General features: G+C 46.2%; 2 protein-coding genes across 5 annotated transcripts; both read right to left on the bottom strand.

Annotated features, from left to right (window-relative positions):
* Nucleotides 1-1,470: 1,470 nt before the first annotated feature.
* LOC120982480 (thioredoxin interacting protein) lies at nucleotides 1,471-6,132 on the bottom strand. Its single transcript, XM_040412652.1, has 8 exons — nucleotides 5,730-6,132; nucleotides 4,933-5,005; nucleotides 4,687-4,834; nucleotides 4,041-4,143; nucleotides 3,685-3,941; nucleotides 3,412-3,571; nucleotides 3,147-3,298; nucleotides 1,471-3,046 (listed from the first exon to the last, which is right to left on the bottom strand). The coding sequence occupies exons 1-8, from the start codon at nucleotides 5,977-5,979 to the stop codon at nucleotides 3,014-3,016; spliced, it is 1,176 nt and encodes a 391-aa protein (XP_040268586.1). The 5' UTR covers nucleotides 5,980-6,132; the 3' UTR covers nucleotides 1,471-3,013.
* Nucleotides 6,133-33,875: 27,743 nt separating this feature from the next.
* On the bottom strand, nucleotides 33,876-65,790 carry HJV (hemojuvelin BMP co-receptor). 4 transcript variants are annotated; one of them, XM_040411246.1, is made up of 4 exons: nucleotides 65,466-65,790; nucleotides 38,270-38,414; nucleotides 37,238-37,737; nucleotides 33,876-36,352 (listed from the first exon to the last, which is right to left on the bottom strand). In XM_040411246.1, exons 2-4 carry the CDS (start codon nucleotides 38,358-38,360, stop codon nucleotides 35,732-35,734), a joined length of 1,212 nt encoding a protein of 403 aa, XP_040267180.1. In that variant the 5' UTR covers nucleotides 38,361-38,414; nucleotides 65,466-65,790; the 3' UTR covers nucleotides 33,876-35,731. The 4 variants fall into 4 exon arrangements, with proteins under 4 accessions (XP_040267180.1, XP_040267178.1, XP_040267177.1 ...); XM_040411244.1 differs by lacking the exon at nucleotides 65,466-65,790 and adding an exon at nucleotides 47,379-48,041; XM_040411243.1 differs by lacking the exon at nucleotides 65,466-65,790 and adding an exon at nucleotides 47,373-48,040.
* Between the last annotated feature and the right edge of the window lie 6,299 nt (nucleotides 65,791-72,089).

The raw sequence follows: 72,089 nt of genomic DNA, 5'->3' as shown, positions 1-72,089 counted from the left end.
CAAGAATGAATTACTTGATTGAATAAAACCTAAGATAGTTGGAGCCCTACAAATTGACCATTGAACCATCCCAAAAACCTGCTAGCTTTGCTGACCATCCATTTTATTACACTCCATGATTCCAGCCTACAAAACTACAAAACCTGAAAGGAACTTCCTATGCACCTTTTTGAGACAAAGTCAGTGGTTCCTATCAGTTCCAGGTTTCTTAGCCCCAATTGTAGAATATTACTACCTGGTTCTTCTAAATGCATTGTTCTCCTGTGGCAAGGGAAACAGTAGGCATAACTGGGTGCCTTAAACTGAAAAATCTACATGAGCAATTAGAACCCTTAAAACATATATACTTTGAGATCCTTCTAAAAAAAATGACCCCGATTGGTCTCCCCTAATTCAAATGAATATAGATCTTTGCATCAACCAGCCCTATCCTCTGGCGTTCTGTTTCCTGTCCGCCACAGGTTTGGAGAAGTCTTTATTAGCCCTTCATTTACCTTGTATGTACCCCCCGATGAACCCAAAACCTGGGGGAAATGCATCAGGGTAACTAGGTCCTTATTGTGTGTCAGGGCATATTAGGGTTTTTCCAGGGCAGGTACGGGGACGAAGGATTACCACCATCAGGATATGCCTCCGGGCTGATGACCGACTTAGGATCATTGTAGGGCAAGAATTTTGTCTCCCTTGGTCATTTCCTCATTCTTACCCGCTCCTGGACCCAATGATCATTTGAATTAGGGGAGACCAATCGGAGTCATTTTTTTTTTTTTTAGAAGGATATCAAATAAAGTATATATGTTTTAAGGGTTCTAATTGCTCATGTAGATTTTTCGTTACAATAATACAACAGCATGCATCCGGCATGAACGGATCCTGGTTGTGTTAGGTCTTCTATAGCCATGACTGATCTGTCTTGAACACCATTGAAAGTCAATGGGGACAGATCAGTTTTCTATTGTGTCTTGCTTCACACCACATCTCGGACAGAAAAACAAAGCAGGCAGCAATTTGGTGTCCGCCTCCAGAGCGGAATGGTGACTAAACGGAGGCAAAGTGATGCATTCTGAGCGGATCATTTTCCATTCACAATGCATTAGGGCAAAACTGATCCATGACGGATCTCAGAAACGGAAAGCCAAACGCTAGTGTGAAAGTAGTCTTAGTTTTTTGTGCTGATCTCCATCTAGGTGTTGTGAAACTGCCATCCCTGCATGCCCAAACAGAGTTTTGTAGTTTCACAATAGCTGAAGACCACTGCTCTATTCTATGTAAACTTCCTCAAAGCTATATGTTCTCCCCTCGGCAGAGTCCCATGTCCACAATCGCATCAAAGCCCTCAGATGACTCTTGTTTTCTGTTGAACCTGTCATTTTAATACCTGGATTATTTCACCCAGCCTTTAAGAGTCAAACATTAATTCACAAGAAACATACGCTTTATTATCATATTGTAACTTTTATTTAAAATTTAAAAAAAGGACAAATGCCCGAAACAGGGCCAAATATCACAGTACAAAATAGAATAAAACTCTATTACAGATATACAAAAAAAAAAAAAACTCCACTATCTCCTCATTGCAAGAATACATTCAAGAAATAGTGTACAAGAAGTCTTGTAGATTTGCAGTGCCATGGTACAGTACAAATACTAGTTAAGTGCATCCTCTTACGGATATGTAACAATACTTGAAAGCAGGCAGACGTCTGAACAAAAAAAAAATATATAAATAAAAAAATATAGGTCAAGAAAATGTTTACCAAGGAAACAAAGCAAGCATATGTGACAGGTCCCACAATCTTTTACTCAAGCTGCTTACTATGAATCTCTGTATAACCAATCCAAGACCAAAGTGCACTGAAGAAAATAAAGTATGGCTTCTATTAAACTGCAGCATTATTTGTAAAGCCCTTTGAAGTCATAAAAAAAAAAATGAAGAATATACCCCACCCCCTTAATGCAGCTGGGGGGGGGGGGGGGGTTTACAGATTCCCTTTATTGCTGATATGTTTTAACGATACCACAAAAAAGGTTTCGGGAGTGTCAGTTTGCGATTACAAAATAAAAGGAAGGCCTAGTAGAAAAATAAGCAGTCCATTTTTGCTACCGCAAGACAACGGTTGCATCGTTGACACCTGGAAGACCTTCAGGCTAAAGCAAAAGAATATGCCATAGCTATAGTGGTTGAGTCAATTATCAGCCCTAAATAAAAGTATTAGCTTACACGATTCAATACCAAGTGCTTAAACAAAGTGTAACACTGCTTCAACTAAAATACAAAAACACTACGCCATCTTGAAGACATTCAACAAAATGCTTGTTACATAGTCATGCGGCACATGTTCCGCTCAGAGCAGTATATAAGTTGTGCTCAGGAGTGGGCGCCATGATGCACCAAGATCAGGAGCAAAAATATACATAACAAAAAGTTATATTTTCAAAAGGCAAAAAAACTCAGTTTGAATAAACTCTTCATAATGAAAGCGCGTTGACAGAGCATGGCAGATGGGTGCCCAATTGCCCTTGGCTGGAATGATGCAGTTAAATGTGTGCATATATACATACAAAAGGCACCAGAAGATGGTAGATTTTTTTTTGCTCCTACTTAAATTGAAATACTTTGACTTTTTTAAAAATAAAAAAGTTGAGTTTGACTTTGAAACCAGCCATCGTGAATAACTGGTATTAAATCAGAATCCAAGCCCTGTTTTCAGTGAACTAACAGTGCTTTGGAGTGTCCTCTCCATCTGCTATACACCCACGTGACCCCAGGTGGTGGGCAAAGCAGGCCAGCCCTATCGCTAAGACTTTGCATTGGTATGGCACACCTGAAGAAAATGGACAGTCTATGGGTGGCAGGTTAGTCAGCCATATGACTTTGCATTGTTTTCAGCTTCTTGAAACGAACCTCAGAAGGATAAGGCCATACAAGGTCGATAGAGAAACTGCTTGTAACAGTGCTTTATAACAAAGTTCAGAATGACGGGCGAGTAACCAGTCAAGTGCCTCGTTCGGTTTAATTGCTGCAGGTGTTCTTATTGGCATCAACCTGGAGGGTAAAGAAAAAATAAACGTTTTAGATCTACTTTTATTCCCACGTTTGGCCAAAACAAGCCTGACAAAAGTGCTCTTAAGGCCTAGATTCTTACCTCTGTGTAGGTTGGTGGTGGCATGAACTTGAACTCCGGTGCATACATGAAGATGGGACTGTCACAGATACCGTCAAACTCATCGATCAGAGGAGCCGTTGGGCTCTCTATCCTGTGGTCTTCAGGCACAATGTCCAAATAACATGGTGGTGCTATATAGAAAGAGATAATGCTTAGATCATTGGTTCCTTCACAAGGTCAAATACATTACAAAAATAACCAAAATGAAAAAAGAAATAAATGGTTAAGAATAAAATATATGTACCTTCTGGAGTTCCAGGGATGTTTAGTTCGACCCAGCTCATTTCAGAGCTTGCCTGACTGGCCATGCTAGAGCTGCGGCTGCTAAAACCAGATGAACTGCTGCCAATAACGAGCGGCAAGTCAAGAATGACCTTCTTTGCTCCAGGAACACTGACGTAGACCTGTAATAAAATCAAAGCCAGTACATTAATGTGTGAAGTTTAGTCCGCATGATGTTTAAGCTATAAGGTAGAAAACATTCTTATTTTTTTAAAATTAGTTAAAAACTACATACCATCAAAGAGTACTCCACTCGCAGGATGTTACAACCAAGGATGGATGGCTTGATCTTTGGGACACGGATGCTCTTTCCTCTCCAAGAGTCTGTCATTCCAGAAATTATGTGATTTCCTCTCACGCTACAGAGTTTCTGAGTGAAGACTTTGGTCAGACCATTGGCCAAATAGGTGTGCTTGGCGACAATGGCAGCTTTAGGGACCACAATACGAGAGCAGGTGTTCTCAAAGTTAGCCGAGATGCAGATTTCCTCACCTAGAACCGAAAAGCCAAAATGTTAGACCATCATCCACTGAATAGAGTCTTGAAATTCAGTAGAAGGAATTAGTTTGAAAACTGCAATAGGTGACTTACCTTGACAGAAACCTTTGCGGTTAATACTGGCACTCATGGAGATGTGTCCATCGGGAATGAATAAGCAGGTCATCTTCTTGTGCTTCTTGCCAGAAATGGGAGACTGTAAAAAGAGGAAGTCAGGTTAGTCTTTGTTCAATGGTCGGGAAAACTAGCAGAACAGATGATTATCTAATTAGGTTGACCTCCTGACTTGTGCTGTTAATTTTCAACCCAAATTACAAAATGATACACAAGTTTAACAGAGACGTTGGCGTTATCCAGGTCAATTAGATACCATTGACTAGAAGAAGAAGCGGCTACCAATACTCTACACTTTTGGATTGCAATATGGAGACCCCTATTAAAAAAGATGCCATAAATAGCAGGGAAGGATGACCATCTAATGAGTATGGTGGTGTTCAGACTTTCAGTGGGGGAAAAAAGAAGTCTAGGGCTAATGGATTTCAACATTCACATCCTTCTGGTCTCAAGTAGATAAGCCAAAGCCAGAAGTGTGTGCAGCAACTTATTCTCCAATCTCTATTGAGAACACATTGACCAAGTCAAATCTGCTTGTGTGGGTGGATTGGGAGGTGGTTGGCCAAGACCGCTATCTAAAGCATATGGCCAGCCTAATCTATACAACATAACACACGATACTTACCAATAGATCTGGAGTGTTAACATCCACAAAGTCAACCACTTCGAATTTCTTCTGCGCTTCTTGAGCTGGGTGTGAAGGACGTTCAAGGAATGCTTTCACCCAATATTTTACAGATCCATACTTCCCCTTGAAAGTGGTACCCAAAGGCCTGGAAAAATATGGGAGAAACTAGGTTAGTCCACCTGCATCATCTTCAACCTATGACCTACACATCATATCATAGGGCTGGTGTACATGATAACTCACCCTTGAGGAAGCTCAAATCCAAATTTGTATTCGTAACGGTTTCCGGGTCTCAGGATTACAGAGCCGTCAGAATCTGCGGGGGGAATGCAAAAAGTGTTAAAATCCTGATAAAAATGTATTACCATTGACTTTATAATAGTATGTAACATCTAGAGTGCAATATACTCTCTTGGATCTGGGTCAACAGCTGGATCTGAATAGTGAAAACTATGCCACCGAGCATGTTCTGATAATGTCCTCTAGGGGAATCCTAACTCTCACTGCATCAGGTTTCATATACAGTACATGATACAGTACTGACCTAATGCGGCGAGCACGGCCAAGGAATCCGAAGCCAAGATACTGCTCATGAAGAGCATGCTGCCACCAATGATTTATATGAGCGGCTGCACGGTCATTAATAGACAGAACCATCCCTCAGGTTAAGGCAGGACGTTGATTTTGCTGATTTTGCTAATTTTGTGCCCCCCCCCCATACTCCTCTCCAATCTTTAGTATTATGAATGATAGATGGACATATCCAATCCGACCTACAGATTACGCATTCAACTGTATAATCATCCCATCTAGACAAGGTAGTGCATACTGGCACTTGTAGTCCCCCCCCATACAACAACCCATGTATCCCATATCAGATTCCGTAATGATCTTACACGCCTCGATAAATAGTCAAGAATGAAGATCATTTCCCGTCGCTGAAGATAAATGCCCAATAAATGTATAGAAGCAGGAACGCATATGTATTTAGCATGCAATATCCCATTGGAACCCCCCAAAAAAAACTATAATGCTCTCACCAGTAGGCTGCTCTTCCATGTGCAGGGTTTCCTCGTATCTCAGGTACTCCATCTCCTGCTTGCAGTGTTGGGATGCAGAGGACCAGAGGACCTTGGCCACTCCGCAGGCCAGCAACTTGACAGCTGTCACCCTGGTGACCTCGCACACTTCCACCAGCACCTTGCCAGTCACCTTATCTCCTCCGCAGTAGACTTTCTCGGGGTCGGTGAAGACCACTTCGAAGCACTTAATTTTCTTGAAGACCACCATAGTGACTAATATTCTGCTGTGTCCCTTTGATATACTACTCAAAAGATCACTAATAAAGTTGTTTGTATTAGTTGCTGTGGGTATGTCTCCTATTGTCTATTGGTAGCTAAGGCACCAGCGCTTACAAGCTCCTCCTCGGCATCAGTCAAAGCGCTTTGTAAACACCATCCGGAAGTTCCCGGCTTATATATCCGCCCCTCTCCAAGTTCCGCCCCCTGCTTCCACGTGCAGGCAGAGCTGCGAGTCGTGCTCTCCTCGTGTACAGCGCCCGCATTGGTCCGCTCACTGTTGTTCCCAGATCGTCGGGCCAATGGGAAGCGGCGGAGCGGCGCGTGGACAGAGCATGGAGGCAGCGGGAAGTCTGCGGTGGGCGCGGCCTCCTGCGTGTTCATTCCTTGAGGTGTTTGTCACAGAGAGGAGGCGGGAGAGACGGGCTAGTGTAGTGTGTGGGAAAGACAGGGAGGTGAAGGGAGGAGCGCGGTGCTGTCAGCCTGACCGCTTTATGACAGGAATTCTTCAGGTAGACCCTTACTAGGAGCTGCTGTGGGAAGCTGACAGGGGATTTTCAGTCATGGGCGCCTTTAGAATGAGAAAATGAAGTAAAACATCTTGTACTTACATGTTTTCATTGACCATATGTGTGGAAAAATAGCTACGACCTAAGTCTATGAGGTACAAATGATTTCTACCTTCAAAATTTGAAGAAAATTCAGGGAAGCAGCCGCGATTTACCGCTTCCCGGCTTCGCTTTCTGCCTGACTTTTCACGGTAATGTTATGGCGACGGACCCATGGCGCCCCCGGTATCGGTACGTCAGGAACACGTCTGGTGCCAAATGAAGAAAAACGGCACTTCTGGGGGTCACACCAATGTTAGGCTGGCGTCACACACAGGGTTTTATGGCATCTGGAAGTTTTTTTGCATCATTTTTTTAGACAACAAACAGTTCCACTCAAGATGTTGCAGATTAAGATGGCCGCCAGTCTCGCGCATGTGCCTTTACTGTGAGTAGCGGTGAATGCACGATTTTGCCTCAAAACGAATACACTAATCCCCGGTTCATATTCGTAATTAAGTATAAGCAAGATTAAGATGGTCCCGCAATACCGGCGGCCATCTAAGTCTGCCCTCATCGTAATGAATACATTCAAAAGGGCCACAATAATGATAATCTGAACAAATCTGGTTCCTCTGTAGCGGGACGATCTGATTCGGATTCACTAGCGCGACTCTACCATAGCGCTGTTCCGGTGCACGGACTGCCAGATAATGCGCTAGATTTATTAAGAGACCCATGCATCTCATCTTAAAGGGGTATTCCCATCACAGACAATTGCTAGGATACGCCCACATTGTCCACCTCGGGGACCCGCACTTACACCAAAAACAGAGCGCGGAAGGCGGTGGAGGATGCACTGCGCATGCGCAGCCGTCCTACATGTCATGCCAAGGGCTGGCTCGGCTATTTCCGTCGCCCCCACAGAAGTTAATAGGCTTGTGGCCGCTCAAGTGCAGTGCATTCCCATTCACTTGTATTGGGAGAGCGCTTGGCGGTGGCCGGACCCCAGGCACCACTCTCAAACAGCAGGTGGTGCTATACGGAAAGATTTTATTCAATAACTCAATTGCATGCAATTACATAGGTATTCAGATCTAGGTGCTGCGTTGGAATTTTTATATTGTTTTCAGTGGGACCACCCACCTTTTAAATATCGACTTAATATTAAGGTATCCTTAGGATGGGTTATTAATATCAGATTGGTGAAAAGAGCCTCGATCGCTGGGGGTGGTGGATGTTGGACCGCCGCTAAGGATAGGTCATCCATCTTTAAAGGGCTCTTCTCATTTGGGGCTACTGAGAGCGCTGCACTTGCACAGTGACCTGACTAGGAGCCGCTCCGAGAGACACGACCGCTACATATTGGACCTTTATGGCGTCCCCTGCGGATATATTTATAGTTTTTTCATGTATGGTTTTGTTTGTTGGTTAGGCTTGTGCTACGCGCTCACGATGTGCCTGTTGTTTCTTGGAACACGTTAGTGGTGAAGGGGGAGGCCCCCTTAAGTTATGTGCTATATGTACACCACTACACGTATCCATACCAAGTGTGAGGCGATGACAGGACTGATCTGTACGAGGCCTGGCCACAAATAGCCTGTAAATAAACTGTCCGCACGGAAAATACTGCACTGTTTAATGAGGAACCGGTCACCTCCATAATACAGTGTAACAAAAGCGTATTATGGCGGCTATCAAGTCATAAAGCACCCATTTCCGTAGTTATTTTATGGTCACAATAAGCCGCCATACAGTGCCTGTGGAAGGTGACCATGAAAGGCACTGTGTTGTAGCCAGAGAGTGTGATACTTCACGCTAAACACTATAATATCAGGAAGGATTTTAATTGTTTATGTGCCGTTCCAGGAATAGACTGAAAGCATGATATAACCAGCCATGTGACGGTAGAAACCCGCACCCAACCAGTGCAATGTATGCTGCAATACAGTCATTTTAACCTATTTATGCTATAACCATGGGTTGGCCGACAGGTTTCTACAGGCAGCACTTATATGAAGAGCTTCGCTGTTTTTGATGCCGAGTTTCAGGGAACTAAGATATGAAGAGCTGTTTGCAAGGACCTTACACTATAGAGCGGTTGTATTTGTAATATGGTGATCACCTTACACTGGTTTATTCAGTGGCATCTTCCCGTGGTTGACAATAATGTAATTTTGAGTTGAGAATGGTGGACCGCCGGTGGTGCCCGGCTGTTGTCTTCAAGACCACCTTTGGAGTTTCCTCCCAAGGGAAATCTAAGACTAACACTCTTTTTTGGGGGATTTATTTCCCCTCCTCCTTCTTTATTGTTTATATTAACCATCCCGACAACTAAAGTGACCAACCAGGGAGTCAGAAAGTAGCCGCACGGTCCCTCACATGAGCCTCTCTCCATCTACAAGGGAATGAAGCCAAGCCAACCCTGAAAGCGCAGCCTGCAGGAGTTTGGCTACTGCCGCGACCTGTAGCTACGCTTTGTATACGAAGGACTTCTCAAGAAAGTAAGCCGCCCTAGTGAGGATGGGCACGGTGGAACATGATGATTGATTGCGCTAGTTTTCCAAACGTCGATCGGCCAAAAAAAGCCATTCTGGCCAACTTTTATCTCGTGTTTGGCCACTTTTAGAAAGTCAACAAGAATTCTGCTCACTGACAGCAAGTAAGCATATTGAAAAGACTGAACTCAGCGGAGCTAGATTTGCTGATACTGGCTAAAAGTAGGACAGTGTATATTTAGACAGTCTTAAACTGCGCCAGATTTATCACAAGTTGGTTTAGTTTCACCCAAAAAATGTGCTAACATTTTGGAGCTTTTTTTTTTGCTCACGGGGACACATTAAAGCCACGCTACTTTCCTGTGAAGCCACTCCCCTTTCTGCTAAGCCACGTCCCTATCAGACAAGGTATAAATCAGTAAAAGCAATACTTAGGTACGTACTGCAGGTACGTCAGTTTTTTTGGCTAAAGCTTGTCATTTTACAAAAACTGTTAAAGGCCTTTTACAACGAACAGTCATCAGCCTACGGGGATGTTCACATGATGGATTTCAAAAACACACAGATTTTCTGTGAGTTTTTGATGTGTTTTGTTTTCAGTTGTCTATTTTTTCAGCTTCCCATTCATTTCAAGGGGAGAATCAGCGTGGATTCAGCTCCAAGATACGTGGAAAAAAAAGCAAGTTCTGCCTCCCATTAAAATGATCGGGAGGATTTTTAGAGGCATTTTGGCGCCAACGTGTGAAAAACCACCAAAAAACACGTGAATGGGCCCTAACAAGCACCCTGATCATTTCCCTGTGTATCATTGATTGGTATTCATTACGGAGTCACATCAAGCCGTCCGTCTATAAGGACTTTTACGCTACTTAAGGAATTATCATATAGGAGGTCGCTGGGAATATGTAGTATAACTCCCTATTATAAAGGTGGTGTGGATTCCCCATCCTAACCAACCAAACTTATCAGTGTGTGCCAAAGAAGGTCTGATGATGGCCATAGGCATCTAGACTGGTACCTGATGGCCATACCATCCAAAGGTATGCATCATGGGAACTTGCAAAATGCAAAAACACTATGCAAAAATATACATGAAGAATATAAAAAATAATAATACTGAACAATATAAATTTTCCCAGCCTTCCCGCCAACTGATCGCTCCCTCTTCCTAGTATTGAATTCACTGATGACTTGTGAATTCCGGCCTGCAGGATGGGTTTACAGACGCACAATCCTTTCCCTTACAAAGCAGATCTAATCTGACCACCCGAGTATTTATAACTTTTATATAATGGCACGCCTTCTAACAACTCATTACGAGAGGTAACGTGTAGAAGACACGTGTAGGAGATGCTGGATTGCCATCTGGAAAACTCTCAGATTTTTATATGGATACCTAGATTTGGAGAATACTATTTCTCCTTATGGAGAACACCTAGTAGATGCGTGGACTTTTAACGATCAGGCAATGCTCCTCTGGGAAAAGGGGATGCAAATGAACTGTCTTTAAAAAGGAAACAAGCCCAAGCCTCTAATGTCACCAGATGTAGGTGGCCATCCTATAAGTCAGTGCTTGACCTTTTAAGCAGGTCTTCAGGCAAAACTTGGATTATAGCCGAGAGAGTTGACGTTATTACTAGTTATTTCCATTGTTCTGCTCCACCAGAGAGGCAGAACATATAAGAGAGCTGAACAGCATCCAGCGGTATTTGTCCGGACGATTCTTGGCATATTTGCCGGTTTGCAGCTGGATCTCCACCGGTCCCCATTATAGTGAATGGGGCCGGACGGCTATGCGGCTAAATCTAACAAGCGAGTAGGGCTGGTTCTACCTTTGTTAGAAAGAGACTGTCATGTACTATAAGATGTCTTATTTATTTATTTTTTTAAATCATGGGATAACCCCTTTGAGGCCTTTTTCACATGGACGTCACGTGTGAGGGCCGGACAAGATGCGGGTGCGTTGCGGGAAAATGCGTGATTTTTCCACACGAGTGCAAAGCGTTTAAATGCGTTTTGCACGCGCGTGAGAAAAAACGGCATGTTTGGTACCCAGACCCGAACCCAGACTTCTTCACAGAAGTTCGGGTTTGGGTTAGGTGTTCTGTAGATTTTATTATTTTCCCTTATAACATGGTTATAAGGGAAAATAATAAAATCTACAGAACACCTAACCCAAACCCGAACTTCTGGTTATAAGGGAAAATAATACCATTCTTAATACAGAATGCTAAGTAAATTAGGGATGGAGGGGTTAAAAAAATAATAATTAAACTCCACTCATCCACTAGTTCGCGCAGCCCGGCTTGTCTTCTTTCTTCTTCTTTGAGGACCTGGGAGGAAAAGGACCTTTTGGTGACGCTCATCACATGGTCCATCACCATGGTGATGGACCATGTGATCCTCACAGCAACGTCACCAAAGGTCCTTTTCCTCCCAGGTCCTCAAAGAAGAAGAAAGAAGACGGGCCGGGCTGCGCGAACAAGAGGATGAGGTGAGTTTATTTATTTTTATTTTTTAACCCCTCCATCCCTAATTTACTTAGCATTCTGTATTAAGAATGCTATTATTTTCCCTTATAACCATGTTATAAGGGAAAATAATAAAGATCAGGTCCCCATCCCGATCGTCACCTAGCAACCATGCGTGAAGCTGCTGCCCCTGATTTAGAAGGAGGAGTAGCTCATGTTGACCCTGCTATGCTCTTCCGATCTAATCTGCATCATATAAACTATCACCAGAATTTACATTACAATAATAATTTGTGGCATCCCCGTGGAGTATAACTAGTTGTAGCGCATGTAAGTACATCAGGCATTGATTGCTGTTTGCTATTTATAGGGTTCATCTGTTCTACGAGTTACCACAAGGTTCTATTTAGGACGGTTATGTAATGAGAAGCCTCCAAACATCTCCCTCTTTACTTGCAGCAAACATGAAAGGTGATCTCCAGCCTTCAGTCTCATTTATTTCATAGACTATCAGCTGTACCATTGTGTGTCACCAGACCGAGTCTTCTAAGGGTACCCCCAATGCTGCTGGCCTTCTAGTCTCGCCAGGAGTTGGGAGTCCTTGGGGTTGGACCAAGGTTGGACAAATCTTCCTTGAGTCCACCAGAGGCAATTATTTCCGGGGCCCAAACCCCATATCATCAATACAGTTTAACAGATTTTTATTGAAAAAAATAGACCCTAGTCAAGTTATAGGCTACAAAGGCAGCTCCAAATGTTTTTTTCCTCTAGGACCTTTGGAGGCACATTGGAGGATCCTCTGGTGGTCCAGTCAGTCACTGTGTTGGACCCTTCCAATACTCAAGCGTTGATGACCTGACTGAAGGAATTGTGCCAAGTTTTAAACGTATTTACTATCCACAAGATAGGCGATGGGTGGTGGCCTGACCACTGTAGCCACCACTGATCATGAGAACGAGGGTCCTGTGTGTCTCTATATGAATGGAGCAACAGTTGAGCATGTGCGCTGAGCCTCCATTAGAGTAGCGCACAAGCTCATACGCTGCTCTATTCAGCGGCAGTGTGCATGCATGACCTGCTTTTTATTTTGGAGGGCCACAGGCCCAGAGGTAGGACCCTCACCGATCTAATAGTTATCCTCTGTCCTGTGGATAGATGATAACTTGAAACTACCAGAATAACCCTTTAAGGCTAGGTCTACACGACAACATTTTGTCGCATCAATGTCGCACGACAATTTTTATAATGGTAGTCTATGGTGTTGCAGTGCGACATGTTGCGACTGCGACGCAACAGTCGCAAAAAATCCATTTGAGATGGATATTTCTGCGACTGTCGCGTCACAGTCGCAGCATGTCGCAGTGCGACACCATAGACTACCATTATAAAAATTGTCGCGCGACATTGGTGCAACAAAATGTTGCGCGAAAAATGTTGCAGTGTAGTTGTGCCCTATCTGTCACGGGACAAATGTCGTCGTATAGACCTAGCCTAAGGCCACTGAGCAAAGCGGCGTGGGGACTAAATAGGTGTGAGACAAACCTTTCGCCCACTTGCAGTGGAATGGTTTGGCCAAGCATGCAAGTGTCCAGGCAGGAAGAGAGGTGAAAGCTGCTGCTAACACCAGCTTATATCTCAGAACAAAAGGATCAGGTATGTTGACATCCAACCACTCGATGCTCATCTCCTCCGACTTCTGCCGTAAGGAGGCCCCATAAACTTTAGATGGTTGGCTAATCCTGGTGGCATCTGTCTAATGTGACATCTGAACGGAGATTGTATGTTCTTCCTAGGCATGGGTTTCCACCCGCACTCCAAAAAACATACTGATGGGGTCATTGACTTACTAGGACATTGACCTTGGTGAATTAGGGAGATTAGATTGTGAGCCCTTAGGCACAGGGACCACGAGTGACATCTGTCTGTGACAGACAAAAGTTGATCTCATGTCCTCAGATAGCGGAGGAGAAGACGCTTTGTAACTCTGAGCTGCTGTGGGTAAACATCCTACACAATGTCTCAGAGCTGCACTTTAGCTTCTTGTGGTTTGGGCAAAGAACAGAAAGCTCTTGCTACATCCGATCACAAGCTCCTGAGTCTACCAGCGAAGCGAAGGCTGAACAAACACCCAGAACACACAGGACAACAAACAGTAAAGAAGCAGTGTTCCTCACAACTTTCTGGGCAGTCATAGAGGGACTGTGAAAGACCCCTCTGTCCTGCAAATCTGTACCCTGAATAGCTTCTACATTTTGGCCCAAAATTAATCTCAACATGGACACCTACCTGTAAGACTGAAATAGTATACAAGTTCCAATAGACACCTAAGAACCAGTCAGTTTCCGGAGCAATACAGTCAGGTCCATAAATATTGGGACATCGACACAATTCTAACATTTTTGGCTCTATACACCACCACAATGGAGTTGAAATGAAACAATCAAGATGTGCTTTACCTGCAGACTGTCAGCTTTAATTTGAGGGCATTTACATCCAAATCAGGTGAACGGTGCAGGAATTACAGCAGTTTGCAGATGTGCCTCCCACTTGTTATGGAACCAAAAGTAATGGGACAGAATAATAATCATAAATCAAACTTTCACTTTTTAATACTTGGTTGCAAATCCTTTGAAGTCAATTACAGCCTGAAGTCTGGAACGCATAGACCTCACCAGACGCTGGGTTTCATCCCTGGTGATGCTCTGCCAGGCCTCTACTGCAACTGTCTTCAGTTCCTGCTTGTTCTTGGGGCATTTTCCCTTCAGTTTTGTCTTTAGCAAGTGAAATGCAGCTCAATCAGATTCAGGTCAGGAGATTGACTTGGCCATTGCATAACATTCCACTTCTTTCTCTTAAAAAACTCTTTGGTTGCTTTTGCAGTATGCTTTGGGTCATTGTCCATCTGCACTGTGAAGTGCCGTCCAATGAGTTCTGAAGCATTTGGCTGAATATGAGCAGATAATATTGCCCGAAACACTTCAGAATTCATCCTGCTGCTTTTGTCAGCAGTCACATCATCAATAAATACAAGAGAACCAGTTCCATTGGCAGCCATACATGCCCTCGCCATGACACTACCACCACCATGCTTCACTGATGAGGTGGTATGCTTAGGATCATGAGCAATTCCTTTCCTTCTCCATACTCTTCTCTTCCCATCACTCTGGTACAAGTTGATCTTGGTCTCATCTGTCCATAGGATGATGTTCCAGAACTGTGAAGGCTTTTTTAGATGTCGTTTGGCAAACTCTAATCTGGCCTTCCTGTTTTTGAGGCTCACCAATGGTTTACATCTTGGGGTGAACCCTCTGTATTCAGTCTGGAGAAGCCTTCTCCTGATTGTTGACTTTGACACACATACACCTACCTCCTGGAGAGTGTTCTTGATCTGGCCAACTGTTGTGAAGGGTGTTTTCTTCACTAGGGAAAGAATTCTTCGGTCATCCACCCTAGTTGTTTTCCGTGGCCTTCCGGGTCTTTTGGTGTTGCTCAGCTTACCGGTGCGTTCCTTCTTTTTAAGAATGTTCCAAACAGTTGTTTTGGCCGCGCCTAATGTTTTTTCTATCTCTCTGATGGGTTTGTTTTTTCAGCCTAATGATGGCTTCACTGATAGTGACAGCTCTTTGGCTCTCATCTTAAGAGTTGACAGCAACAGATTACAAATGCAAATATCACACTTGAAATGAACTCTGGACCTTTTATCTGCTCATTGTAATTGGGATAATGAGGGAATAACACACATCTGGCCATGGAACAGCTGAGAAGCCAATTGTCCCATTACTTTTGGTTCCTTAACAAGTGGGAGGCACATATGCAAACTGTTGTAATTCCTGCACCGTTCACCTGATTTGGATGTAAATACCCTCAAATTAAAGCTGACGGTCTGCAGGTAAAGCACATCTTGTTTGTTTCATTTCAAATGCATTGTGGTGGTGTATAGAGCCAAAAATGCTAGAATTGTGTTGATGTCCCAATATTTATGGACCTGACTGTATATAGGTTTATTGCACATCTAAGTAAAAAAAAAATAAGGAACATTTTGGAGGAAAAGGGACTGAGGTACTTGGGTCAAAAGAGGGACACTTGAGAGATGAGGGCTTGTCAAGTATAGAACGCCCCATTAGAATCACCCCCTAAGAGGGGGCATCTGTCTAACATCAAGATCAATATACACTATCTGTAAATGGATTCATTTTATTAATCTTTTTTTTTTTTTGTCAGTGTCAGAAAGGCTTAAAGAGCATCTGTCGGGAGGATCAACCCTAAGCATGCTGCCTGGTAGGGTTGCTACTGCTGATTTAAAGGGAACCTGTCATCAACTTTGTGCTGTCCATACTAACGGCAGCATAAAGTAAAGACAGGTGAGTTGATTTCAGGGGTCTGTCATTTAAAGGTTAAAAGTAAGTGGTTGCCGAGAACCAACATCACAATCATGGCAGACTGGGCCTGGAAAAGAGTCACGGCCACCTGAGAAGAGTCCTGGTTATTCATGAATTCCTTCTCTCCTGCCGACCTGCTGATGACTGACAGTCTTCTACCTAGTTTTCTCCCTTCCTCTCTAGGAGAGAACTGCCAATCATCAGCAGATGGGTGAGAGTACAGGAGATTATGGATAACCAGGACTCTTCTCAGGTAGATTTGACCCTTTTCTAGGCCTGGGCTGCAATGATTATGATGCTGGTTCTCAGCAACCACTTAATTTTAGCTCATGAGTGACACACCGCAGAGATCAGCATTTCTGTCACTAATTTATGCTGCCCTCAGTGAGGTCAACATCAAGTTGATGACAGGTTCCCTTTAAATGATATGCTTCTTGTGAAAAAAGATTTGTATTCCTTATGCAATGAGGGTTTCGGTGCATCTGTGCACTAAAGCCCTCATTAGCGTAAAGAATAAAAATGTTATTTTTTCTTTCTGGGGAATGCCGCTAACAATTTTCACAAGACAGGTTTCAAATCAGCAGGAGCAACCCTAGTATGGTAATTTTTTTTAAATAGGGCTGATCTTGCTGACATGTGCTCTTTAAAAAAAAAAAAAAAAAAAAAAAATGATTCCCTGCTGATCCTTTTCCGACCCTTCCTGTATCACTTGCTGGTCTCTACCGACACAGTAAGGCTACATGGACACGACCGTATATATTTAGCGGACCCGCAAAAAAACTAAACTAAACGGATGACGTCCGTATGGTATCCATTGTAACAATACCTATCCTTGTCTTCAAAACGGACAAGAATAGGACATGTTCTATTTTTTTGCGGGGCTAGGGAACAGACATACGGACGGTGTGCTGTCCGCATTTTTTGCAGACCCATTGAAATGAATGGTTCCTCAGCCTATCCGCAAAAAAAAATTTTTTAATGGACACGGAAAAAAAATACATTTGTGTACATGAGGCCAAAATGTGACCACTCAGTCGCTGGTCGCAGCGGTGACTCTCTTCAGTGTGTGAATGGTCACATTTTCTAGTGGAGTAGGACCAAGAACTAGAGTCAGTGGGGGAACACTGGGCAATGAGGCACAGGACAGTTTAAAACTTATTTTCCCGTCCTGGCATCCTGCAGCTAGTGTGACCAGCAACATAGGGGTCTAAACCACCTATACACTCCCTTTAAGAGTGTATCCTTGTATTTTATCTGTGTGGATGCAATGATCTTCTTGACAGAGGAGGATGATCATGATGACAATGACGGCCAAGATTATGGGAACTTGAGGGAGGGTCTTTGGAGAGATGGGTAATGAAACAACTGTGGACACTGTAGTCACAGCCGCTTTCTGTTTTCTACATAGGGTACCGAGACAAAGGCCGAGTAAAATACAAGTCCACACGACACGAAGAGCAACTCGTTTCTGTTCCCAGGTAACTTATTTTTTAGGGAATGTCCACACAGGACATAATTTACATCAGAAATATCTGCAAAGTGGATGAGATTTCAGCATAAATTCACCTGCGGTGCAGTCTACGTGAATTTACTTTGCAGAATTTCTGCTGCTGAATTCACACTTTGCAATGCACAGGTCTGATTACCACTGCAGCTCATTGTGTATAAGCCAGTGATTGTATATGAGATGTTACTGCTGCAGCCAGATCTGGAAGCTTCAGAGCTGAACTCTCCCCCAGCATCACCTATCTGTTCCTAGTTTACACGACTTAGCCCTGACCTAAACCACTACACCTTATATTAATGTAGAGAAAACTCTCACACTGCATTACAACAGCTTTTAGTGTTGACTATAACAGAATTGTGAATGCAGCTCTGGAGTATAATACAGGCTGTAAGCCAGTGCAGAGCAATTACTCGTCTTTTAACACAGCTCGTACTGTATATGTAAACCGTAATATGGTGTTGAAAAGTGAATATAAGTAGACTATGTTTCATTAGAAGCATATATAGACTTCGGAATCCACCATCCAGCAAAGGGTTATGGTATAAAGTGATGGCACGTTGCGGTACTTTATAACTGCTGGGACCCCTACACCCCCTTCATTATCAGGATCGGTGGGAGTACCCCTTTAAAGGGAACCTGTACTGTGCTGCTCAATGAGGGTAGCATAGTAGAGGTGACAGGTTTCCTTTAAGTGTTGAACTGACTCTCCTTTCCGATTGTGTGTACACAGTAGACTGGAAAAATCTTTTCCTCCAGCGAAGAACTGTTCTCGGCTCCTCCGGGAAACATTCCGTACATTATTCTATCTGGTAAACAGGATACAGACCGCGCTCGGCTTGTGTCAAAGACCCCATGGGAGAGGCATTATAACTAGTAGAGTTTAGAAGGAGACGGAGTATTTATAAAAAATTAATTGCAAATGAGACAGTGTCACCGTAATTTATATAGGAGCCAGTAATATATATTCTGCTGACTTTACGTGCAGCAGACTGGCATTAACAGGGAAGCTGGTTCAATTGGCTATGTTTACCAGCTCCCTAGACTTCTCACCTGATACACTCCATAAAGTGTAAGCTTTGTGACCCCCCTCTAAGGCATTTTTATTTATATCCTCCTACTATACATACAGTATATACCAAAGGGAATTATTATGGTGGGCGGATTTATTGTCCTTAAGATTTATGGCTCTTTCACACGAGCCGATGCCGTGCGGGTAATCTGCTGCGTGAAAGAGAACCAAGTCCCGTTCCAGACAGCAGAGACACGGAGCATTAACATGATTGATAACGCTCTTTGCCTCTCTGTGATCTTTTTACTACAAAATCACAGCGAGGTAAAGTTGTCACCGTGATTTTGTAGTAAAAAGATCACAGAGAGGCTCGGAGCATTATCAGTGGATTATCCGCTCGAGCCCTTAGGGTGCTGACACATGTTCAGGCTCTTTGATGCAGTTTTTGAAGCCAAAATCAGGTGTGGAGGAGAGAAAGTAATAAGGACAGATAAAACTTTCGCCACTTTTTTCAATCCACTGTTGGTTTTGGCTTCAAAAACTGCATAAAAAAACCTGAGCGTGTCTCACGATCCTTAGAGGATTTTGATATTATGAGGTCCTGTTCATTATTAATCGTGTCTACAATTATTGCAGGGTGTCCTGTTGACAAATATATCGATAGAGTGATGATCCGTGGACACGTGGGCTTCTGCAGCCATTCACTGCCCCTTTGGTGAGGTTTTCCAGAAAGCCTTGTGACCGCTGAGCTTTGGTCCTCATTACCTTTTCTGGGAAGGAGGGAGCGGACAACCCCTTTAAGATTATCTGGCTGAGAAACCAATTTCAAATACCCGTTTTTGGGAAAACTGAGATTATATCAGGGAAAAAAACCTCATTCAGATCTGAAAATGGCTACAAAGAATTTCTCTTTGGAGGACCTGACACTTGTGCATTACACACGCAGCCTATTGATTTCAGTGCATACCGTGTAATACTTCTTTTCTCCTGTGGAGGCACTGCTGTGGAAATAAACACTTATTCCTAGGTCTCTCCTCCCGCCAACCAGATAAAAACTGATTGTTGGAGCTCTCCGCATCGAGACATTTTATGATCAGGTTACTTTTAGGGAACCCCGCTAACAAAGCAGACAACCCCTTTTAGAATCTGCTTGGCTATGATCTAATTATATGTTGTCTTCTTAACCGGCCACGTCATGTCATTGTTCTGTCATGTTTTGTGGCTGCATGAGTTGAAATGTTTGAGATATCCACCAGTTGTAAATATGTAAAAGCACAAAGGTGGAGTTTTCCCTCAAATTCAGAAATTTTTTAAATTCTGTGAAAATATAAACATTTCTAACGACATCGCCCCATCTCCCCCTCTCAATCTAACTTCACCGTTCCTGGTAAACATGATACAGACAGAATCAAGGAAAGGAAGTGAATGCCAGTACAGACAGCAAGGCCGCCACCTTCTGGTAAATTTTGTTATTGCACTTACAGATGAGAACAAAACAGAGGGTGACCTCTACAGGCAGTTGAGAGAAATACACCAAACATCACTGATAATAAATATCGGAGATGAGGCTAATCTACAGAGCTCACAGTCGTTTTAATAGAGGCGCTAAGGCCCCACCAGTCAGCTTTCTGGCCGAGGGGCCGGGACATCCATCTGCTTACAGAACAGGCTGTCATTATTGTAGTCATTTAAAACCCCTTTAATTCATTTTTGCACCTTGGCGTACATGTATGTCATAGGTGTGCGAGAGGTATATGGAGTGGATGCAGGAACTGATACCCCACATATGCAGGATGGGTTTCTGCAGTCGTTTAACCCCTCAGATGCCACTGTCAATAATGACTGCAGAATTTGAGCAGTTAGACAGAGGGAAGAGGCTCTTTCTAAACCTCGAGGCTCCTTCCACTCTGAATCGTAATTCACTTGAATGGGAGCAGCCCTACAGTAATCTGATTGGCAGGGGTGATGGGAGTCAGGCCCCCGCCAGTCAGATAATGATAGGCAGAATGGGAACACCGGTAAACACAGTGGGCTATTAAGGGTTAAACTGTCTCAGACGGGGCACTTCAGGCAAAAGCACAAAGGAGGAAACCTGTGGCAAAGGCTGTATAGTGGGCATCAGAGCCAGCATCACTATAGTGGCACCTGGGGCAGAGGCACTACAGGGGAGCATCCTACAGAGGGACTGTAGGGAGGACCTGGGGCAGAGACACTACAGGGGAGCATCTTACAGAGGGACTGTAGGGAGGACCTGGGGCAGAGACACTACAGGGGAGCATCTTACAGAGGGACTGTAGGGAAAGCCTAGGACAGAGACACTACAGGGGAGCATCTTACAGAGGGACTGTAGGGAGGACCTGGGGCAGAGACACTACAGGGGAGCATCTTACAGAGGGACTGTAGGGAGGACCTGGGGCAGAGACACTACAGGGGAGCATCTTACAGAGGGACTGTAGGGAAAACCTAAGACAGAGACACTACAGGGGAGCATCTTACAGGGGGACTGTAGGGAGGACCAGGGACGCAGGCACTACAGGGAAGGATCTTACAGAGGGACTGTAGGAAAGACCAGGGGCAGAGGCACTACAGAGCAGCATCTTACAGAGGAACTGAAGGTAGGACCAGGGGCAGGGACACTACAGAGCAGCATCTTACAGAGGAACTGAAGGTAGGACCAGGGGCAGAGGCACTACAGGGGAGCATCTTACAGAGGGACTGTAGGGAGGACCAGGGGCAGAGACACTACAGGGGAGCATCTTACAGAGGAACTGAAGGTAGGACCAGGGGCAGAGACACTACAGAGCAGCATCTTACAGAGGGACTGAAGGGAGGACCAGGGACGGAGGCACTACAGGGGAGCATCTTACAGAGAAACTGTAGGGAAAACCTAAGACAGAGACACTACAGGGGAGCATCTTACAGGGGGACTGTAGGTAGGACCAGGGGCAGGGACACTACAGGGGAGCATCTTGCAGAGGGACTGTAGGGCGGACTAGGGACGGAAGCACTACAGGGGAGCATCTTACAGAGGGACTGTAGGGAAGACCAGGGGCAGAGGCACTACAGAGCAGCATCTTACAGAGGGACTGTAGGGAAAACCTAGGACAAAGACACTACAGGGGAGCATCTTACAGAGGGACTGTAGGGAGGACCTGGGGCAGAGACACTACAGGGGAGCATTTTACAGAGGGACTGTAGGGAAAACCTAGGACAGAGACACTACAGGGGAGCATCTTGCAGAGGGACTGTAGGGAAAACCTAGGACAGAGACACTACAGGGGAGCATCTTACAGAGGGACTGTAGGGAAGACCAGGGGCAGAGGCACTACAGGGGAGCATCTTACAGAGGGACTGTAGGGAAAACCTAGGACAAAGACACTACAGGGGAGCATCTTACAGAGGGACTGTAGGGAGGACCTGGGGCAGAGACACTACAGGGGAGCATTTTACAGAGGGACTGTAGGGAAAACCTAGGACACAGATACTACAGGGGAGCATCTTACAGAGGGACTGTAGGGAGGACCTGGGGCAAAGACACTACAGGGGAGCATCTTACAGAGGGACTGTAGGGAGGACCTGGGGCAAAGACACTACAGGGGAGCATCTTACAGAGGTACTATAAGGAGGACCTGGGGCAGAGACACTACAGGGGAGCATCTTACAGAGGGACTGTAGGGAGGACCAGGGACGCAGGCACTACAGGGAAGCATCTTACAGAGGGACTGTAGGGAGGACCTGGGGCAAAGACACTACAGGGGAGCATCTTACAGAGGGACTGTAGGGAGGACCTTGGACGGAGACACTACAGGAAAGCATTTTACAGAGGGACTGTAGGGAGGACCTGGGGCAGAGATACTACAGGGGAGCATCTTACAGAGGTACTATAAGGAGGACCTGGGGCAGAGACACTACAGGGGAGCATCTTACAGAGGGACTGTAGGGAAAACCTAGGACAGAGACACTACAGGGGAGCATCTTACAGAGGGACTGTAGGGAAAACCTAGGACAGAGACACTACAGGGGAGCATCTTACAGAGGGACTGTAGGGAAAACCTAGGACAGAGACTCTACAGGGGAGCATCTTACAGAGGGACTGTAGGGAGGACCTGGGGCAGAGGCACTACAGGGGAGCATCTTACAGAGGGACTGTAGGGAGGACCTGGGGCAGAGACACTACAGGGGAGCATCTTACAGAGGGACTGTAGGGAGGACCTGGGGCAGAGACACTACAGGGGAGCATCTTACAGAGGGACTGTAGGGAGGACCTGGGGCAGAGACACTACAGGGGAGCATCTTACAGAGGGCCTGTAAGGAGGACCTGGGGCAGAGACACTACAGGGGAGCATCTTACAGAGGTACTATAGGGAGGACCTGGGGCAGAGGCACTACAGGGGAGCATCTTACAGAGGGACTGTAGGGAGGACCTGGGGCAGAGACACTACAGGGGAGCATCTTACAGAGGGACTGTAGGGAGGACCTGGGGCAGAGACACTACAGGGGAGCATCTTACAGAGGGACTGTAGGGAGGACCTGGGGCAGAGACACTACAGGGGAGCATCTTACAGAGGGCCTGTAAGGAGGACCTGGGGCAGAGACACTACAGGGGAGCATCTTACAGAGGTACTATAGGGAGGACCTGGGGCAGAGGCACTACAGGGGAGCATCTTACAGAGGGACTGTAGGGAGGACCTGGGGCAGAGACACTACAGGGGAGCATCTTACAGAGGGACTGTAGGGAGGACCTGGGGCAGAGACACTACAGGGGAGCATCTTACAGAGGGCCTGTAAGGAGGACCAGGGACAGAGGCACTACAGGGGAGCATCTTACAGAGGGACTGTAGGGAGGACCTGGGGCAGAGGCACTACAGGGGAGCATCTTACAGAGGGACTGTAGGGAGGACCTTGGACGGAGACACTACAGGGGAGCATCTTACAGAGGGACTGTAGGGAGGACCTGGGGCAGAGACACTACAGGGAAGCATCTTACAGAGGGACTGTAGGAAAGACCAGGGGCAGAGGCACTACAGAGCAGCTTCTTACAGAGGAACTGAAGGTAGGACCAGGGGCAGAGACACTACAGGGGAGCATCTTACAGAGGGACTGTAGGGAGGACCTGGGGCAGAGACACTACAGGGGAGCATCTTACAGAGGGACTGTAGGGAGGACCTGGGGCAGAGACACTACAGGGGAGCATCTTACAGAGGGACTGTAGCGAAAACCTAAGACAGAGACACTACAGGGGAGCATCTTACAGGGGGACTGTAGGGAGGACCAGGAACAGAGACACTACAGGGAAGGATCTTACAGAGGGACTGTAGGAAAGACCAGGGGCAGAGGCACTACAGGGGAGCATCTTACAGAGGAACTGAAGGTAGGACCAGGGGCAGAGGCACTACAGGGGAGCATCTTACAGAGGAACTGAAGGTAGGACCAGGGGCAGAGACACTACAGGGGAGCATCTTACAGAGGGACTGAAGGGAGGACCAGGGGCAGAGACACTACGGAGCAGCATCTTACAGAGGGACTGAAGGGAGGACCAGGGACGGAGGCACTACAGGGGAGCATCTTACAGAGAAACTGTAGGGAAAACCTAAGACAGAGACACTACAGGGGAGCATCTTACAGGGGGACTGTAGGTAGGACCAGGGGCAGGGACACTACAGGGGAGCATCTTGCAGAGGGACTGTAGGGCGGACTAGGGACGGAAGCACTACAGGGGAGCATCTTACAGAGGGACTGTAGGGAAGACCAGGGGCAGAGGCACTACAGAGCAGCATCTTACAGAGGGACTGTAGGGAAAACCTAGGACAGAGACACTACAGGGGAGCATCTTGCAGAGGGACTGTAGGGAAAACCTAGGACAGAGACACTACAGGGGAGCATCTTACAGAGGGACTGTAGGGAGGACCTGGGGAAGCTACACTACAGGGGAGCATCTTACAGAGGGACTGTAGGGAGGACCTGGGGAAGCTACACTACAGGGGAGCATCTTACAGAGGGACTGTAGGGAGGACCTGGGGCAGAGACACTACAGGGGAGCATCTTACAGAGGGACTGTAGGGAGGACCTGGGGCAGAGATACTACAGGGGAGCATCTTACAGAGGGGCTGTAGGGAGGACCTGGGGCAGAGACACTACAGGGGAGCATTTTACAGAGGGACTGTAGGGAAAACCTAGGACACAGATACTACAGGGGAGCATCTTACAGAGGGACTGTAGGGAGGACCTGGGGCAAAGACACTACAGGGGAGCATCTTACAGAGGGACTGTAGGGAGGACCTTGGACGGAGACACTACAGGAAAGCATTTTACAGAGGGACTGTAGGGAGGACCTGGGGCAGAGATACTACAGGGGAGCATCTTACAGAGGTACTATAGGGAGGACCTGGGGCAGAGACACTACAGGGGAGCATCTTACAGAGGGACTGTAGGGAAAACCTAGGACAGAGACACTACAGGGGAGCATCTTACAGAGGGACTGTAGGGAAAACCTAGGACAGAGACTCTACAGGGGAGCATCTTACAGAGGGACTGTAGGGAGGACCAGGAACAGAGACACTACAGGGAAGGATCTTACAGAGGGGCTGTAGGGAAAACCTGGGGCAGAGGCACTACAGGGGAGCATCTTACAGAGGGACTGTAGGGAGGACCTGGGGCAGAGACACTACAGGGGAGCATCTTACAGAGGGACTGTAGGGAGGACCTGGGGCAGAGACACTACAGGGAAGCATCTTACAGAGGGACTGTAGGGAGGACCTGGGGCAGAGACACTACAGGGGAGCATCTTACAGAGGGACTGTAAGGAGGACCTGGGGCAGAGACACTACAGGGGAGCATCTTACAGAGGGACTGTAGGGAGGACCTGGGGCAGAGACACTACAGGGGAGCATCTTACAGGGGGACTGTAGGGAGGACCTGGGGCAGAGACACTACAGGGGAGCATCTTACAGAGGGACTGTAAGGAGGACCTGGGGCAGAGACACTACAGGGGAGCATCTTACAGAGGGCCTGTAAGGAGGACCAGGGACAGAGGCACTACAGGGAAGGATCTTACAGAGGGACTGTAGGGAGGACCTGGGGCAGAGACACTACAGAGCAGCATCTTACAGAGGGCCTGTAAGGAGGACCAGGGACAGAGGCACTACAGGGGAGCATCTTACAGAGGGACTGTAGGGAGGACCTGGGGCAGAGACACTACAGGGGAGCATCTTACAGAGGGACTGTAGGGAGGACCTGGGGCAGAGGCACAATATAAACACTTGGGATAGAGGGAAATAGGACGGCACCTGAGGCAAAGCTATTATAGTGACATATGAGACAGACACCATGGTAGGAGCACCAGAAAGGGGCATGTAGGATAGACATATTATGGAGGAAACATGGGCAGTGGAACTAGAAGGGGACATCTGGGACCTGGTCACCAGTAGGAGTAAGCTTATTCCTCAGTGTAGTGCTAGGAGAGACAGGAGGCTGTAACTATCCTGAGCAGGAGGTGGTGTCTTGTAGAGTCTAGCGGGGGAAGAGCTTGGCCTACGCCTGTTGTGTATGGGCCATCACTGAAGAGGTATTTATGGTCATGAGTAGAGTTGAGCGGACACCTGGATGTTCGGGTTCGGCAGGTTCGGCCGAACTTGAAAAAAAAAATTCGGGTTCGTGACCCGAACTTGACCCCGAACCCCATTGAAGTCAATGGGGACCCGAACTTTTGAGCACAAAAATGGCTGTAAAAATGTCATGGAAAGAGCTAGAGGGCTGCAAAAGGCAGCAAAATGTGCTTAAGAGCATGGAAAATGCTCTGCAAACAAATGTGGATAGGGAAATGATTTTAAAAAACATAAAAGACCTTAAGAAAATAAAAATTAGGAATGATGTAGGAGGAAGAGGTTGAGGAGGCGGTGAATGGGTGGATGTGGCCGTGTAGGCTCACGTGGCGATGTAGGTGGAAGCGGCGGCGAAGGAGGAATAGGTAGCCAACACAGATGTGTGTTATTTAGCATTTTTACAAGGGGGTATCCCCCAAAATATTGGGACATATAAAAAATTTAAAAAGGAATAAGTGCACTTGAGTACAAGGATGGATGGTTGAGGCTGTTAGAACTGTCTATTCTGCACAAGGTACAGACAAGTCTTGTGGGATCCAGGCCTGGTTCATTTTAATGAACGTGAGCTTGTCCACGTTGGCTGTGGACAGGCAGCTGCGTCTGTCTGTAATGACGCCTCCTGCCGTGCTAAATACACGTTCAGAGAGTACACTGGCTGCAGGGCAGGCCAGCACCTCCAAGGCATACAGGGCAAGCTCTGGCCATGTAGACATTTTGGAGACCCAGAAGTTGAATGGGGCAGAACCATCAGTCAGTACGTGTAGGCGTGTGCACAGGTACTGTTCCACCATGTTGTTCAAATGCTGCCTCCTGCTAACACGCTCCATATCAGCAGTTGGGGCCGGTTGTTGCGGCGAGGTGACAAAGCTTTTCCACATGTCGGCCATGCTAACCCTGCCTTCTGAGGTGCTTTCGCCTTCTGTTTCCACTTGTCCCCCGGCGTCAGTCGGGAATGCTCTCAGAAGCGCGTCTACCAGCGTGCGCCTGTAGTCGCGCATCTTCCGATCACGCTCCAGTGAGGGAATTAAGGACTGCACATTGTCTTTGTAACGGGGATCCAGCAGGGTGGCCACCCACTAGTCAGCACACGTTAAAATGTGGGCAACTCTGCAGTTGTTGCGCAGGAACTGCAGCATGTAGTCGCTCATGTGTGCCAGGCTGCCAGAGGTAAGGACAAGCTGTCCTCTGTGGGAGGCGTATCGTCTGCATCCTCCGTATCCCCCCAGCCACGTACTAGTGATGGGCCCGAGCTGCGTTGGATGCCACCCCGCTGTGAACATGCTTCATCCCCATCCTCCTCCTCCTCGAGTAGTGGGCCCTCGCTGGCCAAATTTGTACCTGGCCTCTAGAGATGACCCCTCTTCCTTCTCCTGGGCCACATCCTCTTCCATCATCGCCCTAAGTGTTTTCTCAAGGAGACATAGAAGTGGTATTGTAACACTGATAACGGCGTCATCGCCACTGGCCATGTTGGTGGAGTACTCGAAACAGCGCAACAGGGCACACAGGTCTCGCATGGAGGCCCAGTCATTGGTGGTGAAGTGGTGCTGTTCCGCAGTGCGACTGACCCGTGCGTGCTGCAGCTGAAACTCCACTATGGCCTGCTGCTGCTCGCACAGTCTGTCCAGCATGTGCAAGGTGGAGTTCCACCTGGTGGGCACATCGCATATGAGGCGGTGAGCGGGAAGGCTGAAGTTACGCTGTAGAGCAGACAGCCGAGCGGCGGCAGGATGAGAACGCCGGAAGCACGCACAGACGGCCCGCACTTTACGCAGCAGCTCTGACATGTCGGGGTAGTTGTGAATGAATTTCTGCACCAATTTCTGCACCACCAAATTCAGCACATGCGCCAGGCAAGGGATGTGCGTCAAACCGGCTAGTCCCAGAACTGCAACGAGATTTTGCCCATTATCGCACACCACCAGGCCGGGCTTGAGGCTCACTGGCAGCAACCACTCATCGGTTTGTTGTTCTATACCCCGCCACAACTCCTGCGCGGTGTGGGGCCTGTCCCCCAAACACATCAGTTTGAGAACAGCCTGCTGACGTTTCCCCCTGGCTGTGCTGAAGTTGGTGGTGAAGGTCTGTCGCTGACCAGATGAGGAGGTGGAAGAAGAGGAGGAGGAAGCTGAGTAGGAAGAGGGGGCAACAGGAGGCAAAGAATGATGCCCTGCGATCCTTGGCGGCAGAAGGACGTGCGCCAAACAGCTCTCCGCCTGGGGCCCAGCCGCCACTACATTTACCCAGTGTGCAGTTGGGGAGATATAGCGTCCCTGGCCGTGCTTACTGGTCCACGTATCTGTGGTTAGGTGGACCTTGCCACAGATGGCGTTGCGCAGTGCACACTTGATTTTATCCGATTCTTGGTTGTGCAGGGAGGGCACGGCTCTCCTGGAGAAGTAGTGGCGGCGGGGAACGACGTACTGTGGGACAGCAAGTGATATGAGCTGTTTGAAGCTGTCCGTCTCCACCAGCCTGAATGACAGCATTTCAAAGGCCAGTAGTTTAGAAATGCTGGCATTCAGGGCCAGGGATCGAGGGTGGCTAGGTGGGAATTTACGCTTTCTCTCAAAGGTTTGTGAGGTGGAGAGCTGAACGCTTCCGTGTGACATGGTGGAGATGCTTAGTGACGCAGGTGGTGGTGTTGGTGGCACATCCTCTGTTTGCTGGGCGGCAGATGCCAACGTTCCTCCAGAGGCGGAGGAAGAGGTCGAGGTAGCAGCAGAAGATGGAGCAGGAGTGGCCTGAGCCCTTTCTTGGTTTTGAAGGTGCTAACTCCACTGCAGCCCGTGTCTCGCATGTAGATGCCTGGTCATGCAGGTTGTGCTAAGGTTCAGAACGTTAATGCCTTGCTTCAGGCTCTGATGGCACAGCGTGCAAACCACTCGGGTCTTGTCGTCAGCACATTGTGTGAAGAAGTGCCATGCCAGGGAACTCCTTGAAGCTGCCTTTGGTGTGCTCGGTCCCTGGTGACGGTGGCCAGTAGCAGGTGAACTGTTTTGGCGACGGCTGCTCTGCTTTTGCATCCTGCTCCCGCTTTTGCTACGCTGTTGGCTCGGTCTCACCACTGCCTCTTCCTCCGAACTCTGAAAGTCAGTGGCACGACCTTCATTCCATGTGGGGTCTAGGATCTCATCGTCCCCTGCATCGTCTTCCACCCTGACCTCCTTTTCAGTCTGCACACTGCAGAAAGACGCATCATCAGAGACGTGCTGAGGTGGTATTCCGATGTCCTCATCAGGAAACATAAGTGGTTGTGCGTCAGTGCATTCTATGTCTTCCACCCCTGGGGAAGGGCTAGGTGGATGCCCTTGGGAAACCCTGCCAGCAGAGTCTTCAAACAGCATAAGAGACTGCTACATGACTTGAGGCTCAGACAGGTTCCCCGATATGCACGAGAGTGATGTGACAGACTGATGGGCATGGGTTTCAGGCGCCACCTGTGCGCTTTCTGCAGAAGACTGGGTGGGAGATAATGTGAACGTGCTGGATCCACTGTCGGCCGCCCAATTGACTAGCGCCTGTACTTGCTCAGGCCTTACCATCCTTAGAACGGCATTAGGCCCGACCAAATATCGCTGTAGATTCTGGTGGCAACTGGGACCTGAGGTAGTAGGTTCAGTAGGACGTGTAGCTGTGGCAGAACGGCCACGTACTTTCCCTGCACCAGAGGCTCCACCAACACCACGACCGCGTCCCTTATTAGATGTTTGCCTTATAATTAGCGTTCACAAAGCAAAGTAAAAAGTGGTTAAGTCTGTTAAAAATAATTAACTGCCAATAAAAACCCTGATGTAGGGTATTGCACTCAATTTTTGTTTTTAAAACTCTATATGACAGCAGTATTTGTGGCCTAAATTTCACAGTAATTTAGGCACGTCTAATCCCAGATGTGCAGTATATCAGAGTGTTTTTTCACCCCAGTAAGCAAAAAGCTGTATTTCTGGCCTAAATGTGACACTCACTTATGCACGTCTAATCCTAGATGTACACTATATGAAAAAAAGGTTTTTTTTAACCCCAGTATGCCAAAGCTGTATTTCTGGACTTGCAGACATGCAGATAGCCTGTGCTGGTGCACTATCGTTGCATAAAATGGCTGCCGATTATGTATTGATATTGACTAACTGAAGTAAAAAAAAGCTCGTTTTCAGCAGTAGTTGGCTCAGGGCAGGCTTAAAAAAATTGTGCACTGCACCCACAAAACACTTTTTCTGTAGATCGCTGAGTACATAAACCAGTTCTTGATAAGATTTCTCCCTGATCTCTCCCTCACAGCAGCTGCAGCCTCTCCCTACACTAATCCGAGCAGAGTGACGGGCGGCGCTACGTGACTCCAGCTTAAATAGAGGCTGGGTCACATGCTGCAGTTGGCCAATCACAGCCATGCCAATAGTAGGCATGGCTATGATGGCCTTTTGGGGCAAGTAGTATGGCGCTTGTTGATTGGCTGCTGTTTCAAAAAGCCTTTCAAAAAGCGTCAAGAAAGCGCCGAACACCGAACCCGAACTTGTACGTAAATGTTCGGGTGCCGAAAAACCTAAAGTTTGGTACGAACCTGAACTTTACAGTTCGGGTTCGCTGAACTCTAGTCATGAGTAGTTACTTCTGGAAAGTCTGTGAGAATAGTCATCCTGTGAGGGAATCTGAGGTGGGTTAAAGGGGGTTTCCACCTAACAGAATTTATTACAGATCTACAGTATGATCGCTGGAGGTTCCCCAAAAATTACAGAGGAGAGACATCTGTTGGACAGCTGTCCTGCATATATGGTCATCCTGAAAGGGGCTTTTCAGGCTGCTGATACTGATGATCTATCCCCAGGATAGGTGGGATCTGACACCCCACACTACCGCTAATCAGCTGTTCCCTGCAGCCTATAGTGCTTTGAACAGAGCTGGAAACACAGCACCATTAAAAGAGTAGTGGCCGTGCCGGGGTACTGCAGCTCAGCTTACATCCATGTGAATACGGCACGGCCACTTCACTTGGAACAGGGCTTTGTTTTTGGCTCTGTTCAAAGTGCAAGTCCCAGGGAACAGCTGATCGTGAAGGGGGTCCCGGGTTTTAGACTCTATTGGATATTAATGACCTATCCTATTCCTGAGGATAGGTTATCGGCATCAAGAACCTGGAAAATCCTTTAAAGGCTGGCCATATACGTAAGACAACTGTCGACTCGCTGGCATTAGGTGCAAAAATAGTTGCAAGACCCTTTTTTCAACGGCGATGCAACAATATTCTGTCGCATGGGTGTTTTTGCACTGTCCTCGCCACTCGGGAGTGGCGATGGCGTGACAAGGGCATGGACTTCGGCCCCTACACATTTACTATGTTTTTCCAGTCATGGGCTGGAGTGGTTTTTACTACAGGCGCATGGACTGCCAGCAGTGAAACTAATTTATTACTAATTTTAGGTCTGATCCTCCTCATCAATTAGGTGCCTTCTCCGTCAGCACAAGGGGGGGAAACAAAGATTGGCGTTAGGGCACTTTCACACTAGCGTTTTTCTTTTCCGGCACTGAGTTCCGTCCTAGGGGCTCTATACCGGAAAAGAACTGATCAGTTTTATCCCCATGCATTCTAAATGGAGAGTAATCCGTTCAGGATGCATCAGGATGTCTTCAGTTCAGTCACTGATTGGCGTTTTGGACGGAGGAAATACCGCAAACATCCTGCAGTATTTTCTCAGTCCACAATTCAGGATCACTGCTACCTTACTTGCTTTTATATGGGCAGATCCCCTGCACCCTAGGGTCCCCCTATGGTGCCAACATTTATACTGGTGTAGTGCTGGGTTAGGGTCGTCAAACACAATTCAGTCCAAAAAAAAACGATGCTCTCCATAGATATTTATATTTCTCTGCATTAAATATATTTAACGCTGTTTACAAAGTCAGCACAAAACAATATATTTCCAAGAAAACGTCTACATTTATACAAAACTAAAGTCCTCTTTTCAACCGGTCAATATATAAAAACAGTTCAAAAATATAAGTAGTCTTTACTTCAATATATTATAACTTTATAGACGCGTTCACTTTTTACAGAGGCTCACAGGGCTGCTATGATCAGATCGCCTGAACATTGCTGCCACCTATTGGTCAAACCATGCATTACATGACAGATGACAAAAATAAAGATTTACAGGGAAACTGTACCCAGAGGTGTATTAACTATACCGCAATTTAACAATTTTAATTGCACAATGGCAATAATTGTGCACATATGTTGCCCAGGGGCCATATACAGATATTATAGGGGTCCATAGCAAAATTTAGTATAGGCCTCCGGCAAGATTTCTGACAAATTTACATATTTTTTATTCATGGAGGGATCTTTTCATAAAAAAAGCCATGCTTTTTCCTACTTTCAATGAATTGTATGTCGGAAAAAGCGGAACAGGTGCTTTACAAATATATAATTCATTCTGAAAAATCATATTTCTCAATGTATGTACCTCAGACAACAAACAAATGCAAAGCTAAACCTCATACTATTCTAAATCTGCTGCTTCCCCTCACAGCCACCACTAGGGGGAGCAGAGTGCACAGTAATTTATACAGTCACCATTGGACTCAATGGAAACTGTAAAATCTCTGTGCACTGAGCCCCGCTAGTGGTGCTTGCAGAAAAAGGTGGGTTTATGTTGGGAAGCAGAAGAAGCAGTTCACCGCAAGATCCTGCCTCACCACAGGCACCATAGCAGTGTCTACCATTGACCTCACTTTGATTCTTTTGAACCCTTACATCAAAAATTGCACTTTCTGCAAGTTTACCTTGACCTAGTGTCACAAAACCTGTAACTAAATGCTTTCTTACTTGGAATTGTGGTGCTACTGATGAACCACAGGTTGGTGCACATCAAAACATGTAGCCCAGAATCTAATTTTCTGCCGACCATCAACTCCCTCCACATCCCTCTGCTGTTAGGAGAGAGAGAGCTCCTCTTGGTCAGGTAGATCTGCCCAGCTCAGGAGACATCTTGATTGCAAAATTTTGCTTCTAGCATCAAGGCCCATATCTTCAGAAGACACCTCTTCAGTAATGCACCATCTATTATACAACTTAAAGAGGTTTTCTGACACTTTTTAACTGATGACCTATTAGTGTATGATCGGTGGGGCCCAAAACCCAGGACCCCAGCCAATCAGCTGTTTGAGATTCACCGATGCTGTAAGCACTGCAGTCTACTCACAGCTTTCCCTAGAGCAGTGATGTCACATTCATCGGTCACGTGGCCTAGGTTAATAGGACTGAGCTGTGATACCAAGCACAGCCGCTATACAATTTGTGGCTAGTGCCTTCTCAAACAGCTTAATGGCGGGGTCCCGGGTATTAGACCCCGACCGATCAGACACTGATGACCTATCAAGCGGAAAGGTCAGTTGGAAAACTCCTTTAAACATAAAGCATGATAATACAAGAATTATCTTTTGTCTTATTATAAGGGCTTGAAGGGATTTATATTTATTTTTATTTTGATAATCAAATGTAAGTTAAGCCCCGCCCCCGCGGAGCCCAAGTTAATCCCTGATTTGGTAAGAAGTTTCCTTTAACACACAGCGACTATGGAAATTTGACTTTAAGTCCTTATGTTTCAGAATATAAATGTTTTTCCAAAATGAGAACTGCACTGGGTGCATCGCTCAGATTTAGGGTTATTGGACCATTTCGGAACCTTACCTAATAACACACCTGGCCACAAGAGGCACGGTGCTGTAATCTAACGTATAGCAATACAGACTGATTTGTCTTTGTCCCTGGCAAAAAAAATAATTGTGACAACTGCTAAAGGGTAACAGTTTTGTTTTTTCTGCGCATTTTTTTTTTTTGAGGGGCCAACATGTCCAAATAAATGCAAATTACCGTAGCTATTTTTTTCTTTCAGTTACAGTGTTTACCACCCACAATAAATATTTTCATATTTTAAGAGTTTTGACATTTTTGGATGCAGAGATTCCTATTATGTTCATGTAATTTTATGTTTAAAATTGGGTAAGGGGGGGGATTTTATTTTTTAATATTTTTTGGGGTTCTTTATATTTTTTTTAAAAAAATTATTTTTCTAACTGTACTTTTTAGTCCCCTTACATACAATCGTCTAGTCGCTTATTCCATAGCCTGCAATAGAATACTACTGCAGTCTATGGGATTCTTACAAGCAGCTCACTATGATAGGCCTGGGAGCCTTCGCAAACCCCCAGGCTGCCATAGCAACCAATCAGAGCCGCGGGGTTACGATCGAAGAACAGAGGGAGCCCCCCTCCCTCTCTCTTACCCCAATAGCGTCCGCGGCATCTGAGGGGTTAAATGACTAGGATCTTGAGTTATCTCCAATTCCGGTCACTGCAAGCAGTTGTCTGCTGTATTATGTAGGCGGCACTTGCCACGTATGAAGCGAGCTCAGCTTGTGATCCTGCTCCATACAACCGCCTAAAGCATACGTCCTACAGAATTAAGGGGTTAATCATCGTGTCGTGCTGGTTAATTATTTAATGTAAGTTTATAGCGGCCAGAGCTTTATCTTACTGCTACAGAGCTCCAAATCCCTGCATGGGTTCAGAAGACTGCAATATTTTGGCTGCCTACAGAGGGAGCTAAAGAGCTTTCTGCATACTGTTTATACATAGAATGCAGTGAGCTCCCTCTAGTGGCAAGTGCAGGTAGCCAGCATTGCATCTTTTGGGCATTTGGTGATCTGTATCCGAAAAACTAAGAAAATTAAAAAAAAATCTGAAATGAAAGGAGCACTTTAAAATAAAAAAAACAGCAGCGTGCTGTCTAAGCCCGTTACCACTGTGGCCAATGACTTCTTTCAACGTGACTGCTGCCCGGAAGTGAACAGAGACTGTCAGGATCCGGAGCAGCGGCAGCACTGGACTGGGAGTGGATAGAGACTGGCAGGGACCAGAGCAGCAGTGGCGTTGGACCAGTGTCGGCTGAAATTGTTGAAATTGAGTATTTGTTATTTCATTAAGTGCTCCAGGCACTTGGACAACCCCTTTAAGCTTATTTCTGAATTCTGGTGACTTCTAGAGTGCAGTGCATTGTGGGGGCTCATGTATCAGTTACACAGTATGGTTGACATCACGTTTTTGTCATACGTTCATTAACATATACGTTTTTGTTTTTTTTACAATGGAACTCTATGGTGATGGCATCTTCTGAGGCATCTGTTATTATATACTTTTTTTGTGTACGTTAAACATATGACAAAAACGTGATGTGAACGCAGCCTTAGTTCGGAATCTGCGTCAGAAATCCCACTTGCAGATTGAAGTGCTGCAGGTCCACATGTGGTTTAGCCACATTCAATAGGACTAATCCACTTTTGGGAAACCATTGCGGTTTCTACATTAAGACGTGATGTCAGTACTTGGCGTAAATTTTAAATGATGGGCAACATCCATGTCCCATTGAAAACAGTGGGGCACAGATTTTACATGGTTTTCATCACAGGCAGAAAATGCACAAAATGAAAGTAGTGTGAACATACCCTTAAAGCTAGGCGTTAGGTCACATGTCTGACATCAGGGTGGGGCTAAACCTTTGTCTGTTTCCAAGGGCAACCAGCAAGATTTTTTAAAAAACGCTCGATAACATAACGTAGCTCAAAATCAGCAGAAGAACAATACATTTACAAAGTAACCGGTCGTTTTATGTAGAAAGGGCTAGAAATGCAGAGACGCTCCTGATGGGCTGATAAGCAACACCCTCCACTTTGGAAAGTTCAAGCAAAGGGATTTATATTCCCGATGAGAGTAAGCACAAGTAACAGGCCGAGCGATAACACTGCTCTACTCTCCGCTTTGCTGAATATATGTAGTGTTCCCGGTTCAGGGTGAAAATCTCTGGCATCTTCCAAGGCGTGAAAAGCTGCGTCCGTCAAATTGACATTCCCTGACGCCATCAAGTCAAAGACACACGATTCAAAATACATGTCTTCTACGGCCAGCCGCTCCCTGCACAGCGACCGGGCGCTCTCCATGCTCAGAAAGTGAGTCCTGCTGAGGTCTTTAGTCCTTGAGATCTGTTGACTGGATGGGCAGCCACCTACACAGAGCTGTAAGTCCTGCTCTTCGCGGAAAGCTTGAGAGATCTCCTCCGCCATACGTAAGGAGAATGACAGCTGGCTGCCCAGCTGGCGCACACGGATGGTGGTGCCTATGAAATCAGCGTGGATCTCCATGTACTTCCCAGGCTCCTTCTCATGAATGGTGAGGCTGCTGCCACCTGCTCTTCTGCCGCCATTGACAGAGCCGTCATCGAAAGCTGCTGGAAGGTTGCCCACTTCTGCCTGGTAAACTTTCTGGTCAATGCACTGCTTCATGTTCTTGAAGATGATCGTTAGCTATGAAAACAAGAACGAAACAAGGCGATAAACCACACGTTAGACATATGGTGGTCACATTTTACCACTTTATCTCATGACAGACATTATTCTTGTGGTCAATGTTGCAGGTGCCTAAAAGTTTGTGCAACGTTTCTTTCTCCAAAATACTATCAGAGAGAAAATTTCGAGTCAGGTCAAGCTACACTGTAGAAGTGTTTTCCTATGTTGTATTTGACAACCCTCTCCCCAACCCTCACAGTCCTTCAAGGGTCACTGTCATCTTCTTTGGTACTACTAAACCACCAACATGCCATAGCTGGTGTTTAGGGTACAGGTACTATACCTGCCCACGGCAACGCTATCCATCCCTGCAAAAAATTGGAAAAGAATAATGGGCTAACTGTAAGAAGAGTCCTGGACTCTTCACCAGCGTCATTAGCACTGTGCCAACATAACCAAGGACATTACACCTCATTTCACGGCACATCAGGCACATGCACAGTAAAGCAAGGCGTACCATCCTCAGCTTCATCAGCACAGTGCGCATGCGCCAGATACTGCTGGAGAAGAGTCCCGGACTCTTAGATCGATACGTTAGAGTTACATCTACATTTACTGTTCTTTGTGAGGACTGATGCGTTTGCTATGGACAGGTTTAAGACTCTAAACCCCAACTGCATAATGTAATGCTAGTGGTTTATTGGTCCCAAACCAGGAGACGTTCATGATTTTAATGTCTGATCCTTTTGTTCTCAAGGAAAATAAGTCATCGACAGTCCTCTCATATGCGCTATAAGGGTCATTAGCTATATGTGGAGTGCACATAATGCTTGAATGTTCTTTTCTTGTCTCCATGGTGCTCCAATTTCTACCCGCCCTGCACCTATTCACCACTAATTTTACCTTGCTGATGACTGTAGCATTGGAGGAAGGTTGAAGCGGTGTGCTGGTTGCCTGGACAAACAGATATTCATTGTCTAGAAGAGGCCATGACCCCTTCACCTTGCAAGTTTGAAAGTCACCACTGAAAGTGCGAACATGGGGGTCCCCAAAAACCCCGCAGTGCAGATACTTGGCATCAATCTCGTGCTTTTCTCGGTAGACCTTGTCATAATCACAGGCCTGCTTCACATGACCATCGGGAAGAGGCTGCGGCAGCTGCCTTCTGGGTGGAGCGGTGGGCCCCACCTTCGAGCAGTTGTGCTGAATCATACGATCCTCGATGATGTGAACGGCAGAGTGGTACACCAAGTCTCCGCGGCAGGTCCGGGCCGTGTTACGAGTGCACTGGGAATATGCACGTAAGGCGTTGCAGAATACAGCGTTCTTGTTGGAGATCCTTGGATTCGATATGGCGGCAACATAATCCGTGTTACATTTCACAATTTTACACTGCGCATCCACTGTACAGGGAAGAAAAGACAAAGATTTAATGATGAACCTAACAAATCTTAATTAGTGGCGTCTTCTCCTCCATATGTACCCACAATCCCGGCTATCAGTGGAGATGGGTCTGCACACCAAAGCTCATGTTCAACCTGATGGCTTAGACTGCCTGTAAGGAGTACAAGTGATGGTATATCGCTCAGACCCCCACTGATCCTGAGAATGAAGGGGGCACAACACTAAACTATCGATGTGCCCCTTCATTCCCTGGATGAGGGACGACCCTCGCTTATCATAAAATGCCACTTTAAGGCATAGTGTGTTTACAATTGTCTACTGCAGAAAGGGCAAGATTTAAAGGGACGGAAAAGGGGCATTTGTCTCCTAGCCTCCACAACCCTCCTCAGGTTGATTAGTATCATTGAAGATCAGATCCTCTGCTTGTTGGACAGGGGGCAGTTTGCATCCACGTTGCTAAAAGTCCATCAACGGGAATCATTCGCTGTACTGAGTATAGTTTCTACAAGTTAAAATTTCCATCCTTCCTACCTTGCTCCCAGAAAATTAGCAGAAGCACGGTCTTGAAGAGGACACTGTCTGGAGATCTTGAGAGATAACGTCTAGAGGTCGGCCTACCCATTCCAGTCCATTCAAATCTCCCGAGATGGTCACTCCTCACAGGTTCATTCTCCACCTGGAACGATAAACTTTATTAATTTTATGTCTTTTTTTACTGCATTCATTTTGAGGGAAAATTGGTGAAAATTAAAAAGCCTTATGGACCAAATGCTTCAATCCATATATATATATATATATATATATATATAGACCTCCTATATCAATGCCACGACCACAGTCATTACAGCTTCTCAATTTTCAGTTTCCATGCCTATTCAGCAACTTGGCAGAGTTGTGATAGATCCCTCCTCATGCCATGTATACCCGCTATCCCTTGACTGGCAAACATCCAAGGTTTCAATGGAGACTGGCTGACTGCCCAAGTGTTCTTCAAGTAGCTCTTGAACTTCAAGAAGGAAAAATAAGGATTGGCCAAGAAGGATGGATGTAAGACTGGGATTTAGTCACTGCATGCCATTGGTCTTTTTAGCCAAGTCATAACTTGAGTGTTAAATCCTTTGAATGCGTTAGAATCATTTACATGAGTAATAGGCAGACCTCAAGTTTTTAATAGTTTTTTTGTTTCTTAAATTGTATTCAGTAAAGGACAGATGACTACAGATTTTATCCTTTGGTGTTTTTTTTGCCATTTTCCATTACAATTAGCAGAAAATGTGCCATCTCCTGATCACTCAGCCAAGTCTGGGTCAAGACAGGTAGAAACATCAAAGGAAACTCAACACCTTCCATAAAAATACATGTCCCTACCTAATCATTGACTATAAGAGGTTGAAATGCGTCAGTTATGGAATTTGGTATACATCCATACGTGAGATCAGTTATCAAACCCTGGTTCCCTCTGTAGAGCTTCATAATTCCCAGACCTGGACTAGGTGGGTGCTATGTATAATGGCTGTGCATCAGCAAGGCCTTTTGGTCAGTCAAAAACTCCAGCTGGGCTTATAGGACAGCGCTTTCCCCACCTCTTAGGCCTATATTACACCAACAGATTATCTGACCTATTTCTGTCCAATCAGACCAATAGTTTGTGTGTATAACTAAAGATCTGTGTGTGTAATTGGCCATCTGACCAAAAGATTACATCTGAAGTCCTTTTGAAGTTTCTGATCAAGTAATAAGCCTTGAAGTGGGTCTCTCACCAGGAGAATTTACTGTTAAACCATTGCTCACATAATGGGTGTTAAAGGGGTTCTTCCATGATTAGTGTAAAAAACTAAAATCAGACATCATATAGTACAATCTCTTTCTAACAGAGCTAGGACCAGCCCAGAGATCTCCCCATTCATTGCTCTGCTAGATTTATATCTAGCTGGCAGCTCAAGGGGTATGTCCTTTCTTCTGCAGCTCAGGGGGCGTGTCCATTCTGCTGCAGCTCTCTCCCTATAACAGCTCAGGAGGCGCTCAGGGGGCGTGTCCATTCTGCTACAGCTCTCTCCCTATAACAGCTAAGGAGGCGTGTCCATTCTGCTGCAGCTCTCTCCCTATAACAGCTCAGGAGGCGTGTCCATTCTGCTGCAGCTCTCTCCCTATAACAGCTAAGGAGGCGTGTCCATTCTGCTGCAGCTCTCTCCCTATAACAGCTCAGGAGGCGTGTTCATTCTGCTGCAGCTCTCTCCCTATAACAGCTCAGGAGGCGTGTCCATTCTGCTGCAGCTCTCTCCCTATAACAGCTCAGTAGGCACTCAGGGGGCATGTCCATTCTTCTGCAGCTCAGGAGGCGTGTCCATTCTGCTGAAGCTCTCTCCCTATAACAGCTCAGTAGGCCCTCAGGGGGCATGTCCATTCTTCTGCAGCTCTCTTCCTATAACAGCTCAGGGGGGCGTGTCCATTCTGCTGCAGCTCTCTCCCTATAACAGCTCAGGAGGCGCTCAGGGGGGCGTGTCCATTCTGCTGCAGCTCTCTCCCTATAACAGCTCAGGGGGGCGTGTCCATTCTGCTGCAGCTCTCTCCCTATAACAGCTCAGGAGGCAGTTGAAGGATTAAACTGAGCATGTGCGGCCATCTCAGTGAGCCGGACAACGAAATAAAAAAAAATAAAAAAAACAGCAGGTGGCACTATACAGATACATTTAACTCACTGGCTATACAAAAATTTTTAATTACATAGAATTACAAAAAGTATTCAGATCCAGGTGCTGGTTTAAAAACTGTAGAATATTTTTGGTGGGACAACCCCTTTAAGATGGGCTCATATTTGTATATGGATTAAAAGTACTTTTTCTCCAGCAGTGGATCACTAAATGGAAGGTATGGTTGCATTCATCTGAGCTAGGCCTACAAGGCATTGAGTCTGGTCTAACAGTAAAGGTCCTGGTGACAGGCTCCCTTTAAGGGCCTTTCTCGTGGACCGATGAGCAGGAAGAAACATTCAGAACAATCATCAGCCCATCGTAACACCTCACCGATCGGATCTTTTATGTCAGAATAAACGTTCCCAGTTGTCCACAGCACATCTCCCCGTGCAAACCGGATGTGCTGCTGACCTAACATAAAGTATAGGGGAATGAATGATCCTAGTAAAGATTGTTCATCCCCTATACAGTTTTGATGTGGTCTATGTAGAAGCTGAAGAGTACCAATCAACTTGTTTGATCATCGCTCACTGGGCTATGTAAAAGGACACTTACCGAGAGGCAGCATCTTCCATGGACCAACTGGACAGGCTACGTTTTGGTCCCTTGAGGGGGCATTTAAAGGATACTTTTGCATGGCCTCCCCAAATGTGAATGAAAGGTCAGCTACCTCTCCAATTCCATGAAAACGCATTATTAAGAATAAACCTGGAAGTCCACCCCAAATCACTGACTGTTTTCAGGCATCTAGGGTCATTAGGATGTGCCTAATATATGACGAGGCGCATCTTCTGGCAGCACCGGGGAAATCAAGACTGGAGCAGGAACGGTTGTCAGGCGGCCATTGTCCTTTAGGCTTTAGGAATCACCGACCCTTAGGTCCGCAGTCACACATGGCCATACCATTTTTTACGTCCCTTCCAGGTTCTGGGTAAGACGTATATCTACATAGCACTTATTGCCTTGCCACATGTGGACGATTAGGGGGTCCGGCCATGCAGCATGTGTGCTTCATATGTGTCCTGCTGTAAATGGCCGATCTGGCATCTTCTACCTCCCATCTGTCCGTAGAAGACTCTCACTAGCTGGGGGTATTAACTGTGCCGTTTGGCCTGTCACGTAGAGGAATGCATTGCTAATACCGCTCAGCTGTGAGAGCCGCTGGTTGCACATGTTGTGCCCTGACGGGTGCAAAGCCTGGAGCGTGAACACAACACCGCTTATCAGGGTGATGCAGCTCCACCACTTTCCTACATCGTTGCGTCCTGCAGAGGCCTACTAGACTGCACAATGGAGGAGACCTGCATCAGGACGGGTCCAGGGGGTCAGTAAGATTCCCTAGACTAAACTACTCAGGACATGAAAGTATTTGGTGGATCGTCTCCCTGCACGGAGCCCTGTTAGCGACTTTCTTTCCACACCACTAGTACAAGTGGCAAGTGAACCCTCTCAGGGAAGTTTACAGGGTCTTATTGCCCCCAAAACTTTAGACTAAAGGGATCTATCCCCATAAACAATCACCATATTAAAAACATAGAAGCGAACATACAAAAATTAATTGAGCTCTTAATACGATATCATGGATTGGGCATTTCTGGGACTCCAAGGAAAGGTACGTCTGGGGGCCCCTGTCGCAACCGTAAGCTCCACACTGATAAGACCCTACCCATTGGCAAGCTAAGCTCAGCCCTGTCGGCTGCACAGGTGCTATGTCCACCCCTTTAATTCTTTTGTGGCCCTGTGGTCTCTGGGTCCCCAAATATTTGTGTGGTGCTAAAGTCTGCCACTAGGTGTAGCTATACGCTGTGAAAAGATAGCACCAGGGTGCTGGTTTCTGCTCCGCCACATAAGGAGGCATTATAAATGGCACAGGGTAGTCTAGTGAACGGGTGACAGATTTTGCCCTGGATCTTCAAGGTACCGTACATGTCTGCCCTATAAAGACCAAGCTCACAGGTACAAGTGCAGTAACTCCTTAGCATGCCATATAATCGGGGTGGGCTGACCAGTCAGCGTATGGACAGAAGGGGCCTGTAGTCCCTCAATGAAAGGTGTTTAATATTGATTACCTATCCTCAGGATAGATCATCAATATCTGATCAGTGGGGATATACCAAGCACAGCGCTGTACATTGTATATTGCACCTCAATTCCATTCCAGCGGCACAAAGGCCATGTGACCGATGGACGTAACGTCACAGCTCCCTCATGCATGAACCCCATAGCAATGCCTTGATGACAGCGGACGTCACAGCCCCATCATCCATGAACCCCATAGCAATGCCTTGATGACAGCGGACGTCACAGCTCCCTCATGCCTGAACCCCATAGCAATGCCTTGATGACAGCGGACGTCACAGCCCCATCATCCATGAACCCCATAGCAATGCCTTGATGACAGCGGACGTCACAGCTCCCTCATGCATGAACCCCATAGCAATGCCTTGATGACAGCGGACGTCACAGCTCCCTCATGCATGAACCCCATAGCAATGCCTTGATGACAGCGGACGTCACAGCTCCCTCATCCATGAACCCCATAGCAATGCCTTGATGACAGCGGACGTCACAGCCCCATCATCCATGAACCCCATAGCAATGCCTTGATGACAGCGGACGTCACAGCTCCCTCATGCATGAACCCCATAGCAATGCCTTGATGACAGCGGACGTCACAGCTCACTCATGCATGAACCCCATAGCAATGCCTTGATGACAGCGGACGTCACAGCTCCCTCATGCATGAACCCCATAGCAATGCCTTGATGACAGCGGACGTCACAGCTCCCTCATGCATGAACCCCATAGCAATGCCTTGATGACAGCGGACGTCACAGCTCCCTCATGCATGAACCCCATAGCAATGCCTTGATGACAGCAGACGTCACAGCTCCCTCATGCATGAACCCCATAGCAATGCCTTGATGACAGCGGACGTCACAGCTCCCTCATGCATGAACCCCATAGCAATGCCTTGATGACAGCGGACGTCACAGCTCCCTCATCCATGAACCCCATAGCAACGCCATGATGACAGCGGACGTCACAGCTCCCTCATGCCTGAACCGCATAGCAACGCCTTGATGACAGCGGACATCACAGCTCCCTCATGCATGAACTCCATAGCAACGCCTTGATGACAGCGGACGTCACAGCTCCCTCATGCATGAACCCCATAGCAACGCCTTGATGACAGCGGACGTCACAGCTCCCTCATGCATGAACCCCATAGCAATGCCATGATGACAGCGGACGTCACAGCTCCCTCATGCATGAACCCCATAGCAATGCCTTGATGACAGCGGACTTCACAGCTCCCTCATGCATGAACCCCATAGCAATGCCTTGATGACAGCGGACATCACAGCTCCCTCATGCATGAACCCCATAGCAATGCCATGATGACAGCGGACGTCACAGCTCCCTCATGCATGAACCCCATAGCAATGCCTTGATGACAGCGGACGTCACAGCTCCCTCATGCATGAACCCCATAGCAATGCCATGATGACAGCGGACGTCACAGCTCCCTCATGCATGAACCCCATAGCAATGCCTTGATGACAGCGGACGTCACAGCTCCCTCATGCATGAACCCCATAGCAATGCCTTGATGACAGCGGACGTCACAGCTCCCTCATGCCTGAACCCCATAGCAATGCCTTGATGACAGCGGACGTCACAGCTCCCTCATCCATGAACCCCATAGCAATGCCTTGATGACAGCGAACGTCACAGCTCCCTCATGCCTGAACCCCATAGCAATGCCTTGATGACAGCGGACGTCACAGCTCCCTCATCCATGAACCCCATAGCAATGCCTTGATGACATTGGACGTCACAGCTCCCTCATGCCTGAACCCCATAGCAATGCCTTGATGACAGCGGACGTCACAGCTCCCTCATCCATGAACCCCATAGCAATGCCTTGATGACAGCGGACGTCACAGCTCCCTCATGCATGAACCCCATAGCAATGCCTTGATGACATTGGACGTCACAGCTCCCTCATGCATGAACCCCATAGCAATGCCTTGATGACAGCGGACGTCACAGCTCCCTCATGCATGAACCCCATAGCAATGCCTTGATGACAGCGGACGTCACAGTTCCCTCATGCATGAACTCCATAGCAATGCCTTGATGACAGCGGACGTCACAGCTCCCTCATCCATGAACTCCATAGCAATGCCTTGATGACAGCGGACGTCACAGCTCCCTCATCCATGAACTCCATAGCAATGCCTTGATGACAGCGGACGTCACAGCTCCCTCATGCATGAACCCCATAGCAATGCCATGTGCACTTTCTGCAGATACAACCCCATTCACAAGCATGAAATGGATTTTCAGTTGCAGATATTTCTAACGAGCCTCTCTGACGGCACAGCCCTATACACTGTACATAGGCCCCAATTCCACTCGGGCTTCCTGAGGTTGGAGATGTTATTTTAGGTTAATCTCTCATTATTTTCACATTCTTTGGCACCAACCGCGTCCATCTGTCGAAGTTCCAGCTGACACAATTTTGGGGTGACATCATTACGCTCCTTTTTTGGGGAAATCAACAAATTAGAGATTCCCACACGTAACCCCTGGTGTCGGGCGAGCCTTTTAACATCAGCTTGTGTGCTGTACCATAAAATCGCATGAATGCGTTACGCTCATCTCTCCATCCTCATCTCGGCTAAGGAAATGCTGCAGATTTATGTCCAGACTCAGATGTTATAACTAGTCCCATTTAAAGAAAAAATCATGTTCTTCCATCGGAAACATCTGCGTCCCCTTCCTCCACCCCGTCCTCCATATATCTCCTTTTTTTTCCCCACCTGCACTGGGGACTCAGAAGTTAAGCTCGCTTGCCACAGACCTGTCTTGACCTTCTTCTAATATAAACCATTTGCTGCCATCATTTTCTATGCATCAAAGAACTGAGGCCGGCCGCTCTATGGGAAGAGGACGGAGATGGGAACATAACGCATTACAATCAGGGGCACCCTTTACGTCCACCTGCTGAATACCAGAGGCTCCGCAGCTGGGGAGAGGAGTTGTCTTGGCCAAACTCTTTTTCTATCAAGCAAATTGCTCTCTGAAGACTTGGGAAGTATTTCCTTCCAGATCAACATGTGGCCAGATGTCCATGGGGGGGGGGGTTGCGGGGAGACATCGCAGATGTATATTACCATGAAACACTGCGCTCTCTCATAACGAAGGCCTTGCTTACTTTAGGAGATCAAAAAGCTTACAAGACGTGAGATTATGTAATCGCCAGAAACCTTGTTTGCTCATTGAATTTGTCATTTTTCTGGACTAGATACAGGAGAAACTCAAGATCTTCCCATCTTCTCGATGCAGTGTTACCTAGCATGGGAGCAGACAGATGAAGCAGTGCCGAAATTGTCACTTTGACATTTTGGCTTTTGACCCCTGTTGCAGATTATGCCATAATCTGGGGTTGCATGTTTTTTGCATAATGATATCTCGTAAGATAATATAGTTTTATGTCGAACCAAAGCAACAAAGACATCATGACACACTTAGCTGTACTACATCTTACAGACTTATGGCCGATTAACACGTCCGCAAAACGAATTAGCAAAATTGCGGAACGGGTGAGGACCCATTCATTTTCAATGGGGCAGCTAAAGATGCGGACAGTTGCGGATGTGTGAATGGACCCTAAGGGCCTATTCACATGAACATATCCGCAAAGTACATATGCCGCCTGTGTGCATCCCGCACGTTAAAACGTGCCCTACTCTTATTACATCATTTTTGCGGAGCCACGTAACGGACGTGCAGATGCAGACAGCACACGGGGCACCGTCTGCAATTTTTGCGGACCTATTGAAATGAATGGGTCTACGCCCAGTTAACTAAAAAATGCGGATCTGAAGCAGACCCCAAATACGGTCGTGTGAATAGCCCCTAAATTAATAATCAGGTGAGCAATATTATCCGTGACCGAGAGGAACGTCCATCTTTGATTTTGCTGCGCATAGTCGGCAACAAAGCAGTTATGCCTTGGCTTGAAATCCGAAACCGTAATATAGTGTATGAAGGAAATTGATTGGTCAGCACAGCTAGAAGGAGGAACCACACGACCCAGCAGGCTCACGTGACTCCGTCCCTTCTATCAATATGGTAATCTTTTACCCCCTCATTAGAGCATCAAGGGCCACCTTGCACCCTCTAAGGCAGGTTTTACACTAGTGTTATCTTTTTTGCAGAGAACCGCCTGCTGGAGCTCTGTGAATGTTACCAAAAATGCCCGCCGGGTAGCGGCTGGATCTCTGCCGGACCCCATTATAGTCAATGGGGGCAGCTGGCATTGCAGTAACATCTGCCACTGCCGGAAGCCAGAGAGCTCCCATAACGTTTATGTCAAAGAAACCTTACTACCTCGACGAGTCAATTGAAGGGTTAATTGTTTTGCAGGAAATCTCAATGTTGTTGTAACAATGTAAACTTTGTAACAACAGGGGCCCTGGCTCACTGCCAAGATCAGAGGAAGGGGACGGCTCTGACAACAGCTCTGAGGCCCGGCCAACCTCTCGGGGTCACCAGGAGACTCCTCAGCGCAAGCAATAATAAGACATTATTACAAGCAGAAGGCAGCAGTGAGCGTTATAAGGTTTAGGCCTCCATCTTTATATCAAGAAGGAATTATACATTTTCATTGGAAAAAATAATGAGGAGTCCCCCTTTAATAAGCTTGGCTGGAGGACCAATTTAGCCAATCCAGTCACCGAAAATGGATGAAACCAAGTCCCAATGGATGAGGAATCTCCATAACTTTCAGTAACCAGGTTTACTCAACATATAGCTCAGCCATATGGTGGCCCACAGTATGTCGCCCATAGGCTCCCATGTTCAACAAATATATACCGCCCTTTAGGCAAATAAGCCAAACACACACAGCAAACACGTCATGAACATACCCTTACTTCGAACCCTTACTATGAGGCATGTTTTCTGATGTCCACGTTGTGTAGCAGCGTGTCCTCTGGCAAGTATAGAGGTTGGAAAAACACAATCTCTGTCCACCTGAAATATATTTCAAAGACAGCCGGCGTTCACCCCCCTCCACTTTTTTGTCCTGTCCTCCTCCATAAGAGTGATAATCCGGGACTTTCAGAAGCAGCTGTCCTTCTGTATCTACAAGGATTTCGAGAGCTTCGGTGGCTGTCAGTTTAAGGACTCGATCTAAAACCAAACTGTCCTTCACACACAACACGTAAGGGCATCAGCCGTCCAACCGGGGCTCGTCCTGAAATAAAAACCTCACTGGAGTCTCCTGTCCTACAGGGTCCAATCCCTAGGTCATTAGGAACCCAAGAAGAAGTCCTGTAGTGGTGAATCCTCATCTCCAAGGTTCAGTCTACAGTGTAATCCATCACGTAGAAAGACCATCACATAGCATCGTCTTCCAGTTGACCAAATTTGGGGTTTTCAAAAATTTTAAAATATTCTCCCCCCGAAATGATCCTATAAAGCTTCTCTCTTTCTCTCTCTGCAGTCATTAAGCAATAGCCATAGTTTGCTTCCACCACACACACACAAAGCTAATGATCAACAGATTCCCGGTATGGACAGCAGAAGCCTTGATCTTTGTCAGTCCTGGTCCATGCCAAATCAAAGACGAGGAAATGAGAGTAACACAGATTGGTCCTATTATTGTGTGACCTGAAGCTCCTGGGACCCAATGCAAACTCTTTATCCATAGGAAAGGTGATAAATGTCTGATCACTGGTGTCCCAGGATTAGGGCCCACACCATTACTGGAATGGTTTACTCAGTGAGGAGGAGCTTCAATGGAGCAAAGGCCAAGCATGCCCAGTGGTGATTCATTCACAGTCTATGGGACTGGCGGAAACGCCAAGTACTGATGTGAAACCAGGAGCTTGGACCTCGTCATAGTGATCAGTGTAGATCTCGACAGTCCAACCCCTCAGCAATCAGACGTTTATCACCAACAGAGGGTTAACGGTGTTGTCCCATGAAGATAGGAATTAAGAGTCCGATCGGTGGGGGTACGACTGTTGGGGCCCCTACTGATCACATGCTCCTCTTTCATAGAGCAACATATATGCATGTGTGTCCTCCGCTCCATTAAAGGTGTTTTTACAGGATTTTTATATTCGTGGCCTATGCTCGGGATAGATCTTCAATATGAGATTGTCGGGTGTCTGACTCTCAGCGTGCTGCCGGTCAGCGATTTGAGGAAGCTGCGGATCTCGCTAGAGCTCTGGTGAGCACTGCGGCCTCTTCGAAGCTTATCAAGCACAGCGCCGTACATTGTATAGTGGCTGTGTCTGGTATCGCAGCTCAGCCCCATTCATTTGAATGAGACTGAGCTGTGCCTCTTCTTACAGCAGATCGGTGGGGGTGTCGGTAGTCGGATCCCCACCAATCAGATATGACTTATCCTGAGGACAAGCTGTCAATATCAAAATCCCGGAAAACCCCTTTAAATTATATGGGACTGCCGGAGATAGCCAAGTGCAATCGCTCAGCTACCTCAGATTGCAGAGCAAATGCTCCATTTAAATGGGATCCAGTTCTCGTGACTGGGTTGGGCCCCAGTGGTCGGACCCCCACTGACCCCCTTACTAAAATGTGCCTTGAGGGGTTAAAAAAATAAATAAAATTAACTCACCTCATCCTCTTGTTCTCGCAGCCGGCATCATCTTCTTTCTTCTTCTTTCAGGACCTGCAAAAGGACCTGCGCTGACGTAATCCTTCTCTCTTCATCCAGCAGGACCTGCGCTGACGTAATCCTTCTCTCTTTATTCAGCAGGACCTGCGCTGACGTAATCCTTCTATCTTTATTCAGTAGGACCTGCGCTGACGTAATCCTATCTTCATTCAGCAGGACCTGCGCTGACGTAATCCTTCTACCTTCATTCAGCAGGACCTGCGCTGACGTAATCCTTCTATCTCCATTCAGCAGGACCTGCGCTGACGTAATCCTTCTATCTTTATTCAGCAGGACCTGCGCTGACGTAATCCTTCTATCTTTATTCAGTAGGACCTGCGCTGACGTAATCCTATCTTCATTCAGCAGGACCTGCGCTGACGTAATCCTTCTACCTTCATTCAGCAGGACCTGCGCTGACGTAATCCTTCTATCTCCATTCAGCAGGACCTGCGCTGACGTAATCCTTCTATCTTTATTCAGCAGGACCTGCGCTGATGTAATCCTTCTATCTTCATTAAGCAGGACCTGCGCTGACGTAATCCTTCTATCTTTATTCAGCAGGACCTGCGCTGACGTAATCCTTCTATCTTTATTCAGCAGGACCTGCGCTGATGTAATCCTTCTATCTTCATTAAGCAGGACCTGCGCTGACGTAATCCTTCTATCTTCATTCAGCAGGACCTGCGCTGACGTAATCCTTCTATCTTCATTCAGCAGGACCCACGCTGACGTCACCACGTGGTAAGCGCGATTACGTCATCAAAGGTCCTTTTGCAGGTCCTCAAAGAAGAAGAAAGAAGATGATGCCGGCTGCGCGAACAAGAGGATGAGGTGAGTAAATTTTTTATTTTTTTTTAACCCCTCCAGCTCTATTGTACTATGCATTCTGTATTAAGAATGCTATTATTTTCCCTTATAACCATGTTATAAGGGAAAATAATACAGTAAATGGACTTTAATGGGGTCCCGGGGTTGCTCATCCCTATCATCTCCTAGCAACCATGTGTGAAAATCGCATTGCATCCACACTTGCTTGCGGATGCTTGCGATTTTCACGCATCCCCATTAATTTTTATGGAGCCTGCGTTGCGTGAAAAACGCAGAATATAGAGCTTGCTGCGATTTTCACGCAACGCACAAGTGATGTGTGAGAATCACCGCTCATCTGAACAGCCCCATTAAAGTGAATGGGTCCGGATTCAGTGCGGGTGCAATGCGTTCACCTCACGCATTGCACCCGCGCAGAATTCTCGCCCGTCTGAAAGGGGCCTATGGGTCAGGCGATCAAACCTCCAAAATGTAAGGCATATGAGGTCCTGTGCCCTTCCTATGTGTACACTATGCTGCAGTCACATCGTCGCCCAGGCCTTGTATAAACGCACCTCTGCTAACATCACATTATTGACTGAAATAAACCATGCAGGAGCCATAGCGGTATTATGTCAGCGAATTACCCATAAGGCAGTTTACTGATTTGCTAATAAGCCCCTCGTGTGAGGCGCTGCCCTCCGGCTTACGTTTATTTTGGTAAGGCAACAAGCGTACTCTAAATTTAGATCCCGCTCCGGACAGGGCCAATTAAAACATGCACCTGGCAGGCGGTTGTAGAAATAGCTGACGTGGGGGGCAGAGACGGCCGTGCCGCCATCTCCTGCACTGGAGCCATGCAGTGTACAATATCTAGCCAGCAAACGTAAATCTTCCATCCGCTTATCCATTTATTTCTGAGTACTATCTGTATCTGGGAAAGCTGGGTGACACCCAATACGGCCACCATTACAGCTCTCTCAGGGTTTGTCACCAGGCTTTTCAAATCTTCTGAATGGCGAATGTGCCTTGGTATGCAGTGACCCATATACAGGAGATGTGCCTCTGCTTTGTGAGGTAGGGTTCTAGTAAAGCTGGGTGACAGCTAATATAGCCCTATTATAGCCCCCTCTAGGTGTGTCACCCAGCCTTCTGAAGGCAAATAGGTCTAGTTATGAGTGACACATACACAGGAGAGGTTTGTCATTTAGGATTCTGGGAAAGCTGGGTGACAGCTAATATAGCCCTATTATAGCTCCTCTAGGTGTGTCACCCAGCAGTTGCGTACATAGAGAAGTAAGGGCCCTAAAGCAAGGATCAAACCAGGCCCCCCACACAGGACAGAAGGGGTTCTGCGTAAACCCCTTTCAGTGACCCTTGGGCCATTTTTCCACTGCCTCATTTGCTAAAAGTTGTTCCTTTAAGCCTCATGCACACAGCCATTGGGCGGCCCGCAAACGGCAGGTCGGCAATCCACGGCCGCCGGCCATGTGCACCACGGATGCGAACCCATTCACTTGAATGGGTCCCCAATTCCGGAGATGAGGAGTTGCGGAACGGAATACCGGAAGCACCATGGAGTGCTTCCGTGGTCTTTCTTTCCGTTGTTCCGCACAGCAAATAAATTTGACATGTCATATTTTTTTGCGGTGCGGACAGACCACGGACCCATTCAAGTTGAATGGGTACAGCCCGCTGCACGGATGTTGCCCGATAGCCGTCGCATGGTCTGCCGCTATGGTAGTTACGCCCCTGTCTCCTAGCCTTCTGAACGGCAAATAAGTCTAGTTATGCTGTAATGCATACACAGGATATCTTTGCCGTTTAGGATTCTGGGAAAGCTGGGTGACATCTAATACTGTCACAAGTCACACTTAGCTTGTGACCCGGCTTTTCAAGTCTTCTGAATGGCAAATGTGCCTTGGAATGCAGCAATATGCAGGCAGGTTTTCCATTCAGGATTCTAGCAAAGCAGGGTGACATCTAATAGTCCCCATTATAGGTCCCTCTTTGTTTGTCACCCAGCTTTTCTAGCCTTCTGAATGGTAAATAAACCTAGTTATGCGGTAATACATACAATGGGGATGTTTGCCATTTAGGATTCTGGGAAAGCTGGGTGACAGCTAATACAGTCCCCATAAAAATACGGATGACGTTCGTGTGCATTCTGTATTTTGCGGAACAGAACAGCTGGCCTCTGATAGAACAGTCCTATCCTTGTCCGTTATGCGGACAATAATAGGACATGTTCTATCTTTGAACGGAATAACGGAAATACAGAAACGAAAGGCAAACGGAGTACCTTCCGTTTTTTTTTTTTGCGGATCCATTGAAATGAATGGTTCCGTATACGGAATGCAAAAAACGGAATGTAAACGCAAAAGAAACCAAAAAAAAAAACATTTGTGTGCAAGAGGCCTAAGGCCCCTTTCACACGGGCGAGTTTTCCGTGCGGGTGCAATGCGTGAGGCTGTGCAGATGAGCGGTGATTTTCACACATCACTTGTGTGTTGTGTGAAAATCGCAGCATGTACTATATTCCGCGTTTTTCATGCAGCCCTGGCCCCATAGAAGTGAATGGGGCTTCAGTGAAAAACGCATCGCATCCGGAAGCAAGTGCGGATGTGGTGCGATTTTCACGCATGGTTGCTAAGAGATGATGTTAGTAAATTGATTAAAGTCCATTTACTGTATTATTTTCCCTTATAACATGGTTATAAGGGAAAATAATAGCATTCTGAATACATAATGCTTACTAAAACGTGCCTTGAGGGGTTCAAAAATAAATAAATACTCACCTCATCCTCTTGTTCGCACAGCCGGCATCGTCTTCTTTCAGGACCTGCAAAAGGACCTTTGATGACGTAATCACGCTCACCACGTGATGACATCAGCACAGGTCCTGCTGAATGAAGATAGAAGATCCTTCTATCTTCATTCAGCAGGACCTGCGCTGACGTGTGAATGGACCCTAAAGGTGTATGTTTAGCATCAGGTGCATATTCTGTTTCCTCCCCGTTACCTAGAGTCTCTCGTTTCTGTAATAGTGTTTGGTTTAGTTGAGAAGACCTGTGGTCCTAGCAGGACTATCAAAGCTGAGTCCCATAGCCACACCTTCTCCGCAAACTCTGCTCAGTCATTCTAATTGAATCTGAGTATGCACATGGATCCTGAGTTACATCCTATATTATACTCCAGAGCTGCACTCACTATTCTGCTGGTGCAGTCACTGTGTACATACATTACTTATCCTGTACTGATCCTGAGTTATATCCTGTATTATACCCCAGAGCTGCACTCACTATTCTGCTGGTGCAGTCACTGTGTACATACATTACTTATCCTGTACTGATCCTGAGTTACATCCTGTATTATACTCCAGAGCTGCACTCACTATTCTGCTGGTGCAGTCACTGTGTACATACATTACTTATCCTGTACTGATCCTGAGTTATATCCTGTATTATACCCCAGAGCTGTACTCACTATTCTGCTGGTGCAGTCACTGTGTACATACATTACTTATCCTGTACTGATCCTGAGTTACATCCTGTATTATACTCCAGAGCTGCACTCACTATTCTGCTGGTGCAGTCACTGTGTACATACATTACTTATCCTGTACTGATCCTGAGTTACATCCTGTATTATACTCCAGAGCTGCACTCACTATTCTGCTGGTGGAGTCACTGTGTACATACATTACTTATCCTGTACTGATCCTGAGTTACATCCTGTATTATACTCCAGAGCTGCACTCACTATTCTGCTGGTGGAGTCACTGTGTACATACATTACTTATCCTGTACTGATCCTGAGTTACATCATGTATTATAGTCCAGAGCTGCACTTACTATTCTGCTGGTGCAGTCACTGTGTACATACATTACTTATCCTGTACTGACCCTGAGTTATATCCTGTATTATACCCCAGAGCTGCACTCACTATTCTGCTGGTGCAGTCACTGTGTACATACATTACTTATCCTGTACTGATCCTGAGTTATATCCTGTATTATACCCCAGAGCTGCACTCACTATTCTGCTGGTGCAGTCACTGTGTACATACATTACTTATCCTGTACTGATCCTGAGTTACATCCTGTATTATACTCCAGAGCTGCACTCACTATTCTGCTGGTGGAGTCACTGTGTACATACATTACTTATCCTGTACTGATCCTGAGTTACATCATGTATTATACTCCAGAGCTGCACTCACTATTCTGCTGGTGGAGTCACTGTGTACATACATTACTTATCCTGTACTGATCCTGAGTTACATCATGTATTATAGTCCAGAGCTGCACTCACTATTCTGCTGGTGCAGTCACTGTGTACATACATTACTTATCCTGTACTGATCCTGAGTTACATCCTGTATTATACTCCAGAGCTGCACTCACTATTCTGCTGGTGGAGTCACTGTGTACATACATTACTTATCCTGTACTGATCCTGAGTTACATCCTGTATTATACTCCAGAGCTGCACTCACTATTCTGCTGGTGCAGTCACTGTGTACATACATTACTTATCCTGTACTGATCCTGAGTTACATCCTGTATTATACCCCAGAGCTGCACTCACTATTCTGCTGGTGGAGTCACTGTGTACATGCATTACTTATCCTGTACTGATCCTGAGTTACATCCTGTATTATACTCCAGAGCTGCACTCACTATTCTGCTGGTGCAGTCACTGTGTACATACATTACTTATCCTGTACTGATCCTGAGTTACATCCTGTATTATACCCCAGAGCTGCACTCACTATTCTGCTGGTGCAGTCACTGTGTACATACATTACTTATCCTGTACTGATCCTGAGTTACATCCTGTATTATACTCCAGAGCTGCACTCACTATTCTGCTGGTGCAGTCACTGTGTACATACATTACTTATCCTGTACTGATCCTGAGTTACATTCTGTATTATACTCCAGAGCTGCACTCACTATTCTGCTGGTGGAGTCACTGTGTACATACATTACTTATCCTGTACTGATCCTGAGTTACATCCTGTATTATACTCCAGAGCTGCACTCACTATTCTGCTGGTGCAGTCACTGTGTACATACATTACTTATCCTGTACTGATCCTGAGTTACATCCTGTATTATACTCCAGAGCTGCACTCACTATTCTGCTGGTGCAGTCACTGTGTACATACATTACTTATCCTGTACTGATCCCCAGTTACATCCTGTATTATACTCCAGAGCTGCACTCACTATTCTGCTGGTGGAGTCACTGTGTACATACATTACTTATCCTGTACTGATCCTGAGTTACATCCTGTATTATACTCCAGAGCTGCACTCTCTATTCTGCTGGTGCAGTCACTGTGTACATACATTACTTATCCTGTACTGACCCTGAGTTACATCCTGTATTATACCCCAGAGCTGCACTCACTATTCTGCTGGTGCGGTCACTATGTACATACATTACTTATCCTGTACTGATCCTGAGTTACATCCTGTATTTTACTCCAGAGCTGCACTCACTATTCTGCTGGTGCGGTCACTATGTACATACATTACTTATCCTGTACTGATCCTGAGTTACATCCTGTATTATACTCCGGAGCTGCACTCACTATTCTGCTGGTGCAGTCACTGTGTACATACATTACATTACTTATCATGTACTGATCCTGAGTTACATCCTGTATTATACTCCAGAGCTGCACTCACTATTCTGCTGGTGGATTCACTGTGTACATACATTACTTATCCTGTACTGATCCTGAGTTACATCCTGTATTATACTCCAGAGCTGCACTCTCTATTCTGCTGGTGCAGTCACTGTATACATACATTACTTATCCTGTACTGATCCTGAGTTACATCCTGTATTATAGTCCAGAGCTGCACTCACTATTCTGCTGGAGTCACTGTGTACATACATTACTTATCCTGCACTGATCCTGAGTTACATCCTGTATTATACTCCAGAGCTGCACTCACTATTCTGCTGGTGGAGTCACTGTGTACATACATTACTTATCCTGTACTGATCCTGAGTTACATCCTGTATTATACTCCAGAGCTGCACTCACTATTCTGCTGGTGCAGTCACTGTGTACATACATTACTTATCCTGCACTGATCCTGAGTTACATCCTGTATTATACTCCAGAGCTGCACTCACTATTCTGCTGGTGGAGTCACTGTGTACATACATTACTTATCCTGTACTGATCCTGAGTTACATCCTGTATTATAGTCCAGAGCTGCACTCACTATTCTGCTGGTGCAGTCACTGTGTACATGCATTACTTATCCTGTACTGATCCTGAGTTACATCCTGTATTATACTCCAGAGCTGCACTCACTATTCTGCTGGTGCAGTCACTGTGTACATACATTACTTATCCTGCACTGATCCTGAGTTACATCCTGTATTATACTCCAGAGCTGCACTCACTATTCTGCTGGTGCAGTCACTGTGTACATACATTACTTATCCTGTACTGATCCTGAGTTACATCCTGTATTATAGTCCAGAGCTGCACTCACTATTCTGCTGGTGGAGTCACTGTGTACATACATTACTTATCCTGTACTGATCCTGAGTTACATCCTGTATTATAGTCCAGAGCTGCACTCACTATTCTGCTGGTGCAGTCACTGTGTACATACATTACTTATCCTGTACTGATCCTGAGTTACATCCTGTATTATACTCCAGAGCTGCACTCACTATTCTGCTGGTGCAGTCACTGTGTACATACATTACTTATCCTGTACTGATCCTGAGTTACATCCTGTATTATAGTCCAGAGCTGCACTCACTATTCTGCTGGTGCAGTCACTGTGTACATGTGTTTCTATTAGAATTACTTTTGTGTTTCTGTATAGATTAGATATGGATTAAGTTTGTGTTTCTATATGGCCTTTTGCATACAAACTTTTTTTTTTCCGTTTACTTTCCGTTTTTTTGCGTTCCGTATACGGACCCATTCATTTCAATGGATCCGCAAAAAAAAAGGAAGGTACTCCATATGCCTTCCGTTTCCGTATTTCTGTTCCGTTCAAAGATAGAACATGTCCTATTATTGTCTGCATAAGGCTACTTTCACACTCGCGTTTGGTGCGGATCCGTTCAGAATGGATCCGTTTGTATTATCTGTAACATAGCAAAGACAATCCGTCATGAACTCCAGTGAAAGTCAAAGGAGGACGGATCCGTTTTCTGTTGTGCCAGAAGCCTCCAGAGCGGAATGGTGACTGATCGGGGGCAAACTGATGCATTCTGAGCGGATCCTTCTCGATGCAAACTGATCCGTTTTGGAACCGCTTGTGAGAGGAGCCCTGAACGGATCTCACAAACGGAAAGCCAAAACGCCAGTGTGAAAGTAGCCTAAGGCCTCCTGCACACGACCGCATGGCTTTTTCAGTGTTTTGCGGTCTGTTTTTCACGGATCCGTTGTTCCATTTTTTGTTTCCGTTGTGTTTCTCTTTCCGTTCCGTTTTTCTGTATGGCATATATAGTATACAGTAATTACATATAAAAAATTGGGCTGGGCATAAAATTTGTTTCCGCAAAAACGGAACGGATACTGAAGACATACGGAGTACATTCCGTATGTGTTCTGTTTTTTTTGCGGACCCATTGACTTGAATGGAGCCACGGAACGTGATTTGCGGGCAATAATAGGACACGTGTGCAGGAGGCCTAACGGACAAGGATAGGACTGTTCTATCAGGGGCCAGCTGTTCCGTTCTACAAAAAACGGAATGCACGCGGACATCATCCGTGTTTTTTGCGGACCGCAAAATACTGAAAAAGCCATGCGGTCGTGTGCAGGAGGCCTAAGGGTCCGTAGAATAGGTCCGGATCCATTCTGCAACGAATCCGGACCCATTCATTCTCTATGGGGCCGGAAGAGATGCGGAGAGCACACAGTGTGCTGTCCGCATCCGCATTTCCGGAGCGCGGCCCGGCAATACACTACGGACGTGTGAATGGACCCTTACAGGCATATTTGTCATTCGGGAGTTTGGAAAAGATGGGTGACAGGCAATACAGTCACCATTACAACCCTTCTCAGTGTTTGCTACCTAGCTTTTCCAGACTACTGAATGGCACCATAAATAACTTATGATGTATCTGGTTAGGCTTGTAAGGATTCTGGGAAAGCTGGGTGTAAATAGAGACCGTTGCATGTCTTAGGGGATGTTTTCCATTCAGGATTCTGGAAAAGCTTAGTTATAACCAATACGACAGTTTTCGCCTCAGGCAGCCTCTGCACGCAGGTGATGCAGGTTTGCCGTTCAGGATCCAGGGAGAGCAGAGTAACAATGAAGACAGTATATGGTTCTGGCCGTATATTGCTTTTATTGGGGTCGGCTCTGTCCGGTGGGAGTCCTAAACCAGGAATGATGTTAATGGCGCACAGACGTAATTACAGCGGCGAGGTGTCGGGGGACGGAGAGCATCTGACCCTTCTACTCCCGCCAGGTGCCGAGGAGCGGCCATGTTGGATCTGTCAAGTCGAGCTCTGGGGAACAGGCTATGAAATGCATCACTAATCCGCTGGTATCAGGGCTGCTCGCAGCTGTTCAACAGGTTGAGCGTTCCAGGCCAAGTCCGTCATGGCGCGGCGGATTACAACTTTGTGGATATTGAGGTAGCTGCATTAATTGGGGGGGAGGGGGTCCCCCCATTTTTTTAATGGAACCAGCATCTCCATGCATTCATTGAACAGCCCATTTAGTCCAGTGGGACCCGTGTAATTCCTCATTTCTCCTGTGGAGGTGCTGTAGGGAAACTTATTGCCTGGTAGGATTGTAGTATCGGGAGAGGTCCACCCTACCATCATATCATTATCAGGGGATTGTCCAGAGCAGACAACCTTGGACAAAAAATGTCCCCCCCCCCCCCAAAAAAAAAGAAAAAAAAAATTATTATTTAAGATCCCCAGTTCTGTCTCTCGGATATTATGTGGCTCTGAGAATAATCCCCTCTACCCTGGGTAGATGAGGCTGGGGTCCTCCATAGCCTCATAGCAGCGGCAGAGAAGAATTTGTTAAAGGATCGTCCACTTTTTCACAACCATATTGCCTTTGAGGCTTATAGAAATCATGGGGTGGGGGTCTCTGGACTCCCCTCTGTATATAATTAGCCCGCAGGACCATTGGCATCTGCTCAGGAGCTGTGTAATGGTAGGAAGGCACTGGAATGTACTGGTGCCTTACTGGGCTTCTATTTTGGGACAGGATTTCCCGCTCCTTGATGACGGTGTCACCTGTGCGTCGTACTCACTGTCCACACACACACGTGAGGTTACTCACTGGCCGGACACGTGGGGGCCACGTTCACATCAGTGCCCCCACAACTCTGCCATCATAGTGAATCCCCCCATAAGAGCCCTCATACCCCCCTCTCCTTCTGTATGTCACTCCTGACATTCTATGTGCTGCTGTGACGACCCCTTCCATTCACAGATTGTCTGGGATCTCCATCCCCCTCCTTGCAAATCAGATGAGTGGACAGATCCCTGCATCTCGCTAGACCACTACACTAAAAACACTCTGTACTGCTGTGAAGCCCCTTCTATTTAAATCTATGGCCCCCCACTTGCCTCACTTCCTCATGCATTTAACCATATGAGTGGACAGATAACACTCTGCGGAAATACTCTGTGCTGCGGTGACACCTCTTCCCCTCACTCTCTGTCCACAGCCTAATGTTTCACCATTCCGCTCAGATCATGACACAGCCCTTGTCACACAAGGCCCTATACCAGGGCCAGCTCCAGCTCCAGGTTTATGTGGGCCCTTGGGCGATATATCTCAGTAGGCCCCTTGTGGCATTTTTTTACATTTACATGTACCCCTATGGCTACCACAATGTATAATGACCCCCATACAGTATAAAGACCACAAGCGGCCCTTCACACAGTATAATGACGCCCCCAATGCCCCCACACAGTATAATAACCCCCAGTGGCCCCCCACACAGTATAATGACCCCCCAATGGCCCCCCACACAGTATAATGACCCCCCAGTGGCCCCCACACAGTATAATGATCCCCCAGTGGCCCCCACACAGTATAATGATCCCCCAGTGGCCCCCACACAGTATAATGACCCCCCAGTGGCCCCCACACAGTTTAATGACCCCACAGTGGCCCCCCATTCAGAATAATGACCCCCAGTCATTATACTGTGTAAGAAGCTGACTGGGCCCCACAGCAAATTTTTGTACGAAACCCCCCACCCCCAATGGGTTCATATCACAGTATAATATACTAGAATCTATTTACTGTAAATATATTAGCCCTACCCTGGAATAATAATACAATTAGGGGGTCATTTATTAAACACCTATAGTAGGAGTATTTCTGACAAAGATTGTGGCGCAATCTGCAACTTTTTCCCGCTCATGCCAGGTCTAAAAAAGGTGGCGTGGGCAGGAAGGGGATACAGTTATGGCCATACAGTTATTAGATAAAACCGCCATAGAGTAACTGGATAAAAGGGTATAAGAGGGCACAGTACATAGAATGACTAGGGGCATAAGGGGGCACAGTCACATGACCCTGTGACATTACAAGGTCCTTATGGTGCCATAATGAGAGGCAGAGGACTGAGACAGAGGCCCGGGGCCCTGGATGGACAGGAGGGCTGCACACAGCAAGTAGGTGGAAGGGCCTCTGAGGGGGATTCATACAATTAGTGGTGATGGCAGGTCTGTGCAGGGCAGCAATAGGGTGAGACATGAGGGAGGAAAGGAGACAGCAGGGGCTCCAGGAGAATGAGATAGGACAGGATATGAGGGGCAGGTGTCATGGAGGCAAACTGCTTCATGAGGCAAACAACTACATAGCATGAAGCTGCTGCTCTACTACAGCATCCAGCAGCAGCTTAAAGAGTTCCCTGACATCCCCCACAGACTCACAGACTGTCTTTACACTACTGCTCCAGCCCTGGTCTCTCTCCTCCTCAGGCGACAAGTCCTGTGTAGAGGGGGCGTGTCTGCTCTGCTGAAATGTAGAGGGGGCGTGTCTGCTCTGCTGAAATGTAGAGGGGGCGTGTCTGCTCTTCTGGAACATAGAGGGGGCGTGTCTGCTCTGCTAGAGCGTAGAGGGGCGTGTCTGCTCTGCAGGAGCGAAGAGGGGGTCGTGTCTGCTCTGCTGGAGTGTAGAGGGGGCGTGTCTGCTCTGCTGGAGTGGAGGGGGCGTGTCTGCTCTGCTGGAGTGGAGGGGGCGTGTCTGCTCTGCTGGAGCGGAGGGGGCGTGTCTGCTCTGCTGGAGCGGAGGGGGCGTGTCTGCTCTGCTGGAGTGAAGAGGGGTTCATGTCTGCTCTGTTGGAGTGTAGAGGGGGCGTGTCTGCTCTGCTGGAGTGGAGGGGGCGTATCTGCTCTGCTGGAGTGTAAAGGGGGCGTGTCTGCTCGGCTGGAGTGAAGAGGGGGCGTGTCTGCTCGGCTGGAGTGAAGAGGGGGCGTGTCTGCTCTGCTGTAGTGAAGAGGGGGCGTGTCTGCTCTGCTGGAGTGTAGAGGGGGCGTGTCTGCTCCGCTGGAGTGAAGAGGGGGCGTGTCTGCTTTGCTGGAGTGTAGAGGGGGCATGTCTTCTCTGCTGGCATGTAGAGGGGGCGTGTCTTCTCTGCTGGAGTGAAGAGGGGCGTGTCTGAAGCTTCTCAGGCTAGATGTCCTGCTCCGCTGGAGTGAAGAGGGGGCGTGTCTGCTCTGCTGGAGTGAACAGGGGGCGTGTCTGCTCGGCTGGAGTGAAGAGGGGGCGTGTCTGCTTTGCTGGAGTGTAGAGGGGCATGTCTTCTCTGCTGGCATGTAGAGGGGGCGTGTCTTCTCTGCTGGAGTGAAGAGGGGCGTGTCTGAAGCTTCTCAGGCTAGATGTCCTGCTCCGCTGGAGTGAAGAGGGGGCGTGTCTGCTCTGCTGGAGTGAACAGGGGGCGTGTCTGCTCGGCTGGAGTGAAGAGGGGGCGTGTCTGCTTTGCTGGAGTGTAGAGGGGCATGTCTTCTCTGCTGGCATGTAGAGGGGGCGTGTCTTCTCTGCTGGAGTGAAGAGGGGCGTGTCTGAAGCTTCTCAGGCTAGATGTCCTGCTCTGCTGGAGTGAAGAGGGGGCGTGTCTGAAGGTCTGCAGCACAGGAGAAACATAGAAACATAGAATGTGTCGGCAGATAAAAACCATTTGGCCCATCTAGTCTGCCCAATATACTGAGTACTATGGATAGCCCCCGGCCCTATCTTATATGAAGGATGGCCTTATGCCTATCCCATGCATGCTTAAACTCCTTCACTGTATTTGCAGCTACCACTTCTGCAGGAAGGCTATTCCATGCATCCACTACTATCTCAGTAAAATAATACTTCCTGATATTACTTTTAAACCTTTGCCCCTCTAATTTAAAACGATGTCCTCTTGTAGCAGTTTTTCTTCTTTTAAATATTCTCTCCTCTTTTACCTTGTTGATTCCCTTTATGTATTTAGCAGTTTCTCTCATCTCCCCTCTGTCTCGTCTTTCTTCCAAGCTATACATGTTAAGGTCCTTTAATCTTTCCTGGTAAGTTTTATCCTGCAATCCATGTACCAGTTTAGTAGCTCTTCTCTGAACTCTCTCCAAAGTATCAATATCCTTCTGGAGATATGGTCTCCAGTACTGAGCACAATACTCCAGATGAGGTCTCACTAGTGCTCTGTAGAGCGGCATGAGCACCTCCCTCTGTCTACTGGTAATGCCTCTCCCTATACACCCAAGCATTCTGCTAGCATTTCCTGCTTGTAAGAGGCACAGCTGCAGCCACCCTCTGCATGCTATTGATGCTCCTTGCTCCAGGGCCCGAATCTGGGGCTTCCACAATAGCTACACCCCTGGAGCTGCGGTTAGCGAATGAAATGACCGCAGCTCCCTGCGCTCCAGCAATGAGCGCTTCCATCTGTATTGATAGAAGCGTGCATAGCAGCGCAGTGGGCCCCGGCTTTTGTCCAGGTATGCCGGGTGCTGACGCCGACCCTGCCCTGTACCCTCTAACATAAATTAAGCAAATAGACAGTGCCCCACTACACCTCTTCTGAAATCCTCTGTGCTTCTGGATAATCTTTTTTTGAACAATCATTGTTTTCCCCATGCATTGTCCAGGTAAGATATTATCGACTACTTACAATATAACAGTTAGTTGGGTCATGACTACAGAAGTGATATTGGGGCTGCAATACCAGACTCAGCCAGTGGGCAAAAGTGGCACTGTTTCCGGAGAAAAACAAAAAAAGGACTTTTTTTTTCTCTTCTTAATCTCATAACTTCCTGCAAGTAGAGCTGGACTTTTATGGCACCAGGTGTCTCCACAGATCGCCATCCTCTTCACAACTAAGTGTCACAGCGTCTGCGCCGGGGTTTACACCTCTATGTGATTCCTGTGTCCTGTAATGACTGCTATAGTCGGTGGTCGCCCCCTCCACGAGACTGAACTGTCAAAGGCAAATTCCTGCCATGTTACCGAGCAGCTGCTGTCACCCTGAACCATTCCTGGAGAAAGCAGACACGTCCCAAAGAGCATGCACCCCAGTCCCTTAGTGGTGTCCAGGGTGCTATTCCCAGGGTACTGAATGGCGCCACAGCATTGGAAATAATCACCAAGAGAATCTTTTTGAAAGGTTTTTGAATTTGGGGGTAAATGGTGGAATGCGCCCCCCTGATCACAGCTGCTTTCATGTTTGCCTGTAAGCTCCTGTACAAATAGGCAGAAACAAAGTGACGGGCGGGAGGGAGAATTCACAGCTTGGCAGGTTGTGTGGTTTCATGGGCAGCTGGGGGGCAGACCCCACCACCGAGCCGCATGTGTGACATCCGAGCCCCGCTCACATAGTCCAAGGATAACAAGAGGCCGGCACCTCCTAACAGGATGGTCCTCTGCCGCAGATCTGGACCCAGCCTTACAGATCACATTTTTACATTTTACAATTTCAGTACATTTTTCGCAAAATTTTATCTGGCTTCACAATATAAAAGCTTAAAAAAAACTCCCAATATAGTAGATATAGAATAATTCTAAACAGAGAAAATTCTTAATTAAATGTATTTTTTTTTTTTAAATCAAACGTGGTGAAATGTTTCCTTTTATTTTGCAAAATTTGCTTACATTTTTTATTTTATTTTTTTGAGAAGGGAAAAAAATCTGCAATAGATATATGGAGACCTACTAAAATAATAAAAGCATTGGGGTACTTTCACGCGTTTTTCTTTTCCGGCCTTGAGTTCCGTCCTAGGGGCGCTATACCAGAAAAGAACTGATCAGTTTTATCCTAATGCATTCTGAATAGAGAGCGATCCGTTCAGGATGCACCAGTTCAGTCCCTTTTACGTTTTTTGGCCGGAGAAAATACCGCAGCATGCGGCCAAAAATGCTAAACACTTGCCAGAATGCCAGATCCGGCGTTAAGTGATCCGGCTTTCCGGTCTGCACATGAGCAGACCTTTAAAAATGTGAAAAAAAAAAAAGGAATACCGGATCAGTTTTTCCGGATGACACTGGAGAGACGGATCCGGTATTGTAATGCATTTGTCAGACGGATCCGGTATTGTAATGCATTTGTCAGACGGATCCGCATGCCGGAATCCTCTGCCGCAAGTGTGAAAGTACCTTAAGCCATACATTTTTGTGTGTGTGTGTATGTATATAGTGTAAATATACAAATTTTTTTTCTTTTTTTTATAAAATTAAAATGTGAATAAATCTTTGTAAATTTATGGGGTCAATTAACAAAAAAAACTAACTAATTCACAGTTCAGAAATATACCAAAAAATTTATTATATCTTAGGCTACTTTCACACTAGCGTTTTTCTTTTCCGGCGCTGAGTTCCGTCCTAGGGGCTCAAATCCGGAAAAGAACTGATCAGTTTTATCCCCATGCATTCTGAATGGAGAGTCAGTCCTTCAGGATGCATCAGGATGTCTTCAGTTCAGTCTTTTTGACTGATCAGGCTTTTCAGAAAAACGTAGCATGCAGTATTTTTACCTCCGGCCAAAAAGCCTGAACACTTTGACTGAACGCCTGATCAGGCCTTTTTCCCATTGACTTGCATTAACGCCGGATCTGGCACTGTGTGTTCAGTCAAAACGGATCCGGCTTTTGCATGTTAAGCCCGAAAAATGTGAAAAAAAAGTTAAAGTCCATAAATGGCGGATCCGTTTTTTCCAATGCATTTTTTCATTGTGATCAAAATCCTGATCAGGATTCAAATGTAATCCGTTTTCACACGTTTTTCCGGATCCGGCGGGCAGTTCCGGTGTCGGAATTGAACGCCGGATTAAAACAACGCTAGTGTGAAAGTAGCCTTAAAAATATGCAAAGAGTTATATATATATTAAAAAGGGAAAATGTAAAAAAAAAAAAACAACACTAAATAAATATAATTATAGTTAAAAAAAATATAAATTATATTTGAAAATACCATTAAAATCTATGTTTTTTTTCACATATCACTTTTTCATTTTTATCAATTAAGTATTTGAAGAAAAAATAATAATAAATCAGACCAGCGCAGACGTCACTTACCTGGCACGCGGTACTCGGGCTCTAGGAGTCACTTGCCCATGACACTTGACTCTTGAGCCACTGCTGCAGGTGGCGATGAACAGAACGTATTAAACCTGCATCCCGTCTCCTGCAATACGGCTGACCCCCAATATGAAGTGAGCCCACCGCACTTCTCCCAGCCCTGTACCCTCATCTAGGACCACCTTTTTTTTTTTTTTTTGGGAGAGGGTGGGTGCAGTTGGTCTCAGCAGGGCTCCGGAGATACCAGAGGGGAGATAAATCAGTGGACATTGGCACCTGCTCTGTGCTTGAACAACTGTGTATGGCCTCGGCCGTGCTCAGTGCATATGTTATTGCAGGATGGAGGACGTACAGTATAGGGTGTGTGAGAGAGAGAAGGGGGGGAGAGACTAGAGGGGGCTAAAAAAAGACTGAAACAGATGTAGGGGAAGCCAGCAAGCTGCAGATCAGGCTAAAGTCCTACAGCTGACACTTCTGATGCAAGGAGTGAGCGCAGGATGTCACTGGACACAGAGCTAAACAGCAATTATATTTAGGGCATCGGCCGCGTCACTTGCTGGACAGTTTTAAAGCATCGCTCCACCTAGGAGCACAATTTAAGGTGGCAGAAATAGCAACTGGGCAGCATGTTCCAGACCTACCGTGGCAGCAGGACACGCTAACGGTTTTAAATGCCTGCAAGTAAAGCACTTTTATTTTTAATAGCGCTCAGCAAACTCCTGTTTTGCTACGTTATCACGCAGCCATTAAAAAGAAAAACGCTTTTAACCGCCATGTTGGCAGGGGTTTTATTTTACCCCGGAAAGTTTAAACCCTGCCTTAAGGTTGCGTAAATAGAAAATCCAAAATATAGGATCAAAAATCTGTATTTATAGATCTGATAAGGGTCCATTCACACGTCCGTAGTGCGTTTTGCGAATTTGCAAAACACAGACACCGGCAATGTGCGTTCTGCATTTTGCCGACCGCACACTGCTGGCACTAATAGACAATGCCTATTCTTGTAGGAATAGGACATGTTCTAATTTTTGGGGAGAACGGAAATGCGGACCCGTAAGTGCGGGTCCACATTTCTGGATCCGGGCCGCACATTGTGCCGCCCCATAGAAATGAATGGGTCCGCAATTCCGAACGTGTGAATGGGTCCTAACAGAGCTCCAAATTACCTGTAAGAATAGTAAGAAAGTCATCCAATTCTGCCTGGCTGTAACCACCACTAGGGGGAGCTGAAAGGGAATGTTGTAATCAGAAAATTACCTACTGTTTAAACCCCTTAAGGACACAGCCCTATTTCACCTTAAGGACTTGGCCATTTTTTGCAAATCTGACCAGTGTCACTTTAAGTGGTGATAACTTTAAAACGCTTTGACTTAGCCAGGCCATTCTGAGATAGTTTTTTCATCACATATTGTACTTCATGATACTGGTAAAATGAAGTAAAAAAAAAAATACCAAATTTACCAAAAAATTTTAAAAAATTGCACATTTCTCTACTTCTATAATACATAGTAATACCTACAAAAATTATTACTTTACATTTCCCATATGTCTACTTCATGTTTGGATCAATTTGGGAATTATATTTTATTTTTGGGAGATGTTACAAGGCTTAGAAGTTTAGAAGCAAATCTTGAAATTTTTCAGAAATTTTAAAAAACCCACTTTTTAGGGACCAGTTCAGGTCTGAAGTCACTTTGTGAGGCTTACATAATAGAAACCACCCAAAAATGACCCCATTCTAGAAACTACACCCCTCAAGGTATTCAAAACTGATTTTACAAACGTCGTTAACCCTTTAGGTGTTCCACAAGAGTTAATGGCAAATGGTGATAAAATTTCAGAATTTTGATTTTTTGTCAAATTTTCCATTTTAATCAATTTTTTCCAGTAACAAAGCAAGGGTTAACAGCCAAACAAAATGCTATATTTATTGCCCTGATTCTGTAGTTTGCAGAAACACCCCATATGTGGCCGTAAACTACTGTACGGGCACACAGTAGGGCGTAGAGGGAAAGGTGCACCGTATGGTTTTTGGAAGGCAGATTTTGCTGGACTGGTTTTCTGATACCATGTCCCATTTGAAGCCCCCCTGATGCACCCCTAGAGTAGAAACTCCATAAAAGTGACCCCATCTAAGAAACTACACCCCACAAGATATTCAAAACTAATTTTACAAACTTTGTTAACCCTTTAGGTGTTCCACAAGATTTAATGGAAAATAGAGATACAATTAAAAAATTTCACTTTTTTGGCAGATTTTCCATTTTAATATTTTTTTTCGTTACAAAGCAAGGGTTAACAGCCAAACAAAACTCAATATTTATGGCTCCGATTCTGTAGTTTACAGAAACACCCCATATGTGGTCGTAAACCACTGTACGGGCACACGGCACGGTGCAGAAGGAAAGGAATGGCATACGGTTTTGGAAGGCAGATTTTGCTTAACCGGTTTTGTGACACCATGTCCCCCTGATGCACCCCTAGAGTAGAAACTCCAAAAAAGTTACCCCATTTTAGAAACAACAGGATAGGGTGGCAGTATTGTTGGTACTAGTTTAGGGTACATATGATTTTTGGTTGCTCTATATTACACTTTTTGTGAGGCAAGGTAACAAGAAATAGCTGTTTTGGCACCATTTTTAATTTTATTTTCAACATTCATCTGACAGGTTAGATCATGTTATATTTTTATAGAGAAGGTTGTTACGGACGCGGCGATACCTAATATGTATACAAAGTTTTACACAATGATTTCATTTTTGAAACAAAAAAATCATGTTTTAGTGTCTCCATAGTCTGAGAGCCATAGTTTTTTCAGTTTTTGGGCAAATATCTTGGGTAGGGTATGATTTTTGCGGGATGAGATGACGATTTGATTGGCACTATTTTGGGGTGCGTAAGACTTTTTGATCGCTTGCTATTACACTTTTTGTTATGTAAGGTGACAAAAAATTGCTTTTTTTACACAGTTTTTTTTTTTTTTACGGTATTCACCTGAGGGGTTAGGTCATGTGATAGTTTTATAAAGCAGTTTATTACGGACGCGGCGATACCTAATATGTATACTTTTTTTAAATTTATGTAAGTTTTACACAATGATTTCATTTTTGAAACAAACAAAAAAAAAAAAAAAAAAGTCATGTTTTAGTGTCTCCATATTCTGAGAGCCATAGTTTTTTCAGTTTTTGGCCGATTATCTTAGGTAGGGTCTAATTTTTTGCGGGATGAGGTGACGGTTTGATTGGTACTATTTTGGCGTACATACGACTTTTTTGATCATTTTTATTACCTTTTTTGGGAAGGTGGGCAAAATTTCAAATTCATCATAGTTTTTTAATTTATTTTTTTATGGCGTTCACCGTGCGGTTAAAGTAACATGACCGTTTTATAGATCAGGTCGTTACGGACGCGGTGATATCAAACATGTGTAGGGAATTTTTTTTTTTTCATTTTTAATCAGTGATAAATGTGTTTTTTAATTTTTACTTTTTTTTCTCACTTTTTAACATTTTTTTTGACCCAGACCCACTTGGTTCTTGAAGATCCAGTGGGTCTGATGTCTGTATAATACAGTACAGTACACTATATAGTGTACTGTACTGTATTTTCACTTTACAAAGTCTGATTAGACTTCTGCCTTTAGCAGAAGTCTAATTAGCACCATGGACAGCCTCTGATCAGTACCATGGACAGCCGGACACCTGTGAAGGCGTCCGGTTGCCATGGTACCCATCACTCGCTGCCACAGCAGAGCAGTGGGTGATGGGGAGGGAGGGGGGCCCCTCCCTCTCCCATGGGGGCTTGAAAAGGCACAGCAGCCCCCGATGGGAGAGGGAGCTCCCTCCCTCTTAACCTTTTCCATACAGCGGTCCCTACGGACCGCGGCATGGAAGGGGTTAAACGCATGGCATCTGTGCCAGCACAGATATCAGGCATTTCAAGCAGAGTGTCAGAAATGTGCTGACACTCTGCAAACCGCTCGGCTATCCTGAGAGAGGGGGCGGGCGGATGATCGCATGCCTGCACGCCCCCCCCAAGCTGCGCCGGCCGGCAGATAACAAAGAGGGCAGCGGGAGGGGGGTGGGGTTAAACATTAAAATAAAGGTTATTTATCAGGCGGCGGTGATCGGAACTATACATGACGTACCGGTACGTCATGTGTCCTTAAGTACCAGGACAACATGCCGTACCGGTACGTAATGTGTCCTGAAGAGGTTAAGGAGGACCAGTCGCCTCTCCAGAGATGTTTGTTTTACTAAATCATTTAATTCCCTGTGCAATACCGGTTCTGGAGCACTTGTTTATATCACTCCATGAGTTCCTCAGTTATTGCTACTAGAAGTTTATGAATTAATCTACAAGGGGTGAAGGGGTTCCCTTCAGTCTCCTCCTGGCCGCACTGATTGGACAGCGTCAGACTATGCAGGGTCACCCCACCGGTAACACCCAGTTGCAGATTCATTAATACATTTCTAGTAGCAATAACTAGAGGTATATCAAATGATGTTCCTGAGTCATTATTACACGGGGAATGCAAGTAGTTACTAAAACAGACATATCAGAAGAGGGGAATCAAGTTTTAGGCTAATTATTTTTAAAATATTTAAATGCTGCAGTTTTTACACTGGCCACTGAGGCCAACACCGAGACGACTTCTCAGCAGTCACCTCATTATAATAACTGGCAGGACTGCAGTAGTCACAGCACCTCCTTCCCCTCTCTGCACAGGTCATGCCAACACCTGTTTCCCATAGAAGTTAATGATTCATCTCCAGTCTCTAGGTTTCTATGGCCCATGGTGGCCACATATCTCTGAATGCTTCTAATAGCAGGTAGAGCAAGATGGCCGCCCCCCGCAATCATGTACAGAAACTAGAATACATCATAGATCAGTAATCTAATGCTACCTATACTTTCTACACTGAAGGGTCTTATGGGCACCTATAGTCTTAAAACAGGGGTGACCATATACTGTATACCTAAACATCGGTGACGGTGGAGGTGACAACCGATCAGGTCCCATGCCCAAAACCATGTCTGCTAAAACTTTCCGGGCAGGTAAAGTTCCATCAGGGACAGTGTCGTTCACTCCTTTATATTGGTACAAAAACATTTTGGTGGAGATCCTCTTTGATCGGTGAAAGGGGAGATTTAATTACTGCTTCTATTAAATGGGTGTTCCGGGTCTGTAAGGTCATCAATATCGGATCGGTGTACCTCCACCAATCGGCTGCACTCCGTATCAGCACAGCTCCATACAGCGAGTAGTGGTCGTGAACGGTACTGCAGCACCGATCCCATTTTATTGTAGTACCATTCATAGCCACAAACCAGTGTATAGAGCGGTGCTGTTTGGGAGTCGGACCCCCAACAATATCCTAAGGATAGGTCATCAGTATTACACCACCATTTAAACTTGGTATTGGACCCTGAAAGTTTTCTTCTTTTTTTTTACTATTTATTCTGTTCTCCATCATGAGCTTTCCTTCCTGAACCCCGGCAGAGGAATTAGGATATTCTTGTAGCCTTGCACCACCAATCTCCTTCCATCGTCAATGTTTATGCCCCCGCGACCCCATAGGTCCCATCATGGAATGCATGATTAGACTTTCATATGAAAAACTGAATTTATGGGACCTCAATTCTGACAAAAGGTCCTTAATTTCTGGGCTCATCCTTCTCCACTACGGAGGGTGATCTGATGGGCCTGTATGCAACGAGTATTAATCAAGTATTTGAAGGAGATCCCTAAGGGGGTGAACCACCTTCCGCACTCACATCTACTGGCCAACTTTAAAGGTCTGCCACACAAGGAAAGTCTGGAGACACCTCTCCTGGTTTGAACAATTGGCCGCCCAACAATCCCCGGCTCAAAAATTGATCTCTAAGATATACCGGACCTTAGTTGCCTCTTCAGATCTTAATACACTGCACGGGAGCCGGAGCTCGGTGTTACGGTAACTCGGGAATCTATGAACATGGTTGTGGCTCTTCTAGATGTATAACCTCGCAGGAGACTTCTTCTTAGTTGGTCAGCAGATGGTGTAAAACCCCGGACGCTTTACATGCCGTGAACCCTTCCTCTTTTGGAGAGGTTTGTCTGGTTCGGGGTCGTACACACACATATGGTGGGACTGCCGGTTGATTCAGACAATTTGGAGTAAGGTTGGGGCCCCTGTTGTTTTCTCACCCACTGGCCAGGATGCCAGACTTAAGGACCTCAGCTCAACCACTCCTCAGTCCTTTGCTAGGTACTGAAAGGTCTGGGCACCTTGGCTGACCTTCGGTACTGGTGCCGCTGTGAGGCCATACTTTATTGATTCATAGACAGTTTGCCAGTCTCTGGCCCAGCGCACTCCTGAGGCGCCCTGTTTTGTAGCACATATAGTTCTTTTATGTGTATTTGATGGGCACAGTTTCTATCTACGTGGAAATGATCACGTTCGGATCGGGCGCTGGTCCAGTTGGAGCGCTGATTGAGGCTGTAATGTCTTGTGTTTTATAAAAACAATAAAAAGAGAATTGACAAAAACAATACAAAACTGAATTTATCATGGAAAAGACTTTACCTATGTATTATTGATGATCTCCAAAATGTAAAAAAAAAATTCTCTCTCCCCA

The sequence above is a fragment of the Bufo bufo genome, chromosome 11 (assembly GCF_905171765.1).
Source record: "Bufo bufo chromosome 11, aBufBuf1.1, whole genome shotgun sequence".
Classification (NCBI taxonomy): domain Eukaryota; kingdom Metazoa; phylum Chordata; class Amphibia; order Anura; family Bufonidae; genus Bufo; species Bufo bufo.
The sequence above is the reverse complement of the archived record's forward strand: the minus strand, read 5'-3'. Positions and strand labels throughout refer to the sequence as shown.

Coding starts and splice junctions, on each gene's coding strand:
- LOC120982480 (XM_040412652.1), bottom strand. CDS start 5,979: ATGGTGGTCTTCAAGAAAATTAAGTGCTTCGAAGTGGTCTTCACCGAC. Junction 3,572..3,684: donor GAGTGGAGTACTCTTTGATG/GTATGTAGTTTT, acceptor ATTTTATTACAG/GTCTACGTCAGTGTTCCTGG. Junction 3,299..3,411: donor CATCCCTGGAACTCCAGAAG/GTACATATATTT, acceptor CTTTCTATATAG/CACCACCATGTTATTTGGAC.
- HJV (XM_040411246.1), bottom strand. CDS start 38,360: ATGGGTAGGCCGACCTCTAGACGTTATCTCTCAAGATCTCCAGACAGT. Junction 37,738..38,269: donor GCTAATTTTCTGGGAGCAAG/GTAGGAAGGATG, acceptor TTCCCTGTACAG/TGGATGCGCAGTGTAAAATT. Junction 36,353..37,237: donor ATGCTACAGTCATCAGCAAG/GTAAAATTAGTG, acceptor TTGTTTTCATAG/CTAACGATCATCTTCAAGAA.